At 28.4% G+C, this 62,844-nt stretch overlaps 5 protein-coding genes across 8 annotated transcripts; 2 read left to right on the top strand and 3 right to left on the bottom strand.

Annotated features, from left to right (window-relative positions):
- The first annotated feature begins 2,468 nt into the window (after positions 1 to 2,468).
- LOC132939360 (uncharacterized) lies at positions 2,469 to 11,755 on the top strand. 2 transcript variants are annotated; one of them, XM_061006471.1, is made up of 6 exons: positions 2,469 to 2,886; positions 8,029 to 8,083; positions 8,782 to 8,903; positions 9,216 to 9,348; positions 10,049 to 10,404; positions 11,368 to 11,755. In XM_061006471.1, the coding sequence occupies exons 1-6, from the start codon at positions 2,812 to 2,814 to the stop codon at positions 11,494 to 11,496; spliced, it is 870 nt and encodes a 289-aa protein (XP_060862454.1). In that variant the 5' UTR covers positions 2,469 to 2,811; the 3' UTR covers positions 11,497 to 11,755. The 2 variants fall into 2 exon arrangements, with proteins under 2 accessions (XP_060862454.1, XP_060862453.1); XM_061006470.1 differs by having other exon boundaries at positions 2,471 to 2,886; positions 8,779 to 8,903.
- A 5,067-nt stretch (positions 11,756 to 16,822) lies between these two features.
- LOC132938927 (uncharacterized protein K02A2.6-like) lies at positions 16,823 to 20,313 on the bottom strand. Its single transcript, XM_061005912.1, has 4 exons — positions 19,416 to 20,313; positions 18,824 to 19,369; positions 17,463 to 18,766; positions 16,823 to 17,002 (listed from the first exon to the last, which is right to left on the bottom strand). Exons 1-4 carry the CDS (start codon positions 20,311 to 20,313, stop codon positions 16,823 to 16,825), a joined length of 2,928 nt encoding a protein of 975 aa, XP_060861895.1.
- A 4,514-nt stretch (positions 20,314 to 24,827) lies between these two features.
- On the bottom strand, positions 24,828 to 57,624 carry LOC132938363 (uncharacterized). Of its 2 annotated transcripts, XM_061005149.1 has the most exons (8): positions 57,505 to 57,624; positions 57,088 to 57,290; positions 35,098 to 35,271; positions 34,158 to 35,011; positions 30,952 to 31,052; positions 30,416 to 30,872; positions 25,535 to 25,719; positions 24,828 to 25,448 (listed from the first exon to the last, which is right to left on the bottom strand). In XM_061005149.1, exons 2-8 carry the CDS (start codon positions 57,287 to 57,289, stop codon positions 25,295 to 25,297), a joined length of 2,127 nt encoding a protein of 708 aa, XP_060861132.1. In that variant the 5' UTR covers position 57,290; positions 57,505 to 57,624; the 3' UTR covers positions 24,828 to 25,294. The 2 variants fall into 2 exon arrangements, with proteins under 2 accessions (XP_060861132.1, XP_060861133.1); XM_061005150.1 differs by lacking the exons at positions 57,088 to 57,290; positions 57,505 to 57,624 and adding an exon at positions 38,807 to 42,275.
- Positions 42,275 to 45,663, top strand: LOC132938365 (uncharacterized). Its single transcript, XM_061005153.1, has 2 exons — positions 42,275 to 42,867; positions 44,679 to 45,663. The coding sequence occupies exons 1-2, from the start codon at positions 42,696 to 42,698 to the stop codon at positions 45,437 to 45,439; spliced, it is 933 nt and encodes a 310-aa protein (XP_060861136.1). The 5' UTR covers positions 42,275 to 42,695; the 3' UTR covers positions 45,440 to 45,663.
- Positions 42,899 to 48,244, bottom strand: LOC132938364 (uncharacterized). 2 transcript variants are annotated; one of them, XM_061005152.1, is made up of 3 exons: positions 45,690 to 48,244; positions 43,924 to 44,138; positions 42,899 to 43,803 (listed from the first exon to the last, which is right to left on the bottom strand). In XM_061005152.1, exons 1-3 carry the CDS (start codon positions 45,983 to 45,985, stop codon positions 43,256 to 43,258), a joined length of 1,059 nt encoding a protein of 352 aa, XP_060861135.1. In that variant the 5' UTR covers positions 45,986 to 48,244; the 3' UTR covers positions 42,899 to 43,255. The 2 variants fall into 2 exon arrangements, with proteins under 2 accessions (XP_060861135.1, XP_060861134.1); XM_061005151.1 differs by having other exon boundaries at positions 42,899 to 44,138.
- Positions 57,625 to 62,844: the final 5,220 nt, after the last annotated feature.

The following is a 62,844-nucleotide window of genomic DNA, read 5'->3' as shown; positions in this document are numbered from 1 at the left end:
TTTCTTGGAAATCGACGACATCTCTGATCCCTGGAACTGTTTGTGCTTTACTTCCGTGGTGCAGCTGTCGTTTATTTGACATACAAATACAATACATGATAATGACAAATAAAACAACTAAACAAATTCGAGTCTTACTCGTTGTAAAATAAAGAAAGGGTTCTGTCCCTCTAATTTCATCTTCAGTGTATACTGTACCTATAATAAAATTAAATCTTACCCAAGTTTATTACCTATCTAACAAAATTTAAATTAACTACCTACCAATATTATTTATCTTGATGGTATTAATTTATTTAAATTTGAATTCAATGGTATAATATCATCGTATACGAAAAACGATTCTGAGCGCCGAGCGGTGACGGTTTGTCGTGGATATTTTATATTACATTTATATTGTTATTAGTTATTACTTATTAGTGTTATTACTTATTATTAATACGGTGGTCGGTAAGTTGAATTAATATCTAGTTGGTACATTTGAGTGGTAAAAATTGAAAATTAAAATATACAATTAAACTATAATCAGCAGAATTAGCCGGAAAAAACAAAATACTATCAGGAATTGGCAGTGTTTATTGGATACGTAATGTGACCGGTAGTCGGAACAAAATCAATGTACAATTTAATTTAATTTAAATCCCAGTGCTTTTCTAAAATAAAAAAAAAATTAAGAAAAAACGAGGGCCATTAAGAATTTAAACGTGTGTTTATTATCATAATAAATATTAAATAATAATTAATAATTATAACTAACGTGTGTTCAAATATGTTTATATATTATTAATTTATAATTTATTTATATATATTTTTTAAATATCAGTGCAGACTTACTAAAAAAAAATTATAAAATATAATATTTTATTGTATTAATATAATAGTACCGTCGAGATACCATAATAGTGATATGACTATAATATTTTGCAAGTATATATTAAAATAAATAATCATACTACCATTGATTATACTCTGTTGCCGCTGCCTAATACAAAATACTAGGTATACGCATTTCATCGGGAAAATAAAATATTCACAATTCGATTTGAAAATTGAAAATAAGGCTCCGCGTAAATAGGTTATTTATAAATTACTTTATTCACAATAATATCATCAAATTACTTGGTAATATCATAGGCTGACTGACCGTTTTCGCTCAGAATCGTTTTTCTTATACAATGATACTATATCATTGAATTCAAATTTAACACCATTTATTACAGTGACCCACTTGTAACCTACTGTACAGCAGAGCGACATACACTTACCCACCTTTTTTGTATTAATTATAATAATAATTATATATTGTTATATTTAAACGTTCGATAGAAATTGGTAATCCAACTTTTAAAACGGTTACCTATACATACAAATTGGTTCTTAATAAATTATTACTATCTCATATATATTGTACGCCTAATATCTACTTTAATATACAATTATAAGAAACACGTGACCAACAATATTATTTCAAACGAAAGGTGACAGTTTTGATGTAGATACGAAGCGCCGGGGTCCTTAACCCGCAGGATCCTATATATTATAACGAGCCTACCTAAAGTAATATTTATGTATTGCAACATTTTTGGAGTGCCTGGCTGAGTATTTAACCTTATACTGGGCTTAAACGGGCGCGGTAATATTAATCGCCTGTTGTATATTTTTTTATTGTTAAGTTGACAAAGGATTATATAACTGATGTATCATATTATACAGTCAGGTGTCCGTGACTAAGAAAGTTCGAGAGACTAATGAGAAAAAACATTGATTTCAGGAATAAGTCGGAATTATAGTAGGTGCCAGTAAGTTTTGAGCTCCACACAATGAAAAAAACTATGAATAAAACACTATTACGTGCCGCGGTAATTGAATTAAAAGTACAATACTAAAGTTTTACCCAAAATCAAGATATTATAATAATTGTATACAAATACTAAATAAACAGCTATCAGTGGTAAATCCAGAGGGAGGGAAAATTCCCCCCCCATGCCCTTCCCAAAATCAAGCCCTGGATCCGCCACTGACAGCTATGAACGCACAATTTAAAATAACAAACAGAAAATAACATACAAATAAAATATAAAAATATGTCATAATAAGTATATAATATATTAAAATGTATACCTATATAGTGACGCTATCGGAGAATATAATATTGATTAATGACTTTTTAATACCTACTAAAGAAAAAAAGGTAAATATATATGAACGACCATTTGACAAATATTATTATTTACCTATACGATTTTGGGCCCCGGCCTGACAAGTGCCGTGCCAAGATGTGATCGTTTTAAAATGTTCAAGTAACCGGGTTTCGGGTCACTGAAACCCCACTGTATACATAGGTACATATTGTATTAGATTACGCATAATATACACCGCCGCACACGTCAAATTCGTTTTATCTTTGACGGAAGGCGCGCGCTATAAATATTTATATCTATATACTATAAAAATCTCATATTATAACATAAATACGTACTTATAGAACAGAAGTCGCGTTACTCGTCACACACCGCTCGATGTTGTATAGCATAATATTATTAGGTATAGTTTTGATCTATTCGTAAAATCGCGATGTCGTAGACGCGTCTGCGGCACCGGTTAATCAAGAGTCCTTCGTCATAGATATATTATTATACTCGACCGTATTTCTACGTTTATCGATATATTAAAAATGATTACAGTCCGGTAATATAATAATATAACATTTAATTATTATTATACAGTATACAATTATCGCCTTAAAGCCTCCGACTTCGGTGTTGTCTCGATCGACTCGTCCGGCTATACAGCGACAGCGGCCAATCGACCATGACGTCCGCCAAATGTTTTTTGGGCTGCACCAACGTCCGGTACGGTGCCCGCATCGTGTCCATATTGGACTTTGTAAGTATATCTATAGGTATTTACCTATTATACATAAGCTGCGTGTAAACGGTTTCAAACTTTCGTCCGTTTACTTATTTCATTTAAAATAATTTTTCATATTCCAAACGATTTCCTATACATTCAGTTTAGACATGCCTATATACTATGGTTGGTAGTATCTAAATTTTATTTCTAACTCGTTTGATTCGTTTCTATATAGTGATGAAATCTAAAATATTAACGTATACCTATAATCACTTCAACAGATATTATTATGTACATATATTGTATTTTTTTTGGTTAATATACAGATATATACACACTCGTTATTAGAAACTATTTTATTTATTCTTAAACGTGGTACAAAAGTTACTCAAACGAATTGAAAGTTGCAACCTTTAATCATCGGGAAATATTGGATAACCAGTTATTAGTAGGTACATTATGAATAATAATACTTAATACTTTTTAGTTTTATTTCTTAAAATAGTTTTAGCTGGTAACGTTTGTTTATTATCATACCATTGGCTATAACATACAAGTAGGTACCTAACTACCTATTTAATATTACAATAGTGAAGTTTTGCTTTATGTTAAAATATGCAAATTCTTCAAACACATAGGTATACAATGCTATATTATTATAAATTCAACACTATTTTCTTTTTCTAAGATTTGTAGAGTGTGTAACGACACATATCACATAATATGGCTACTCTTTGCGATCCGCATGGGAAATTATTAATTAATTTTGAATGATCGATTTTATATTTTACAATAGTCAATATTGCGTTTGGGTATATAATTGATATGAAAAAGTGGTGTATAGACATTTTAATATGTTTGTTAATTTCCGAAAACAAATTAGGTTCCTTTAAAAGTTGATTTAATTTCCCATTCAGCATATCACCATACATGAACGTATACAGTCGAACAATTTTCTGTGTAGAATACCAAAAATAATTAAATACATTTTTTAACTTGTCTAAATATTTACCCATCGTAATATTACGTAATATTGAGTGTAGCTCTTCTGCAGCACACACGAAGAATCGTCATAACAATAATAATATGAGGATAGTAATCGAGTAATCGAGTTCGTAGAATTAGAATGAGACATTTAATTGCATATTCTAGGAAGTGTTTTACATTATAAAGAACTAAAATGTGTTGTTAAAAATTCAAAGAATAATTTATTGTTTTGATAGTCAATGAAACAATTTTCGTGAATAACGAATAGTTAGGTAACGTACTCTAACATAAAACAATATTTATTTGCCTAAGACCAATTTATTTAGAGGATTTTAATTTATATAATAATACCTATTATACACTAAGCAAAAACTATTACTATTATTTTAAAATTTCATTAAATTTAGTTTTTTTGTAATATTTCATATTAATGAAAGATAAAAAAAAATAAATTTTAATTTAAAACTATAGAAGAACGTACAGTAAACAATAAACACCTCTACTTAGTTAAGCGTTAAATTACAAATATTATAGAAATATTCCTTACATAGTACATTATACAAATTACATGATAATTATCTATCTTATTTAATATATTATAATAATTTTTTTATATCATGTTTAGGAATTAAATATTGATAATCACTATTCACTAATCAGGTATGAAATCAGTATGACTACCCAGTGATGATTTTATGAAACATACCAAAAATACAAAGTTTAAAAATAATTTCAAAAATATATTTTTCAATATTTCAAAGTGAAAATTTCATACTCATACCCCTAATTATTATATTATAATGATATATATTCTACCTCACATTTTGTTTGTTAATACCTATTGCTGGTATATACATACCTAATCAATAGGCAATTGACATCGTAGACTGTCATATAATATAATATAGGTACTTACTCTCACATAGCATTATAGCCATGTATTATTTGAGTAATTAGTATCTAAATCCTTATTACGAATAAAACATATTAGGTATGTAAAAATAGTTATTTGTTTTACGGATTAATATAATTAGTACCTATACCACCTAGGTACACATCCTACTAAATCACTTATTATAATATACCTGAGTATTATATTATATTTATATAATTCGATAATAGTACTTGTTTTCTAAATTTATAAGTTGTATTATGACTAATCGAGTATTTCATCAAACAATCGCCCGATGAGTAATAATTGTAGATACATATTATTTTATAATATTTTAGTATTCTAAAAACAAATAAAACAATTATTAATTAAATATTATGCCAATAGGTAGGTAGTACCTATCCAAAACAATAATATTATAAATTATAATTGATTATATTAAAATACTTTAAAAACGTCACAACATTTTAATATATAGCTAGGTAAGTTGTTCATATTAATAAGATATTCGAATGCCGACATTTTTTCAGAGCGACAAACGATATCATTACATTTGAGCATAAAAAATACATATATAATCATTTAAATTAAATAAATAATAAAAAAATAATAATTCAAAAGGTAAATAAATAAAAATAGGTCTAGGTTTATTTCCTAATAAGATCAGAAGGCATACTCGTATGTCAACCTTTACACTTTAATGGTGCTTTTCCTACTGCTTTATTAAAATGTTATCTGTTTAGGAACTATTAAGAATTTGTAATATGAACATCGATTTTTTCAGTCTAAATACGATTTAAATTATATCACGTGTTAAGCGTCGCGCGTGTTTTTTAAATTTATTTTTGACTTATATTAATTATTAAATTTTAATCGTGATTAATGGTGAGTGATCACTGTTTCAAATGTATTTGCTCTACTTTTGCAATTTACTGAGGTCTGAACTCTGAGAACTTACCTCAGTGGCTAGTAATATTATATTATTATTATACAGTGGGTAGATTCAAAACGTGACGTTCAAGACGTCATGCCCACTCAATACTGCCAGGCATGTATAATATATGGTAAAATTATTGTTTCGACTGATAAAAAAACGGCAGTAAAAGTGTAAATAATATAAAAAATATAGCAATAAACATATATATATATAGCTGGGGTGGATGTACATTTTTATTTTTTATCAGTAGGTACCTACCTACTTTTATAATTTTACAAGTTTACGTAATACGGTAATATATAGATATATTCTATAACTAATTAATATTATATAGGTAGTGCCTGTTGCACTCGAATTATTATCGATGACAATATTATTGCATACACCGAATAGCCAAGATAAAAATATTACATCGATATCATAAAGCGGAGATCCATTCAAAACGACACATGTAATCATAAGTAATAGCTGCTGATACCTATTTTATAATTACGCTGTATACGGATTAAACAATAATCATACGTAAGCTTAACTGGGTACTTAAACATATTCGAAACATTATCATTTCCGTGTTGTATGTCAAATATTATTGCCGAATATAAAGTAACATTCGTTTAAGGTCCTTATACTTCACACCTTTAACTAACTATATCAATATAATACAATAACACATTTATATATTTAACAATATTACTGTTAAGAGGACGCCACACTCGTAGGTATATGTTGTCTCCGTCTTACAAGTGCGTAACATATCAAATTGTAGGCTCAGCAGAACACGTGTAGTTCCGTTAGTTTAAACATTAGAGAAAATTGATCTATTATCAAATTTAGAAGTAAGAATATTATCTAGATTCTAGGCAACCTCATAGGCTTTTTGTTTAATTTCAATTTTAAAGCGAGTTATGAGTATTTTAAAATTGTAAATAGTTTATACATTTTAAAATACTCATAAATCGCTTTAAAATTAAAATATAATAAAAAGCCTATGTGATTGCCTAGATAATAAATTACCTTTAAATTTTATAAAAGGTAAATTCACTCTAATTTTTAAACCAACAGAGCTTAACATGATCTGCTGAGCATAGTATATCATATTATGTAGGCACTAACTATTAGTGTCTAGTGTACCCTACCAAAACAAATCCGGGATCCAACTAGTGAAATACCTAAAATAATCCGAGACCTAACTGGCTAACTAGTTTAATAGGTAGCTAAAATAATTTGGATGCAAACTCGGATGCAGCCATAATACGTATATACCTATACCTACCAAAGTGGCTAAGTATATGGCCATATAGGTACTTATCTCGGCGTTCCAGGTCCATCATTGTATGCGTTATGACTTATGAATTTCAAGTTTCGACGCATAAAGATATTTTTTAGGCTACGATATGATTGAGCATAAAACAACATTTTTGCAACACAATTGAGCAAATTTGTCAGGGTATCAAAGAATTTCGAAATACAAAAAAACCTACACGATTGAACATAAAAAACTTTGTAACGTTGCCATTTTCATTTTTGAACTAGCTATATTATACAAAAAATATTTATAATAATTCAAAATATGGTACGAATTAAAAAAAACAACATGATTTCATAGTCAATAATAGTCACATTTCATAAATCTGTTTATCGAACACTGATATTATTTCTATAATAATTTTGGAATTGTATCTTAATTATCTTATATTTTCCCCCAATGCCAAATGTTTAAAACGTCACGGTCAAAGTATATTAATGATAAGAGTATAAAACTAATAGTTATTGCTCCGGAACTAATTTATTAATCGATAACATTGTCAATAAAGCTGGCTAAGGCTCGCGACTCGTTTAAGTTTTGTATAATAATCATAGACCTTAATATACTAGTATAGAGTATATGGATATAGTCAGACGTGTTTCAGCCAGACTGTTCGGGTGTTACCGAATTACACATTTACACGGCACATGTACACTAGATGATAAATAAACTGTGTATAATATAGGTAACTAGTATAAGGTCTACGGTAATAATACGTGAAAATAATAAATTACAAAATTTCGGCAACGTGAATGTGGCAACGTCGCATAAACTATTCTATGCTCAATCGTGCTTTACCGATTTCTTAGAACTTTTTAAACTAATTATAATAGATCAATATTTTTATTGTCTTGTACTTTTGTTAATATTATATTATAAGAATGTAGCATTTTAGCTCATGAATTGTGTACCTACTCAAGTCACAATACGAGTAATGACGAAGTTTATTTTAATCGCAAAATCTAAAATGCTCGTAAAATAATATTAAATATACCTTACCTTTACTCTCTAGTAAAAATATGTCTTATAATATTTGATATTTGTATTTTCCAGTGGATTGGTGTGATACTTCTGATAAAATGCCTTATGCTGTTAAATCCATTTTACGGTAAGCGCACAGTTTTCCATTTGTCACATTATCATTGTACTCATATCCGTCGCAAACGCTTTCATTTTCCATTTGTTTGAAGTGCCCAAGTGCTTATAAATTATGTTATTATAATTTATGGCTGGTGCATGAGTATAGATACTAATTACTAGGTACATACAAAAATATATTGAATTCAACATATTTTCATCTATTACACTAAATTAACACTAGGTACACTTTTTATTAACCATTGCTAATAATTATAAATTAAAATAATATATAGGTAATATTATAGTTTACGGTCATGTATATTGTATACATATAACATAGGTATAATATAGTATTATATAATTTACATCTGAGGTACCTACTCGGATAGTTGATAATGCATATGAACGCTTCATTATTCATATAATACTTATTGCATTTTTTTTATAGACCACAAAATATATTCTAAAACGTACCCACTAATCTTAAAAATATAACCTTCAATAAACATGAAAAATAAATTATTTACACATAAAAGTAAAATAGGTACGTTTCTGATTTAAATATTAATATACAAAAAAAAGTTTTGAAATTTTATTATATTGTACCTATTTTGAAAAATATGGAAGTAGGTTCCTACCTAAATATAAATCAATTTTCCAAATAGTTCTATCTATAGAAATTAAACACCAAGTAATATTATATTAACATATTTCTTTTTTCAGAAGACTATTACTATTACAACTCACGCACAGAACAAATAATATACGATTTTATCACATTCAGTTATTTGTTTCTAATATCTGTGTTCCTTAACGTCAATTATTACCTGAAGGAATCAACATACGACGTAAGTACATACGACATAATTCTATAATTATAGGAACCTAAGCCTAACTAATATTATGTGTATCCAGTGTTAATTCGTTTAGACTTACACTGAAATGTAGGTACTTGGGAGATTATAATAGTCACATCACTTGGTCTTAATTTTTGCATCATTTTTCTTTTTTTCTCTTTGAGATTATTTAAAATTGTTAAATATACAATACATTATTCACTAGGTATTTGGAATATTGTTTATTTCTTTCCTATGATCGAATTAATATTACAAATTGTATAACTGTATCAACTATTGACATTTCATTAATAATTGTTTTAGCACAAAATCCATAAAATATATCAGTGGTTAGCGGTCAACACGATATTTCTGTCGTTTCACATACTGGCTATTACTTATATCACGATCAAGTATTACTATCCTGTCATACTTTATTATTCAGTACCTATATGCAGTAAGTATATAATAATATTATGAACTTTATGCCTTTATATGACGTATATAATATCACATGTCTCCACGCTCCAATAGAATGCTCAAATGCTCCACATTTAGTTTTATTGAAGTAAAACTTCTTTCTTGAGGTGTGGGTGGAAAAAAAATCGTAACGAAAAATGAAACGACACGTTTGTTTATTTATTTTGCCTTTCATGGACGGCGGCGGTGGCGTGCAGTTTATTTTTATTGTATTGATTTTTCTCACTACCTCCCTAATTCACTTATAATTTCTCGGGCTCCAAACTTATGAAAGAAGTTTTACTTCCCCAAAGTGTAATGGTGGGCTCACACACTCTCGTTTTTTTTTTATTCCATAAAATTGATATTAAGTAAATAAAACAAAACGAAACACAATATTTTATTGATTAAAAATTTAATATTTTCAAATAAAAAATTCTACAGTTATTGGCACGTGTTGTTTTGTATAACTGAAGTCATAGGAGCGAACATAATACTTAATAAAAATAGAAATATTAGTAAAAAAAATTATACTTATTTAATTATATTTAATTTTTTTTTCGAAAATAATTTAAGCTGTTTTTATAAAATTGTATTTATTGATACCGTTATGATACGAAAATGCAAAATATTTATAATTTATATTTATACTGGTTTTATTACAAATTATACATAATCACCTGTTTAAATCCATACAGTCATCCACCTGTGCCAGATCTACGTGGTGAAAAGTTTTTACGACGACGAACTCCTCGCAACGCGGCCTCCGTTGCCCACATTATCATCCGCTGTCGCGGGCCAAAGCCTGCAGGAGCCTGCCGTAAATCAAAACTTGTCCCAAAATTCCGTGAATGTTACGCTCAGCGGGCTACCGGCACCAAACCCGGTTTACCCAGTCCAGAGCGCACCACCACTACAATTGCAGGAACAACAGGAAGCCGGATGGCAACACAGCAGCAATGGTGCAGCGCTTCCGGTTCCGGTGGCGTCCCATGTTTATCCCCAACTGCACCACGGTCACCCCGGACACAATGGCACCGAACCGCACTTTCAGGTAGTACAGTACACGAAATAACTAAATATCGATGGAAATCATGATAATATATTATTATTATATAGGTCAACCTATACAATATTCATATAATTTATTGTTATTATATTATTTAAGTTCCGAATAAAAATTGACCATCTCGGAATTCTGGTGTACCTATACCTATAGGTACAAATTAAGTGTGCGCATGTCCTATGCATTAACATGTTTAAGGGAAATATATAAAATACATTTTGAATTTCTATTTGATGATTGAAGGCGATTCCATAAATACAAGTAATATAAATTATATTAGGTTAGGTTAGAATTAAATTTCGTGTGACAAAAATAGTTGGGACTACTCAGCTATTATAAACCTTATTTATTTACCTTCATTTATTTAAATCAATAATATAAGTATACAATTTTGTTGTACTTCGTTGAAAAAACCCTAATTTTTGCCTATCCTATAGCTATAGCACATTTTTTAGATTCTGAGCGGAACGATGAATGTATTGATTTTAAAATGTTGTTTTTTTTTGTGCCTGTCATTACCTTTTAGGAAAGTAAAACTGCTTGGATTTTTTTCAAAAGTATCTTCTCTGAGGAAAGTGAATTTAGTTGGTACTTTTGGAGGGTCATAAGTAAAAAATTCCTAATTCAAAAGTGCCGGGAAAAAGTAAAGAAAAATTAAGGAAAAACGGGAATTTTTACGCTAATATACCTACGGGTTTCGACAAAAATCGATTCGGTTTTTGTATAACTCGAACAAAAATGACCGTAAATACATGAAATTTTCACTGGTTGTTTATATAAGCATTTTTTGTACACGATAAAATTTTCAGTTTCCAATTTTTGTTGTTTGTTTTTCTAAATATGGGATAGGATCATATAGGATTAAGGCAATGATTGAAAGTTACGATTAATTTTAAATTTCACATAAACGTATACAGCCATGGTTTAATGTTTTATTATTTTAAATTTTAGACTTCGGTGTCACTGCAGCCAAGACCCGCTTCTGTAGAAGTACAGCACCCTCAAGAATATTATAACCCTCCAGCATATTCACCACCTTACGAACAGCAAGCAGAAATTCACTCCGTGAGAAAGATTTAGATGGTCCATATATATATCATATATTATGTATAATGAATCATGCATGAAATATTATGTTGTACATATTCGATGATAAATTCTTTTCCAATATCACATAATATTATACTACGAGATCGTGTAATATCATATTATTATGTGTAATGTGTTCATTTGAAAATACGAATCATTTTGAGACTGTACCGTTTATTTGTTTTTTGTAATATTATATTGTACACGCCATATTAATCAATACAATATAAATTATAATTACTTATATAAATGTTTGTTTGAATAACACATCTCGAAAATGTGCTGTTCAATAGGAACACTATTTTTGTATCTAAATATTTTTATTATGGAGTAAGAATATGCCTACCTACCTACATTCAATATACAACAAATATAGCTTACAATATTATAATTGGTATGTTGTAACTTGTATGTAAATCGTACATATAGGTACTATAATATTATTATAAAATAGATTTCGATATTTTATATTATTACCCCAAACCAACCAAGTTAAATACTTAGGACTCATTTTCGACAAAAGGTTAACTTGGAAAGACCACATATTCGACAAAAGAAAGAAACTAAACTCCAGATTACATCTACTACGTCCTCTCTTACGATCAAATTTAAACCTTAAACTCAAAATCCTTATCTACAAAATGTTGATTTTTCCTCTATGGTATTATGGTATTCAAATTTTGGGCAGCGCCGCCCCAAGTAACATCCAAAAAATACAATCATTCCAATCCATCTGCCTTCGCACTATTACAAAATCCCCCTGGTATGTAAGTAACAAAACCCTTCACTCTGACCTGAGAATAAATTACGTAAACCAAGTCACTAAAACTGCTTACCAAAAACTCCACAAAAAATTTAGCTCCCATAGTAACCCCAACATTAGTTATCTTGCTTCTCAACACATCCCTGACAACCCCCCACGAAGACTCAAACGAAAATGGGTTGGAGACCTCCTCCATTAATTAATAAAATACCCAAGTAGGTAGCTCCATGGGAGCCCTCCTACATCGTGCCATTTTTCATGTTATGTAATCCTCTTCATCATTATTACTTGTTGTGCTTAATTGTATAGTTGTATATTTTCTTATTAAATAAAAAAAAAAAAAAAATATTTTATATTTTTATGCTATTGCATGTAAATATCGAGCGTACCTATATTATTTTTATTTTTAACGTCATTACGCACTATACATAATATATTCAACCAGTAGGTATATTGTAGATAACTTCAATATAAAAACACCTTCTATAAGCAGTGATTAGTTAGTTAATCCAGAATTGACAAAATGTATCTATAATCGAAGTGCATTTACGTTAATTTACATGTTTACGATTAGTGTTCGTATGTAGGTATTTAGATACCTATTTACCTATTTATCATCGTAATTAATAGTGTACCGCCTGTAATGTCGTTTATACCTGTGCGATCTATATTCTATCCAAACTGGTTTTTAAGTCGTACGACTCGTATGCGACCTACTTGAAAAATATTGTACCTATTGAATTAATATATTATTATTTATTTATTATAATAGTTATACATTAATGACACAAATATATTTAATTACTTAGTATACTTACATAAAAATACATTTCAAGTAATTCTTAAATTTTTAAACTAAATAATAAAAGAATAAACCTAATTTTAACCGGTGGTGGGGAGGAATATAGGTACATGCTGATGCTCTAAGCATCCTCTCACCTTTATTTTTATGCTTAAGTTATACAAATAATCAAATGACGAATGTTGGAACTTTTAAATACACTTGAATACCATATTTTCGAATAAGTACTTAAAATTGTTTGTGCCACTGGATGATGAGCCTGTGGCAATAAAAACTTATGTTTTCTTAAATAGGGACTCTTCTTTTTCACTTTTAATTATTTACCAGCTATTTTATTTGAGAATTTTGATTCATTAAATGAATGAAAATTCATAGGATCCTGCAGGATGGTAGTTTTTGAGTTGTACGTACAATGTACATATAAAATTGTGTAGGTACTAAATAATTTTAAGAATTATTATCATTAGTATAAACATTTTAATAACTTGGAAACTAATAATAGAATTTTGATTTAGATATATTAAAATTTTCAAGAAAATCATAAGCTTAATAGTTAAGGAAAAGGAAGCTAAAGAAATCATAAGCTAAATAGTTAAGTTCAGTAAAAGGAGTGCCGTGATCTAACGGACAATTATACTAAATGAGTAGACAAATCAGCGAAAAGCCACTTATAAACTACATTTTTCTCATTGACTATACCACCATGAATATTTATTTTTGGTTATAGTTGACAACTGGTTGAAATAGGTTGGACCTAAATAATCTATAAACGATTACCCAAAGGTTTTCTTCGTGTACTTTACTGGTAGATTATAAGCTCTGAGAAAAATCTGTATTATTTAAAGGGTTAATACATTTTTTTATAGTAAATAATATTGCAAATTTTTTGTATAAGTAATTTAACGGAATAACTCCTAAATTTGAGTAGTTCAGTCTTGAAGAACCTACTAATGATTGTTTATTTAATATTATTCTCAGTACATTATTTTAATTCGATTGAAGACATTTTAAATAGTTTTCTTTGGCACCTCCCCAAACTAACAGGCCATACTGAAAAATAGATTGATACAATGCAAAATAAATGGTACGTAAAATATTTAAAGGCAATATACCTTTAAGTTTAATAAATTTGTATAGTGAATATCTGAGTTTGCCTATTAAGTTTTTAATATGTACGTTCCACCTTAAATTATCGTCAAAAATGATACCTAAATAACGAATTTTTGATATTTGTTTAATGGCTATACAATTTAACATGTTGCAGTTCAATTTATCTTTGCAATGATGAATTACTAAAGGAGAATCTTGGTAGATAATCTTATTTATTGAAAACTTCATAAATGTAGTTTTCTCCAGATTCATCGTTAAGCCCAGTTCGCATATGCTCTTGTATGTTAAATTTAGTCCCTCCGAGGCTTTGAGGTGAACATCCTATCAAGATTTACCCGAAAATAACAGACAAGTATCGTCAGCATAGGAAACCAATTTACCATCAAATTTTAAATCACAAACTGCATTAACATATAATATGAACAGTAGGGGGCCTAATACACTACCCTGAGGCACACCATATTTAATAAAACTAGCATTGCTGTTAACATCATTTAATTTCACTATTTGTTGTCTATTCGAGAGGTAGCTTTAAACCAGAGAAGACTTATGTTACTTATACCAAAATTAGGTAGAATACGTTATAGAGTATCGTTTTGAATAGTATCAAAGGCCTTCGCGAAGTCTATGAAAACAGCAATCGCTTTCAGACCATTATCTAGAGAATCGTAAAAAAATTGAGATACATTATATAATGCATTTTCTGTGCTTAAGCCTGGACGAAATCCAAATTGATTTTTGGAAAGCAGGTTATTATTTTTGAGATAGAAAATTAGCCTAGACTTTATTATTTTTTCAAATATTTTTGAAAAATTGGTTAACATAGATATCGGTCTATAGTTACCTACTTAAGATTTTGTGGTCACCACCCTTGAATAAAGGCTTAATGATTGCAATTTTAAAGTCGTCCGGGAAAGTACTATAGTCTGTATACACAAGTTATAAATATATGCAAGCGGAGAAACAATAAATTCAGAAATGTTTTTTAAAATTTTAACTGTAACCTTATCATAACCGGCCGCAGTATCATCTTTGTACTTAAGTATAATTAAACTTAGCTCGGACACATCAACTTTATCTAGAAAATACTTATCAAAAGAATAAAAAATGTTATCATTACGCAGATTGAAAACTAAATCAGGATTTTTCCTAAATTGTTTAGCCAAATTTTCGCTAACATTAGTAAAATAATTATTAAACTCATTTGCCGCTTCTTTAGAATTATCATCTATATTTAATAGATTATTATTCACTATTATAGATTTCATTGTATCATTATTCTTAGTATTATCACCAGAGATCTCATTATTCAATTTCCAAGTTAATTTAGGACTAGATGAAACTTCTCTTAATTTATTTTCATAAAATTTAATCTTAGCGAGTCTCAGAAGTTTAGTAAATGTGTTTTTGTATTTTTTATAATGTGATATAAGTTTGGCGTTATTAGGGTTTTTTTTTCATTTAAACGAAAGGTATTGTTTGTGACGTACTGAACATAACAGGCCTTTGGACATCCATTCTTTTAATCTTTTGTTTTTGAATTTAAATTCTTAGTTGTTGAGGATTTAATAACTGCATTGGTAATTATTTTCAGAAACTCAGTGAAACAGTCGTTTGCGGAGTTAGAGCCATAGTCGTTAGACCATTTTTCATTACACAAAATAAGTTTAAGATTATCATAATTAATGACATTGATAATATTATTAACGCTTTTAGTTTTCACTGGAACAGGGATAGAGATAACAGTTGAGCAATGGTCGATAATATCAGTTAGTAAAACACCTGCGTTTATATTGCTAGGTGAGTTAAAATTATCTCTAATGAAAACGTGATCTAAACAACTGTGATTTTGACCCACTGGTAATCTTGTATTAACATTAATAAATGAGCAGAAGCCATATTCCGATAACAAGTCTAAATAATCATTATTATTGACTGTTTCTGCGCCAATTATGTTAATGTTCATGTCCCCAATTACGGCAATCAAGCCTGAATTTAAGTCAATATTATTAAAGACGTATTTTAATGAATTAATGAAGCCCATATAGTCAGAAGAAGGGGATCTATATATACATAGTAAAATTGTCAAACAATTATTGATTTTCAAGTTTAGTTTAACACTGTTGTATTCTAACAGATTAAAGTCATAAAAGTCCGCATTAAGATGATTTTTAACAAAAAGTAATATACCATCATTTTGGTTTCTTTTTTAACTCGAAAACATTATATTGTAACCAGGTATGTTGAAGTGACAAGACAAAGAGTCATGCCACGTTTCAGTTAAAACTATTACGTCGCTTCTCTAGCAAAAGCCTTAGTTTTAAAAAGGAGACTTCTATTAAAAAATGGAAGATAATTATTTACGTATATTGGACCCGTCCCCCAGTTTTCGCTAAACATATTACCAGTCGGTTTTTGCTTTCTTGAGTTGATTATTGCATTACTACTGCATTGGGAAGTGCACAGCTCAGCCACTAGTTTCCTGGGTTTGTTCAAGATTTTTGATGGAACACGAAACGCCTTACTAACCGTTGAATTTACTTCTAGTTTAGCTAAGATTGTTTTAATCGTATCTGCACAGTTTTCATCCTTGATTTCCGGAACACCAATAATTTCAATAAAATTATCCAAAGACTATTGCTCTAATCATTAGAGTCTAATGTATTAACACGGTTTTCCAGAGATATAACATCTTTGTTGAGCCTAACATTCTGCTCTTTTAGAATTCGGTTTTCTTCTCTCATTTCTTTGACTGTGTGTAGTAATTCTTGTAATTGTTTACCAAAGTTATCAAACTTATCACTCATGTGGTGTACCGAGTACTAATAATTAACACATATACTATAGATTATATTAGACATCTTCTTTATTAATTGTCACACTACAACATTTCAGAACTACAGCAAGAGAGTAACAATAATGCATGAGACATTAACGAACAGCATTCAAACATAATCATAATAATAATAAATAACCTCAAACTTATTTATCATGGAATAATACATATTACATACATTACAGTCCTCCCGACGTACATATGAATTACATTTCATATAAAATTATTAAATATAATATAATATTAATTGAATAATAATAAAAAAAATAATAAAAAAAATAATAAACATAGTATACATAATGAAACAAAAACATAATAACAATTAGGTTATTAGGTATTAAATTACTTAAAATAAATATAATAATATTGTACATATTAATTATTAAATAATTTGAACATTATAATTACATAATAATAATGATAAATTAACATTCAATATTTTATACATTTAAACGAATAGGAGGTTTAATAACTCTATGGCTTTTCCTTAATCCAACTTCCTCAACTTTATCCTCTGTTTCCAATTCTACTTCTTTTTCTGCCTCATTAACACTTTCACTTATTACTATTTGTTCTTTAATATTACTCTTATTATTATCAGCATTTTGTAATTCTTCTAATAAATCTCCATTAATTTCTACTTCTGTTCCATTTTTATTCATACAATCAATTATTTGGTTTAAATGTCGCTTATAAATGTTACCCTTAATAACTTTAATTAAGTATGTAACAGGTGATAGTTTTTGTATAATTTTTCCCTGTATCCACTTATTCCCTTCTCCATAATTCCTACACATAACCTCATCTCCAATTTCATATGTTTTTACTCTACCACCCTTATAATTTTCCTTGGCTCTTTCTAAGCTTTTTGTATAATTATATTTTGCCTTGACTATTAACCTATCCAGTGCTATATTCAACTGTCTACCAATGTGTAACTCTGCAGGACTCACCCCAGTTGAACAATGATTTGTACTATTGTACGCTAGATTAAATTTACTTATGTTATCCTCTATATCTGAATTTTTTGCACACTTTTTAAGAAACATTTTAAAGGTTTTAACTGCATTTTCTGCAGCTCCATTAGTCGAAGGACTATATGGTGGAGTCTTAATATGTGTAACACCATTCATTTTTAAAAACTCTTCCATTTCATATGAACATAAAGAAGGTCCATTGTCAGTGACTAATTTTTTTGGAATTCCCCAAATTGAAAAATATTCTCTTAACACTTTGATAGTTGATGCTGTAGTAATATTAAGTAAATGTTTAACATATAACCACTTTGAAAAAGCATCAATTATCACTATGAACATTTTACCGTCTACAGGTCCCAAAAAATCTAAATGTACACGTTGAGATGGTCCTTCTGGCCAAGGCCAACTATGTAATACACTTTTAGGTGGATTATTACTATGAGCTAAACAAGCAACACAACTTTTTGTGATGTTCTGTATATCATTATCAATACCAGGCCACCAGATATATGACCTCGCCACAGATTTCATTTTAACCGTGCCCATATGCGTATGATGTAACTCATTTAATAATTTCTTTTGGAATTTACCAGGTACTACTATTCTATGTCCCCATAACAAACACCCTACTTCAATGGTTAGTTCATTTTTTCGATTAAAATAAGGCTTTAATTCATCATTTACTTTTTTGATCTTATCTGGCCATTTATTAGATAATACTCTAAAATAAACTTCACGTAGCACTTTATCTTCCTTAATTTCTGTACAAATATCTAAATCAGTAATTGATTTTATATTTGTCATTATTAAATTAATAAAAAAATTATCACTCTCGGCATCATTAATGTTATCCGAATCTTTGATAGGTAATCTAGATAAGGCATCTGCATTACCATTATTCACCCCATTAATAAATTCAATTTTATATGAGTACCCTGATAAAAACACTGCATATCTCTGAAGCCTATGTGCAGCCATAACTGGTATCCCTTTATTTTCTCCAAAAATACTCACTAAAGGTTTATGATCAGTTCTCAAAATGAATTGTCGCCCAAAAACATATTGGTGAAAATACCTAACAGCAAAAACTATAGCCAAAGCTTCTTTGTCGATTTGTGCATACTTCTTTTCACAATCTGCTAATGTACGAGACGCAAAGGCAATAGGTTTTTCCGATCCATCAGGTAATCTATGCGACAAAACCGCACCAATGCCAATTGGGCTAGCGTCACTTGCAACTATTAACTCCCAACTACTATTATAATGCACAAGTATATTCTCAGATACTATTGATTCTTTGATTTTATTGAAAGCTAATTTTTGTTCCATCCCCCAATGGAATTTAACATTATTTTTTAGTAATGCATACAAAGCACCTGCTTTAAAAGACATATTTTTAATAAATTTGCCATAATAATTTACTAATCCCAAAAAAAACTTTAACTTCCTGAACGTTTTTAGGGTTTGGAGCTTCTGTTATAGCTTTGATTCTCTCTTTAGGTATGTGCAGTCCTTCCTTATCAATATAATAACCAAGAAATGTAACATTATCACTGAAAAACTTACATTTACCTTTTTTAAGAGTTAAGCCAGCATCATTCAACTTTTTTAAAACACTATCAAGTCTATTATTTACTTCTGTGTAATCTTTACCTGATACTACTACATCATCATAAAAACAAACTGTACCTGGTATATTACAAAGTAACTTTTCCATTTCCCTTTGCAGCATACCCGGTGCAGATGAAATTCCATATGGTAATCTTTTGAACATGTATAACCCTTTATGAGTAGAAATTGTGGTTAACTTTTGACTTTCTTCGTCAAGTAACAGCTGTTGATATGCTTGGCATAAATCTAATGTACAAAATACAATTGCTCCCTGGAATGCACTTATTAAGTCTACTACTCTAGGTATCGGATATCTATCAACTTCCAGATATTTATTTAAAGTAACCTTATAATCCCCACACAACCTTATAGATTTATCAGGTTTAACCACTGGAACTATAGGAGTAGCCCAATCACTTGATTCAACAGGAACTAACAGCTCTGCTTTAATTAGTCTTTCCAATTCTTTACTCACACTATCCTTAAGGGAAAAAGGTATAACTCTAGGTTTACAAAACACAGGAATAGTGTTTTCTTTTAAATACAATTTAAAAGTTTTATGTTTAAAACATCCCAATTCCTCATTAAAAACCGATGGATACTTTTGTATAATATCTTGTTGAGATAAGGAATGAAAATTTAATTTTAATGGTAATATCTCTAACTCAATCAACCAATCTCTACCAATAATCGGTGGTCCTCCATCCATTACAATATACAAACTTAATTACTTCCACTGATTTTTGAACTTAACCTTGACCTTTAAAATTCCTTTAGGTATAATTATTGAACCATTATATGCTTTTAAATTAACATCAGTTCTCTCCAAATCCTCCACACAACCCAATTTAAATTTATCAAAATCTTTCACAGACATAACCCATACTGCTGAACCCGTATCTACTTGAAACTCTATGGTTACATTATCTACTAATAGTTTAAGACAAAAAGGTTGCACAAAATTTACATTTATAGTTTCTAAATTAAACAAACTATTTAAATTCAAATCTACATTATCAAGGTCAACATTATTAACATTTTTTTCCTTATTCTTACAAACATTCTTTAAATGACCGACTTTGTTACAAATTGAACACTTATAACTAATATACTTACATGATGGTTTAGTATGTCCACTCTTCCCACAGCAATAACATACCCAATTTCCTTTTGTACCTTTCATGATTGATTCTCCACCAGTTTTGCCACTACTATTCGATGATGATTGCTTGACTTTGGTCAGGAACTTGGTATTTTTCTTCTTTGAAGCTTTATGGTAGTTAACTGCTTCATGATGTTCCATCTTTGAAATGTCATTGTTAGCACTCTCCATAGCCAAACTCAGTTCAATGCATTTTTTGAAAGTTAACGAGCCTTCAGATAATAGTCTTTTCTTTATATTACTATCTCTGATTCCCCAAATAACTTGGTCTCTCAATGCGTCATCCAACACAGTTCCAAATTCACAATGTTCAGACATTTTTTTAAGTCCCGTAATAAACTGAATAACGGTTTCATTTGCAGCCTGTCTGCGTTCTTTAAACTTGTACCTTTCAGTAATTAAATTCGGTTTCGGATTTATGTAATTTGTAAGCAAACTTTTGAGATCATCATATTTCTTTTCAATAGGTTTATTAGGTGTACATAAATCTCTCAGTAATGCATACCCATCGTTACCCAACAATGTTAAGAATAATAATTGTTGTTTATGTGAATTAATTTCATTAAGCGTCACATACAATTCAAATCTCTCAATCCAAGAATTAAAATCATCTTCTTTAAGCTTAAATTCTGTCAATTGTCCCATTTGTTGCCCTATGCAAACACGTGGACTGACCTGATTCGTAGCGTTCTTGTCCATTATAAAATAATTAACATTTAACACTACGCGGAATTACTTACATACATACTCGAATTATCTTCGTCGCCAATGTGGTGTACCTGAGTACTAATAATTAACACATATACTATAGATTATATTAGACATCTTCTTTATTAATTGTCACACTACAACATTTCAGAACTACAGCAAGAGAGTAACAATAATGCATGAGACATTAACGAACAGCATTCAAACATAATCATAATAATAATAAATAACCTCAAACTTATTTATCATGGAATAATACATATTACATACATTACAACTCAGAAAACTAACTGAGTCAGTTAGATTATTGTAGTTTTCGTTGGTTGTGGTGGGAACAGAGGTAATTGCCGGTGAAGAGACCTTAACATTGAACTTGCATTTATTACAAGCCCAGTTAGATTTGGATGCCTTAGACATTTTACGAAAAGTCGCTTCTCTAAGAGCGACACACATAAAGTGGAAGTATTCATTGCATATCGAACACTTTATAACATCGTCATCGAATATGTCTTCGTTGCATGTGTTACACAACATTGTTAATACGCAGATCAACGAACAAACTGTAGATTTATAGTATAAGAGATCGGTGAAAGGTCGACAGTCGAACGAACAAAACGCGATAAGTGAGTGAAAAGCAACGACCAACAACCGTCCTTGAAGATAGCTGATGGTCAACTGAAAACAGTTTCTTAGTACATGGTATATTTTCTGAAAATATTATAAGATATGCATGTTTTTGCGCTGATAAAATATAATAATTATAAAACGGCAACAACATTACTGGGCACCGGCCCGTCGGGCCGCTTTTAAAATCAGACAGGGGCAAATGCCCATCTTGCAACCCCCCCCCCCCCCTCCCCTAAATTACGCCACTGATTGATGGTAAGAACATTATCTGCGTTCGTATGTGGGTTTTTTTTTACAAAATTCAGTTTTTAAGTGAGTTATGAGCATTATTAATTTATGCTATATTATATACGCATAACTTACTAAAAAATTGAACTATCGTAAAAAACCCACAAGCAAACACAGATAATATATTTACTATCAAGTTTCATAATAGGTCGATTCACTTAAATTTTTAAATTAACGGACCTAAACACGCGTAAATTTGCTATGTTACGCAGTACTTAGGTACGCCTACTCACTTGTAAATCAAAGACAACAAATGGCCGTGTAGTGTGTAGAGACCTCTTAAAGAAAAAAAAATAATATATTATATTTTAAGATTATAGACCACTATTATTATAATAATATTGTAATAATATGTTCTCAGTTTATCACTTTATTTATGATTGACAATTATTATTAATCTATATTTCAAAAATAACTACTTCAAGGGCTCGAACCAACGTATTGATTATTATCGACTATGTGAGAATAACTGACCACGATTATCGATTATAATATTATAATGATTAATAATAAAATTATACCTACCATTTTTTTTTTATAGAGTTTTTACTTTCTTTTTAACTACTTATTTAGTATTTAGAAAACAATGATTTTTTTAACTGAAAAAATATTTATATTATATTTTAAAAATATACCTACCCAGGGTACCCTATAAAAATTTTATCCGAATATTAAAGGGTGGGGGGGCATGGCCATCTTCGCAGTAAGTCGTTACATGCATAAATGTATACTGCATGTATATATACTACATGTATACATGCATATTATTATTTATCATAAGATAGTTTTTAATTTTTATGATATTTAATTTAAATAAGAAAATGTTTGAAGTCAAAATTAAATTCTTCTTTTATGATAGACTAGTTGATTCAGTACACTTTGTTGTCCGTAAAAATGGTAACTCTTAAAAAAAAAATATGATTTTTCCACTCAACTAGCTGAAGTAAGTGCAACTCATCCACCTCGGTAGGCAATGTTTCGAAAATTCGATTTGATTCAAACTTGTACCTGATCTCTGTCTGAATAACCAATGGCAACCAATAATAAATAAATACTAAATTCTACTAATTATTTCTCCTATAGCCAATAGAAACCATAAACCATTACTTTTATAGGTATACAATTTACACGTACAATTTTCTTTTTTGCTGATTTTAACCCCTTAAAATCCAAATTTTTCAAAATCCTTTCTAATTGCACTGTGAAATTATAATATTAAACTACCCTCAAAATTTAAAATCGATAGTTCAGCTCTGCGTTGATTTTGAGTCACTCAGAACTATTACAGTCTCGTATATAATATAATATATTAATATATATATATATATACTATACCTCAATTTGTTGACATTATTAGAAATAGGCAAATCATCTTCTGAAGTAGTAATTCAATTTTTCGTAATATTAAGATAATTTGAAATAGATAAATAAACATCAAAATGACCACAAAATTTGTTTGAGCGACTTTTTATGTTTACGGAAAACAAAAAAACAATAGTATAGTCAGTAGTGTGATTGCAGTGGGCGGAAGGCGTTTTACCTACTTTATTTACTGAAATTTATATTTTCCGACGTTTCAACTGGCATCAAAAATCATTTTCACTGTTGGAATAACAAAAAAATCGTAGCCTAGCGATGTAATATCGTATTAGGTATTACCTGTAATAGGTATAAGTATAGCGGTTCCCAAAGTGTGCGCCGCGGCGCCCTGGTACACCGCGATGTCTTTACATGATGGGTGCCGCTCTGCCGAAGAATTTTATATGATCCAAAAATAAATTTTAAAACCCAACCATGGCGGTGACGGAAATATTTGCGATTATGTAAATAAAAATGTATAAATTATGTATTATTTAAATTAAATAAATATTTCCATATTATCCATCACAATCTTCACTGGTTTTTATTTAATTTTTCTATTTTTTTTATAGTTATCAGTCATGATATGACTTGGGGGAAGGGAGCCCTGAGAAAACCTCGATTCAAATAGGGCGTCACGAACGAAAATAGTTTTGGAACCCCTGGGTATAAGGCAATAAGTATATATTATACACCTATCTGTGTAATCAACAATAAATTATAATTATTAACTATCAAATTTGAAATTTAATTTATGGTTCATCAAGCTTATAATATCATGTAATATTGTAATCAACAAGTTTTATACTTTCTCGAGTATTTTTGTTCAGTCGTACATTTAAACCATTTAACCTACATCCAATCGTAATTGTGCATCCTGTAGTCAACTGGTTTAGGGCATTTATTCGAAAAACGATAGCTAGATCAGATAAATGTTCCAGAAAATTAACTTTGGCCCAATTTTGTGATATATTATAATTATAGTTATTAGATATGTCTTATATATAGTATGATCTGTAATAAGATACCAGGAGAATTCTACATTTTTTAAATCAAAATAATACAAAATAAATTAAAACAAAAGTTACAAATTGTTTTTATTGGACAATATAAAAGTTAAATATAAACAAAACATAATCAATTAACTATTTTACAAGTATTTACCGATCAGTTAATTTAAAACTAATATTCACATTTCAAATCAATACTTCGAATAAATGCAAAGATCAAAAAAAAAAAAAAAAAATGACAAAAACCCAAAATGATTATCACATTTATATTATAATATTGAAATAGCAAATTATAAAACATACCTACACGACACGGTGTCATGTAGATAATATCGTCATCAATCGAGTCTAGTTTAGACAGAATTTCAGTTAAAAATGAATTATGATAATATGCCAAAATGTATTACAAACAATAATAAAAACAAACACAATAACTGGAACAACAATCAATTTGAGGTGATGGAGAACAACGACCAGTGCACAATATTTATGGACACACAAATTATTTATGCTGCGTTATATTTGTGGTGGAGTTCTTACATGTTGGGCGGGGCGGGAGCATTTTGGGTGCGGTAATTAAGACGGATAGTGTTAAGCCAATACCTGATATCTTGCAACATTGCCATCGGTGTGTGTTCCGGATCAATTGAACTGATGAGTCCACACCTCCACAATAAAGCCAATTGCTCACTGTCGAACAAACAAAGAACAACATTTATTTACCTCTTATGATCACTGTTGGATGAGAATAATGATGAGCTGAGGGAGACACTTACGAATTTCCACCAAATAGTGTAATTTTTGAGTATTTTTGCAAGTGTTGAGCGCAATTAGTGACAGTCCACGACGAAGGCAGCACCGCCTGCACCAGGTCACGTAACATAATTAATACATCTGAGTACATGTATGGATTGGCGTTTATGCAATGGATTATTCTCCCTTCAAGTGTTACCTTTCTGATCTATAAAATATATTTATTATTTATTTATTTATTTATTAGCAATTACAAATGGGCGTAAATATTATTCACAATGTAATGTTTAAATAATATAATATAGAATAATATATAATATTTATTTATTAATTACAAACAGGCGTAAGTATAATACACATATTATAATAATACAAAAAAAATATTGGGTACCCGTTCTATATATCAAATAAGTTTAAATAGAAGTTTTTTGTGTTAATACTACCTACTCTGCATTTAATTTAAAAACAAATACCTATTATTTATTGTTATACTTATTGTAATTTGTAATTGATAAAGTAATAAATATTGAAAGAAGTTATATATTGTAAGAAGTTAAAAAATATTGAAAGAATAACTTTATTATCAACATTGAATATAAATACTAGACTTTTTTGAATTCTGAGTTATTGTCACAATCTTGTAGAGGATATTTTCTCTATCGACCACCAAAAAGGTTGTATCTCTAGTCATCCAAAGATATAAGATATAAAATAATTTTAAAACTTACTAAAATCATGATTGCCAACAAAAATAGTAGTATGTGCATTGTTCAGATACGATCACTATCTAGTAAAATATTATTTATTGTACATTTTGACTGACCATTAATAACCATTTTTTTTTAATTTGTAATTAAATAAATTAAAAATGTATTATCATTAGAAAATAGGTAGGTATGTGCAAATATTATATTATACTTAATAATATTATAGGCTAGGCCAAAGAACAAACAATTAATGTTATGGCTCAGAATGTCATTTTAAAATAATACAGATAATACATCAATGTTTTTAATGTATCATACTATCGAAGTTTCTTCAAACAAAAAAAAGATCTATGTGACCAATGTAAAAAATGTATGCCGGCAAGCCCAGAAAAAAATAGTTACAGAAAATTATTTATGATAGACATTTAATAAACATAGCAATTTCTAGAGACAAAAAAAAATACTGATAAAAAACGATATATTAATGAACCAGAGCTGGTGTTTGATTTGAAAAAATTCCTTACCGCACCTCAAGGTGAAGAAAGTTAATTTTATTACAAATGAAAATTGTCTGTGTACAATTTCACTAGGTTGTCTAGGTATACACAACGAAGGTAAAAATTGGAAACACAATTGCTACATGTGGAACAGGGTTCAACTGGAATAGGGACATGTTTACTTAAATTTATGAAGTATAATATGACCGATAAAGGTATTAAAGAATTTTGTTTCAACTCCGATAACTGTGATGATCAAAACTGAAACCGGTTTATTTTTCCATTGTGGGAATATGCAGCCTTTACACTTAAGTTAATAAATAACCTATAGATTTTTAGAAAAGGGTCATACTCAAAATGAGGGCTACAGTATGCACAATTTCATTGAAAATTCCCAAAACGATAAAGTGATTTATGCCCTGGCACAATGGGTAACATTAGTCAGCTTTGCAAAAGTAACAGGTCAACCATACACAGTGTTAAAAGAATCTAATGAAAAGTTTTCAGATTTCAAACCTCTTGTTGATGATTAACGGTGTAGGTAACTAGAAAACAGCTAATGATGGTAGCAACATCAGGTGAATTAATCTTAAAGAAATAATTGTGACTTTTTTAAAAATCCATTTGAACTCTAAATAAAATACAATTTAATATTTTTTTTAAAAAACAAAAGGGAACACATCAAACCTCGCTGTAAACCTATAAGCCTATAATGGAAAACTAGATACTGATTGAAAAACTTAAAATTGCGGAATAATTATCACTAAGCTCAATGATGGAGCTTGTTCCGTCAATATTCCACGACTTCTATAAATTGGTTAAGAAAATGTCAGGGAACTGTTTGTTTGTTTCTCTAGCCCACACTCAACATAGTGTAATACATTTACGCAGAACCATTTTGTTTTATATTATTGAATAATTTTAAAGTAAAATAAGCCATTGAAAAAAACGATAAAGAATAATATTTTTGAGGGTATGACATATCAATTTGTCTAAATATTGTCTCAAAACAATTTAAACATCATTTTAATTTAGTTTTTTTTTTTTAAGTTGAATAAAAAGTAAAAAAATAATAAAATATAAAATCGATATGTTATATCCTAAAAAATAGTATCCTCCATAATTTTTGCGATAGGTGATTTTACTCTAAGATTAATCAAAAAACATAAAAAACAATTTTAGGTGAAAGCGTTATGTTACGCGTAGGTCCGAGAGAGAAAACAAATATTGCGCTGACATCTTCTTTAATCAAAATGATACATTTTTTTAAACTATTTACTTTTTACTATTATATTTTGGCTAAGTTAAGGTAAAGTTAATTTTGATATGAATTTATTGACACTAATTCTTATGTATTATTTTTTATTATTTTTGTTATGTATTAATCTATTATAAAAGTTATAACCTATTATTTATTATCATTATTTAACTTAGTTAAAATAAAAGTTTATTTTGTGTTTTGATAAGAGGACACCACACCAACATGTGTTGTCTTGTCTTACAAGTGCATAAAATAGCAAATTTAAGCTCGGCAGATCATGTTTAGATCCGTTAGTTTAAAAATTAGAGTGAATCGACATAATATGTAATTTGATGGTAAGAACATTATCTGTGTCCGTATGTTGGTTTTTTACGATAGTTAAATTTTTTAGAAAGTTATGCATATAACTAATAAAGCGTAGATTTAACTCACTTAACAACTGAATAGACAACACATTCGGGTATGGTGTCCTCTTCATAATTGTATAGATTTAAATTATTAATTTGACAAATATAATGTTTATTTGATTAGAAGGACTAAAATTTAAAAGTCAAGTACTACATTTATAATTGTATAAGTATGTCATTGTTGAAAAATTAGTCTAAACGTATAGTTACTATTTTGTTATTATTATTTTGTTTTGGCAGCAACCAGTGAAAACTCTTGTAAGTGTAGATACATTTTTTTTATACCTTGTCATCCACAAAAAAGGTCATAAGTTCAAATACAAAAAATTGTTTATGCAATGTCTCTAAAAAAATCTTGAAATTGTGATTTTTAAAAAAAATTTTACTTAATATTATAATTTATAAACGTTTCCTTAATTCCTTAAATGACCATATTTTTTAAAATGAATGATGAACAATTTGTATTTAATAATATTTAATTAATATTTTGCTCATACTGAAAAGTTAGAAAAAGTGAGATAATGCTTTTTTAGTTGGGCCAGTAAATTACAGAAAAACTACACTAATTGAAATCTGTCAAGAGAAACTAATATCTATTAATATAGACAGTTACATATAAATACCAAAATCTATGTAAAAATTAGTCAATAAAACCATAATATTATTAATTAAATAATATTTAACCATATGTTTAACCCATATTAGCATATTATGTTTATTTAACGCTAGGTACCTAAATTGGCTGAAATGTATTTATAAACTATTATTGTAAATAAATATTTAAACTAAATGTAAAATTATCCAATGTAAAAAAAAATGTTATCAAGATTTTATATTTTATACAGGTTTGAAGATAAAAGGTTAATATAATTTTATTATAGGCCCCAATAACTTAATTTAATCTTAAAATATTATTAAAAAGACGCTACATCTGCATGTGTTGTCTGTCTTACAAACGCGTAATATAGCAAACTGTACGTTCTGAATAATCTATTTAAGAGGACGTCATAACCTATGCCCTATGGCATACCAAATTTTTGTTCACCAGTTACAATAGTGTGCTGTTAGTTTCGATATTAGAGTGGATTAACCTAATATAAAATTTAAATGTAAGATTATTACCTAGGGCCCCACATAAGCTTTTATTAATATTATTATTTTTTAGTGGGGGCCTGGATAATAATCTTACCTTTAAATTGTATAATAGTTAAATAAAGTGAAATAGAGGGATTTCACTCTATTATCTTACTATCAAAACTAACAGCATACAACTGTAACTGGAGAACAAAAATGTGCTATGTCTTATGTGTGTAAGACAAAAACAACACATACGAGTATGACGTACACCTAACTCTGTTATAATTAGTTTAAGAGGACGCTACACCCATATGTGTTGTCTCCGTCTTACAGATGTACAACATAGCATAAACTGTTTTGCGTGGGAAAGAACTGAGAAGACTACAATCATAACTAAGAAACGAGATTTTCGTCACATGAAAAGGAGAACTTTGGCTGTGTAACGTAGATTTTTATTTTTTGATATCATTTATATGAAAAAAGTTCTTACTGTTTCAAAAACCATTATTGTTTGTGTTTTTCAAACTTGAAAGACTTTTTTCATATAAATGATATCAAAAAATAAAAATAACGTTGCACAGACAAAGTTCTCCTTTTTATGTGGTGAAAATCTCGGTTCTTTCCCATAAAACAGTTTTTGTTGTACATTTGTAAGACAGAAACAACACATGCGGGTGTAGCGTCCTCTTAAGAGCGAATTAATCTATTATCAAAAATTACAAATTTGTCTCTTTACTACATCTTTAAATACTCATAACTTGCTTTAAAATTAAAATATAAAAAAAAAACCCATGAGATTCACTAGATAATATTCTTACTTAAAAAATTGAAAATAGGTCAATTCGCTCCAATATTAAACATAACAGAGTTAAATTTACTACTCAGAACACATAATTTGCCATGTTATGTGTTTGTAAGGCACAGAAAACGCAAGCGGGTGTATCATCTTTTTAACCTTGTATGCAGCGATATTTGTGCCATTTGTCCATAAGCGTTCAGGTATTCTAGTCAATTCCCATCCAACACGAGGGCGAAGAGAAGTGTCTTGTACAGTTGGAAGTATAGGGTTACATGGTTGTGATGTGAAGTCAATGCTTCCAATGGCCGGAGTAGCTACGATGAGCCCTACATTCCTCGAGGTATTATGCAGTTGAGTGTTAGGTAGATGACCATGCACATATTGGCTACTATGTGATGGCTGAATTTGTGGAGTAGAAATTATTAATTGTTGTTGTTGAAACTGCTGTTGTTGTATCTGTTGTTGCTGGGCTTGACTATTGTTAATAGCATTTTGAGTGTATAATTTTTGCATTTGATTCGAGTGTGACATCACATTGCTATTGATCATTGAATTGTTCATAGTTGTCCTACATAAGCTAAGAGGTACAGCGTTGGAGTATGACACAGTATCACTAAAAGTAAGCAAAAATAATTATTATTGAGATATTTACAAAATATTAGATTATTTGTATTGTTTTGATAGTTGATTACCCAATTACTGGTGTTTTATTGACTGATTCATATGGAGGTGGTGGAGGTACAACATGGCCCGCACCGATAATCAAACTACTGCCTTGTAACATTGTTGAACCCTGAAAATCCAATGAATATTAAATGTAAAAAACCAGTTGATTTACTTAAATATGTATATTATATATAATATACTATATAGCCAAAATGTAATACTAATAGTTGGAAAATAAAACAGATCATTGAATAAAACTCTTTAAATTATTATCACTCATAAAGCAAAACTATAGGTAGTCAATATTTTTATTATACTTTAAATTGACATTAATGAAACATCAAATTATGTCAACATTAGAACTTTAAATGCTTATAAAAAAAAAAAATTATGACTATAGATTATTAATATTATATTCTGAGCGAAGCGATGAATGTATTGATTTTACAATGATGTGTGTTTTATTTTTTTTTTTTTGTCTGTCATCACCTTTTAGGACAGTACAAGTGCTTGGATTTCCTTCAACAGTAACTTTTCTGATAGGTAAGTGAATCTAGTTGGTACTGAGGGGTCAAAAGTAAAAATTTCCCAGTAGTTTTCAAAAACCACGTGAAAAACAAAAGAAAAATTAAGGACAAACTGGAATTTTTACGCAAAATCTGTTTTTGAGAAAATCGATTTTGGTTTTTGGTGTAACTCTAAAACAAATGACCGTAGGGACATGAAATTTTGAGTGAATGTTTATATTAGCATTTTCTATACACCATAAAATTTTGAAAATATTTTGACTCTTTTTGAGCTGTTTACGGACATTGTCAGTCTTCAATTTTTTTAGTTTTTTTTTCTATAAATATCAATAAAATTTTATCTGTTGAGTAAAAAAGCTTGAAAATTTAATAGAAGGCTCCTAGGTTATTGTTTCATAGGCAGATGAAAAAAATTAAAAATCCTTAGTCACAGTTTTTATTTATAAGCATTTAAAGTTCAAATTTTGACAAAATACGGAAAAATCATGAAAATTAGCAAATTATTTTGAGTTGAGAATTCATAAAAATTTTTCTTTTTAAATCTAAGATTTGAAAATGTAATAAAAGATTACTCATAAGTTTGGCTACCTTTATCAAAAAAAAAAATGTCTACAAGAAACTTAAATTAAATTTTTATGAGCGTCTGAAATTTATATTTTTACAACATTTGATATTCACTCGATTTCACATATTGTAACAATTTTCTTATTTTATTGTAATTGAAAAACGAATGACTGTAGATACTTGAACATTTCACTGAGAGTTTATATTAGCATTTTCTATACACCATAAAATTTTGAAAATATTTTGACTCTTTTTGAGCGGTTTACGGACATTGTCAGTTTTCAATTTTTTTAATTTTTTTTCTATAAATATCAATAAAAATTTTTTTGTTGGGTAAAAAGCGTGAAAATTTAATATAAGGCTCCTGATATATCGTTCTAATAGCTGTTGAAAAATATTAAAAATACATAGGCACAATTTTTTTTTATAAGCATTTAAAGTTCAAATTTTGACAACATTTATCAAATTTATAATTTACTAGCTGATCCTGTGCACTTCGTTGCCCGTTAAATGTACCAATTTATATGACTCAAACTTTGTTCAATTCGTTATTTAATATTTGGTGTACGGTGTTCAAAATTTATCTTAACTTTTCTGTTGCCTGGAATAAAGATTCTGATTCGCAGCAGTATATTATCAGGTAGGCAATCTACCTGCGGTAGATCGCGGACCGAGTGCGGTTTGTACGTAAGTGTATGATTTAACTCTAAAGTATCATAGTTATACCAAGTTTATTTGGATATAATACAGTGGATTAATGTAATCAATTAATACATAATCCTAACCTAACCCAACCGTACTAAATTCCGACGAATAAAAAAACCAAATTTAACCCTTTTTAAATTAGCCTATCTTCTTCCCAGAAATCTGCACACAAACATTAATTTATATATAATATAGGCTAAGCTGATCCTGCACACTTTGTGGCCCGTAAAAAATGACAACTCTTAAACAAATTGTGATTGTTCAACTCCTTTTTGGTGTAACTCAATGTAGTAAGTGCTACTCAGCCACCCTGGTAGGTAATGTGTGAAAATTCGATTTGATGCATGCTTGTACCTGATCTGCCCGATTAACCAATAGCAACCAATAATAAATAAATACTATTGCAATTAATTATTTCTCCTATAACCATCAATAGCAACCATTTATAAACAAATATTTCCATCGTAAATCTCAAAATCCCTGTTTGAGTGAGCACTTTTATTAATTGAACGTAGCGTGATGTTAAATAGCCTATAGCCTTCCTCGATGAATGGACTGTCCAACAAAAAAATAATTTTTCAATTCGAACCAGTATAGCCCCTTACACTCCCTTTCAGTCCTTTTTTAGTATTAAATACCTATGTTTTTTCTCAGTGCCTAAACTATCTATGTACTAAATTTAATTTAAATCGGTTCAGTAGTTTCGGAGCCTATTAAATACAAACAATCAAATCTTTCCTCTTTATAATATTAGTATAGATTAATTATTTTGTAGTTAAAAATGTATAAAATGTTTAACTTTTATGGCTAAGGATTGAAAATTTAAAACAAGGCTCCACGTAAATAGGTTATATATAAATTACTTTATTCACAATAATATCATCAAATATACTTGGTAATATCATAGGCTGACTGACCGTTATCGCTCAGAATCGTTTTTCTTATACAATGATATTATATCATTGAATTCAAATATAACACCATCCATTTACAGTGACCCACTTGTAACCTACTGTACAGCAGAGCGACATCCACTTATCCACCTTTTTTTAAATGTCATTGAGCCTTGTATTACATTTTCAAAGGAATTCTCCTTTTGCCCCTGGATTCACCACTGTAATGACCACCGTGGATTATAATTAAAAGAAACAAAAAAACATAATTGTATGTCAAAACTGAAATGCCGTTATTCCAATTTATATATTATTACAAAATATTAAAATATTAATATTGATATAACCTATTCATTTATACTTTATAGATTTATTATTTATTAATATTTTATAGTTACCTAATAGTTAATATTAAAAATAATATTAGACATAAAATAAAATATGATTATTTTTAATACATTGTGAAAACACAACCTAATATTTTTTTTTAAGAACCAAAAATATGGAAGCAGTTTAAATATATACAAAGTACATAACACATACCATTTGGTTTGCTGGCCTTCCGTTTTGATGTGAGTTCATCATCACTGGCATACTCGTTGGTAACACTGGTGTTGATTCTGTTAAGGTTTGAGGAATGGTACTATTCTCAGCAATTACTACTTCAAGGGGTGGTTTGATCCAGACCCCTGGGGGATTGACATGGGTAGAATTCTCATTTGTTAGGATTTGTATATCAATTATATTAGGTGGCCAATATTCTTCAAAAAATGTGTCGCTTGAATAAGAATTCTTGATATCATCAAGACTGATCACTGTGCAAGAGTCACTAGCGAAAAACTCATTATTAATGATACCCTGAAGTTTACAACAGAACTTGAGATAGGCTAAGTTCCAATTTTCTAACTTTACAGTTAGATGTTGTAGGTTTTTTGTTTCACTTTCAAAGCAAAATAAAGGAATATATTTTTTATCATCCTTAATAGCATATGGTAAAACAGATTCAAAGTTAAAAAGTATATAACCACATTTTTTTTTGCGACCTGTATTATCATTGGACAGTAATACTTTATAACACACGTCTATGAATGTATAAAATTCTTGAGCATCTTCTAAAGAGATGATGTAATCTTTTCTTGCAAAGAAAATTGCATACCCAAAAGCAAAATCACAATGAAAATTGTTGATATCATTTAATAACGCTGCTTCACTATCGGTGATAAAATAACTTCTTACTGATGTACATGTATACATATTTTCATGTAAATATTGTAAATATTCGCCGAGTAGAAGAGTTTCCACCATCCGTACAGATACAAACTGTAACTTTACACCATTAATTACACGTATAATATATGGTATATGGTATCCATGAACCAATTGCCAAGAAAATTTCTCTATATGTGCAATATAAAATAAAACATAAAATACCATTTGTTTTTATTGGAAATTTCAAGCCATGAATTAATTCCTGATTGCTTACCTTTCTTACTATAACTATCTTCACAATCTGTATGTAATTGTTCTTGATTTTTTTTTTGTGTATTATTAGGTTTAATCGCCAAAGTTACTGCTCTATCGTCTTTGTTTATATTAACATTTTTCACTTTAAGAACCATTTTATCAACTTCAATATAATCGTGATCATTTTGAATACCTATAATATTTAATTATAAAATTATATTTTAATATAGTTAAATCATAGGTAGTCCGGCCACGCCGGAGAAAGCGTCGGTGCGAGCGGGGCACGTGCCCCGGGCTTCATTGTTTATAGTGAATGAAACAAAAAAAAAAAAAATTCAGTTCATTTTTGATCATGGGTCTTAGTATTGCCCAACATACATTAACAACATAATATTACCCAAAATCACAGTATCAAGTACCTATCACAGTGAATTTAAATTGATTACTTCCAGATTATTTTCGTTGGATGCGTTGAAAATATAATGTTTGTTAAAATGCTCGACGTTTTTATCGTCATTATTGGCTTATCGCATTTGATGTAGCCAATAATATGTATACCTATGTATATATTAATACTAATAGTCTACGAAAGACGTACATAAATAAATTTAAAAAACGTAAAATATTCGATAAACTGTGATACGACTAAGTTTCCTATCGGGTTCCGAGTATCCGAGTGACAGCCGACGTATAATGTTTGTTTCATATACCTAACATATTATAACATAATATTTATTTTACATTTTTACTTCTTTATTTTGACGATAGCGGAGTGCGGACTGATATTAAGAAAAAATATACTTCAACATATTAGCTCTTTCATCTATCTTAAATTAGTATAATTTATACTAATTATATTTTATAGTATGATTACATTTTACAGTAAATTAGCTACTTCTGGTTTTTATTTAATCGATAAATTGTAAGTGAAATTACTATATTGTTGCCAGTAAATATTTTAATATTTTAAATAGAATTTATTATGCGCACACAGTGGCATACCCAGAAATAAAGTTAATGCAAATTAGGTACCTGCCATAAAAAATTACTTTCTATTTAAATAATTGAAGTAATAATATATGTTATATCAATTCTTTACTTAATACTTCATGTACCTATACTATATAAATTAATTACATTTATTTAATTTTCCAAGTAGGTATCTAACTTATAAGGCTATTGAAGGATATTTGAAAATTTCAATTTTTTTTCAAAAATGTACAGAAAATGTATTTATTTAATAATATTTATGTGGTATATTTTACTTTTAATGCAAATTTTTGCATATTTATAATAAAAAAAATGCATATTTCATAATTTCTTATTGCATATAAATATTAGATCATAACCCTAATTATAATACTGATAGTTTGAAATTGAGTCTCCGTAAACTATCCCTACTAATTAATGGTTTTTTGTAATTATCTTATATATATTATGTTCACATATTATAATAATATAAATAACCGATATTTAGTTATCAGTAAGATAGTTTCGTTATTTTTAGTCATTTATCTAATTAAGGTACTACGGACAGTCACGATCGCTATAAATTTCGTTCCCATCCTTCTGGAACCAAAAAAGAATAAGAAAAAAAAAAAACTTATAAAAAAACAACGAGGGTCAATGTTACGAGTTTTTCATTTACTACAGTCTAGTAGTACTTCTTATTCTAATTATGAACAAATATTAAATAAACAAGACCAATCTAATCCACAGTCCGTCGTAGAAAATGATTTTAATGAACATTTTGATATTGTTTCGTCACCTATTCAAATGAAAAAAGTCAAGAGCCAATGTCACGATTAGAATGGGGATATTGTAATGTATAATATAGAAATGAGGGCCCCACATTTTTTACTTACCCCGGGCCCACAAAACCGTGCTCCGGCACAAGGTAGGTAATATAATATATAATTAAAGAAATATTTTTAAAACAATATTATGGATTTTATAGATACAAAATATATTGAATTTACAAGACATTTTTTCTTGTTTTTTTTTTTTACTTTTGCCAATATTCGCCCCCCCCCCCCTAAAAATCAATAAATCATATACCCATATTGTATTTAAAAATTATCAAAATAATATGTGGCGCAAGTGTGGCGACAATCACACCTGCCTAACTTCCCAAGTTCGCTGAACAGATTTCTGCGTCAGAAGGTATTCGCACGAGGTTTTGGGTGTAAATAATGACAGCACTGTTTTTGGTAAGATGCATCTGCGTCGAGATCGTTTTTTTACTTATACAGTTAGGTAACGGCGAGCGATGGCGCTACAATGTGGCCGAGCGGTCGTTCGTTGAGCGGGTCGACGGAGTCGGGTGTGCTCCATGCGGGATACGTCGAGAGACGAGTACGTCGGAGGAACGAAATTTCGGGCGGTCATACGTGAGCGGTGTGCGTGAAGACTGTCAAGGTCGCTTCACTATACGTAACGCACGTTTCTTAAATATTTTATATTCTTTTTCGAAATAATTTGTTGTCGATGAGATATTATGATTTTTATTTTTAATTTCATGTTTGTATTATACCTAGTTATATTGTTATAAACTTATAACATTTTAACAATGCTGAGGTTTTTAATATGTTTATTTAGTTTATTATTATATATATTTGTTATATAAACTCTATAATTATGTTTTTGAAGTTTTATTAATAAAAGAAACATTAAGTTTTATTATTTTTTTGCAGAATATGTATAACTATTATGAAATATATATTATGTGCCTACTATTCCTAGGAGTTTATATGACAATAGTAAAAACCCTATTAAACCTATTACTTAAACAATATATTTTACTAATATGAAAAATATTTAAAATTTCAAAGAAGGGAAGAGAAAAAAAAGAGAAATGCGAGTCTGCACCTGACATGGTAGTCGACAGTCGCACGCCGACGGCGGCCTACAATACTGCGCCTGTGCGAACCACGGCACGTATGGTACACACCAGGGACCTATTTTCATAATGTACCAAATAGAAAAAAAAAATTAAAAATTAACACAGGGATTATTATATTACTACTGACTTTATAATAGATTCTAATCAAATAATATATTATATTACATACAATTATTAAGAGGACGCTAGTCACGCTACACTCGCATGTGTTCTGACCGTCTTACAAATGCACATCATAGCAAAAACTGTTTTGCACGGGACAACTATGCTCCTTCTGTATTTATAGTAGAATTACCAAAATTCCACAACGCACAGGGATGAGCTTCATCAATGTCGTAGCATTTTTATTATTTGGATAACATAAATACAATTTAAGTTATCAGTTTGAGAACATTAGGTTTTTTTTTGTTTTTTTCGTTTAATTATTAAAAATTACTGGTAAGTGCTAAGAAAGAACAAAAACGCTTCGATACAGATAAAGTTTTTCCTTGCGTGTTGTGGAATTTAGCCATTTATGTAATTCTACTATAAATACAGAATTTTTATAAAATAATTGTAGTGTTATATTGAAAAACTATAATATATATTTAATATGACACTAGTGTGCCATTGTGCCGCAAAAGGCGCGCGTGCAACAGGTTGGTCACCCCGAGTATAGACTATAGTAGGCGGGGGCATAACTCGAGGTATTAGCGAGAAGGTTTGCTGTCGTATCCAGCATCCACTTAAAAAACGTTTATTATTTCCTCAGCAATGCCTCCATTCGTATGTCATATATAATAAAACAAATACGTTACGTTATAATCGTCGGGTTAAAAATCATTACTTTCGTTTTGTGAAACGCTGATATTAGATGCCATTTTTGAAGTGTCCAACGCTGGTCGCTTGTTGATTGTAGAGGTGGGTGACGACAAACACGCTATTCGACAAAAATATAATGCCGCTGCGGTGCCGTAAAAAAATACGGCGAAAAAACGGCTGCGATGCCGTAAAAATAATATTATTTATGTCGACAATTATTTAACGGACGGCGTACGGGTGGCAGTAACCAATTCGGGAACTACAGGAACAGTGGAGCGATGCTAATGTATCGTACGGTGTCGACGCCTGACGGACGAATCACGAATGAACTCGAACGCGGTGTGTCGTTGTCTGCCAGCTTGTTGGCGGCGGTTTGTAACACACCGGCATGGGAGGGAGTGGAATGTTAGACGTACACGTTCGGTGTATGACTACGCTTTTGTGTGCGTGCGTCGGTTTGCGGGTTGACGACGTTTGTGTGGGCGTGTTGGACACCACGACGACGCCGCCGCCGCCGTCTCGATTTCTGGTAAGGGACGAGACATAATACTGCGGTTATAACGCACGGTAAATATGCGTGAGCACCGCACGTCGAAAACGCTAGATGAAAACCCGTATCTACATGAAATTTTCACTGAAAATTTATATTGCCATTTTCTATGTACCATGAATTATTCAAAATATTTTGACTTGTTTTGAGCTGTTCACGGGCATTATCAATTTTCAATTTTTTTAGTTTTTTTCCATGAATGACATTACAATTTTTTTTTTTTTGGGTAAAAAAGCTTGAAAATTTGATACAAGGTTGTTACTCTAATGTTACAATGACAATTGAAAAATATTAAATAATTTTTTTTTTTATAAGCATTTTAAGTTCAAATCTTGACAAAATAGTGCACATTATTTTGAGTTAGAAATTTCTAAATTTTTTTTTTAAATCTAAGATTTTAAAATGTAATACAAGATTCCTTATAAGGTTATATAATTTTATCAACAAGAAAATGTCTATAATAAAGTCACATTACATTTTTATGAGCGTTTGAAGTTGACATTTCTACAACATCAAATATTTATTCGATTTCTCATGTAGCGATTTTCTTATTTTGTTGTAAACGAAAAACGTTTAGTCATCACTTACACAATTTATTATATTTTAAAATGTTATATTTTATACTTTAATAATGGGTGAATTAAAACAATAAATATTTTTTAAACAGTATTTTCTAAATATTGTTTTGAAATGATTTCATTAACTGTACACCTGTCACCAACATTATTATTTTACGCTTATATGTCAAACCTAATTAGTAGTATTTATGTATACCTACCAACTATTTATTTTTTTAATTATAAAATAAAACGTTCCGAAAGCGTTTTTATGATACTTACTGCGTCGCATAATTATATAAGCAACAAACTAAATGTGCAGGGTTTATAATATTATTGGTACCTGGGTTTTGACTTCGGTTGTGTGATCGTACAACCAAAACCTTTTATCCCCATAAAATGTAATGTCACGCACAGGTTTTAAATTTAATAGCGGTTATACTATATGCAGTGGTAATATATTTTATAATTCAGACCACAATTTGGTGTGCAGTACAGAAATCAACATGTGTAAATGTGTAATACGAATTGAAAAATGGTGTAGTCCTGACGCTGTAGTAACCTAAAAATGGGTTTAAAATTCAAATGTTGCACAAAGTGTTCATAACTTCTATATGTTGTACAATATAACTTATATAAGTACCTACCTACCTTACAAACGATTTTACTTATTGTGTACAAAAAAGTGTGCTTCAATACGATTTTCATTAAAATTATAGGAGATATATTGTACAAGATGTACTTATTTATAATAATTCAACTGATCGTTATATTATATTATAATATAGTGAAGCTATAAAAATGTTAGGAATAAACGTAATATTATTTAGTTTATTTAATATTAGCTGGTTTTATATATATATCTACGACTGTATACGTTATATTCTAACCATACCTATGCATGTAAAATGAAGGGAACATTTTTGATAAGCAAAAAAAAGTTATTATTTTGATAAAATGGTTCATGATAATGTTCAAACTGTGCAGGTGGTACGTGGATCTAAAAAGATTGAGTACGAGTACCATAGCACTATACTGGGTAAACGTGCAGCAACATTTTTAGGAAGGTGTGCCTACTATCTGCGCAGTAACAATACAACAAGTTTTATTACTACAGTAGACATATCTTACCGTAGTATAAACCGACTAAGAATCTTGGCGCCCGCCATGTAGACCCATCACCTGTCGATTAGAATAATATAATAGGTACCTACCTACCTAATGTACAAACAACAGTTTTACATTTTACCTTTCGGCTACAATAAAACGATTTATTATAAATTCAGACGACGGTGACAATGATATTATCTACGGTTAGCATTCCACACGAGTACACGAGAACACGTCATGAGTTTTCTATAAAAACTTCTTAAAATGGTACAGGTTAGGTCATCTACCTAAATTCCATGATACCTTTTATTTCAGCAGACAATTTATACAACATCAAACTAAAATGTATTATTATACATAGTAGGTATGGCGTCACACGGACAGCTGCTGCTGCATCCCCTGTTAGAAACAAGTTTTTAGTAAAAACATACATGAACCGCAGGATCTTGGCATTTCTTTCGTTTTTTGTGATAATTCACTGCTAACAATTTAATTGGTTATGTGCACAGAAACGAATGTGCACAACAATTCCATTATAATGTTTGGTTTACACGATGCGTAGTACTTTTGACTTGATTTAATTTTTACTTTGTACAAATGACGTGTACAGCAATCTTGTGCAGTACTTTTCTCAAGACTGTTCTACTACATACCGCTCAAGCGCGGACGACCGCCCAATCCAAAAAAATAACCCAATCCAAATATATTATTTTTATATTCTGAATTTATGTATTTATATTTTGAAGCATAATCAATTAACAAGTGTAAATAAAAGACATAATATTGTAATTGTATTTTAGATTCTGAGCGGAGTGATGAATCCATTGGTTTTTCAATGGTGATATTTTTTTTATTTTTTTTTATTCTGTATACAAAATGTCTACCAGAAGGAGTGCTTCAATTTCAACATATAGTATCTTATTTTTTAGAAAATTGGATTAAGATGGTACTTTAAACAGGTCATTTTTCGATTTTCTCAATAGTTATTAAATGCCACGAGAAAAACCACCGATAAATTACAAAAAACTGCTAAAAATGGGATTTTAATTTCTAACAATTTGTTTATCACCATAAAAATAACGATTAATATAATATTAATTCAACATACAGGCCTATAGTAAAATATAATAACAACATAAAATCTCCAGACTGACAAACCATCTCCGCTCAGAATCGTTTACGTATACAATGATAATATGATATCATTGAATTCAAATTTAATACAATCCATTATACAGTGACCCACTTGTAACCTACTATACAGCAGAGCGACATCCACTTACCCGCATTTTTGTATTTTTTTGTGATACTTAGCCCTCCCCATACAAAATTCCAGGCTACGCCACTGAGCTAGTGAATGTGCACTTGTGTTATAAACAGGAACCGCCCTGCGGCTGCAGCCTGCTGCGATAAGTAAGAGCTCTTTCACACGAAGCCACCATGGCAGCGCCACCATGGTCGCGCCACCATAAGATATTAATAATTAAACTAGCGTATTCACACATGGTGGTACCACCAAGTTGGCCGCGCCACTCATAGGAGTTGTAGCGACCAGACATAACAAACGCGCGACCAAAATAGAAGCGCGACCAACTAAATTTACATAGTTCTAATGTAAACACGCGTAATCTTTTCATTCGTATCACAGCCAGTGGCGCGTGTTGACATTTTTTATTTTGCCAGTTTTTTTATTTAACATGGATAACTTTGATTCGGAAAAGTTTATTATTGAAATAGAAAATCGCCCGGCAATATGGAACTCTGCTTGTAGCGATTATTCTAATCGTGATATTAAAAAGAAATGTTGGGAAGAACTTACAGATATATTTTCCTGTGAAGAAAACACAATCCAAGAGAAAAAGGAAATTGGTGAGTAGTAATATAAAATAGAATGAAAATCTCCGGTCAAAAACTCCGAGGACAAAATATCAAAATTTAAAAAAATAGAAACCGATCACTACAGTAATAATATATATAATATAATTATAAATGAAAATTAATAGAATATTTTGTATTTTCGGAGTTTTTTTCTGACAGTAAAAATGTGCTCGGACTTTTCGTCCGCGATTCAAATAATAAACAAAAAAAATATTAAAATATCCAAAATGTATATTACCTACTTTTTCGTAAATTATTTTCTATTATTATTACTACATTGTACAAACTACATAAATTTAACTTTATTTATATATTCAAATATTTTATTTACGTTAAGAATTATTTATATAATATTTAAATTTTATTTAGATATAAAAACTTAAATTTTACTATACTGCCATTCAACTTGACCATCGGTTACAAAATAATTTGCGTACTTATCTCTCACAGTTTGAGCATTTTGTGATCCTCTTGTTACATTTGTGTTTTCTATATTTTCCAATCCTTGAACTGTTAAAGTATCATCATACCGATATCCATCTCTTGCCCGTACAAAGTTGTGTAAGATACAACAAGCTTTGATTATATTTTGAGCCAAATCAAGTTTCACGTTTAATGGTCGATGAAAAATCCTCCATTTATTGGAAAGGATTCCAAATGTACATTCTATGTATCTACGAGCTCTCGACAGCCGATAGTTGAATATTTTTTTTGTCATGGTTAAATTTTTTCCACCATATGGTCGCATTATATTTTCCGATAATCCAAACGCTTCGTCACCTACTATTACATATGGCATTGGTTCTGAGTTCAACGTTGAAATCGGTTTTGGATTAGGAATATTCAGAGAATTATTCATCATTTTTTTATAGAACATAGATTCTTTAAAAATTGAAGAATCACTACTCTTTCCATAAGCACCTACATCTATGGATACAAATGAATAGTTGGCATCACAAATACCAATCAATACAATCGAAAAATAATGTTTGTAATTGTAATACAATGAACCAGTGTCGGTGGGCTTAATTACTCTGATATGCTTACCGTCGACGGCGCCTATACAATTAGGAAAATTTGCAAATGTTTCAAATTTATTTGCAATTTCGAGCCACATTTGTGTTGATGGTTGAGGCATACATTCATCTTTCAATCTATTCCATATAGCCTCACAAACTTGAGTAACAAATCCAGAAATAGTAGAAATTCCTAGACGATATTCATGGTGTAATTCCGTAAAAGAACATCCACTGGCAAGGTATCTGCATAAAAATTAGAACCAAATAATTTAGGTATCGTATTGAGGTATTCGGGAAAAAAAAAGTCATAATATAACACTTTTTATTATATTATGTACATTTCATAGTTTTAAATTTTTGAACAATTTACCTCCCTATATTTATATATATATTGCAATATAATTAATAATGGTGTAACACTTTATTTGACATAGGTATCTATAACCCTATATATATATATAATATCCGTTTAATAATTTAATAAAATACTATACCAAATATTTTAAACTATGTATGTTAAATAAGAGATTAAAGTATATATAGCAATAAAAGTAATTTACATTTGACTTTATCTTAAAAATATTGTAGATTCCTAGTTGGTACATTTGAAAGGTCTTACTTAACTTATTTTTAACTAAAAATTGAAATTTTGTAAATATTATTAAAAATGGATAAAATAAATAGTATATATGTTTATACATTTTTTAATAATTAAAAAATGCATGATGTAGTTTTAAATTTAAAGCGCAACCTATATATTTTTATGTACGATTATTTTTTTAGGAATAAATTTACAACGCAAATGGAAAAGTTTACGTGATTGTTTTTCAAGAGAATTGAGCAGAATTAAAAAACTTAAATCAGGGTCTGAAACTTCCAGAAAAAATCCATATGTTTACTACAATCAGTTATTATTTTTAAAACCAATTATTCAAAATAAACCCACAGAAACAAATATAATACCAGATGCTGATGAAAGTGGAGATGATTTAGGAGGTCCTTTTAATACTAATGTATTGAATAACGAACCTAATTCTAAGAAAAAAAAGGTTAATCAAAGAAATTCAGTTGAAAACGAAATAATTAACGCATTACACCAAAGTGTAGAACTTCGTAAAGAACAAACGAAAAACTATGAAGAAGACGCCGATAGATTGTTTTTATTATCTTTATTAAAGCCTCTGAAAGAAATACCTGAGCATTTACGTTTTTCAGTTAAAATGGATTTAATGAAAGTAATAAATAATGCTCAAATGAATATGCAATCAGTTTCTTTAAGTATGTCTCATCATCCTCAACAATATAATCTTAGCAGCCAAAATGTAATGTCTCCATATACAAGTTATCATCCTATATATCAAACAACCCAACTACATTCAGATACAAATTCTCAAAGAGTTTTACAAAATCAATTCAATAGTCAAATAAGATCTACATCTGTAACACAACATCAGTCAAGTACTTCAACTCCACTGCCCTCACCAAGCTTTGCTTCAACAGAAAATTCTACAGACTCATTTATACAGACAGATATATTCAACTAAAATAAATTATAATACTAAAAGTACACCATCTAATTTTAAAACAGATAGTGGATATGTATTGTGTTTTTTCATTTTAATATGTCTATGTTTTTAATTTGTAATAGGTATTTTTATAATAAGGGTATTATAATATAGGTTTTGTATTTGACATTCATCTTTAAAATAAAAATGTTTTAAGAAGATCAATATTATAGTTTATTAATAGCTTGTACGTACACGTAAGTATTTATTAAACAAAATTATACTTTACCTTAAAGTTACGACTAATTTTTCAAGAGGTGAAATACATTCTCTCATATTTGTTTGTTGACCCGTTAAATCGTCTTGAAGTTGTTCCATTAATTCATCAAATGAACTAACAGACATTCTTAAATAGTTAAAAAATTTGTCTTCATATTTTCTTAAATCATTATAAAATAAATTGAATAGACCTTTCGTAGAACGATCAGACAGTAGTGGGTGTACCCAATATTTTCTATTTTTTTTTCGTTTACGTACAACACGAGCGTACAGATATGCTACACATGCAACCTCTTCCACTTCCATTTTGGAACTAAATTAAAATTATATTCTATTCTAAATTCTATCGAAAATTAAAATCACAGAGGCGCTTCTGGAAGCATGAACTGTGGCGATGCTTTTCTGGTGGCGCGACCATGGTGGCGCTGCCATAGTGGCTTCGTGTGAAAGAGCTCTTAAATAAATTGATCTATGCTGTTTCTATACAACTTGCGGGCGTCTACTTGGTGGGTGGTACCTGCTATCCTAAATAGTATATAATATGTTATTTCGAATAACAACCAACCAACAGTGTTATTGATGTATTGTCAGATAGTGTATCTCGTTCGAATAAGCGGGTAATCGGAAAAAAATCCCCAAAGCAAATACGTATATGTAATTGTACAAATGAAAATATTATAAAAAGCCTATAGTATGGCCTATCTTATCTTTAAATTTTATAAGAGACCAATTCACTCTAATTTTTAAACTAACGTGATTTACCGAGCGTAACATTTTTCGTTTTTTTAAATGAGTATATTTTATTTCTTATATTTAAAATTACTTAAATATTTATATATTATATTACTGTGTAAGTGTTAATGTGGACACACAGTATATATTATTTAAGTTTTCAATTCATGAAATGGACAACTTTTCATGAATATATTGATTTCGTATACGAGTAGTTATACTGTTTCCGATCAGACGTAAAAATTAAATTATAATATATAAATATAAATATTAAATTTAATATGACTAATAAAAAGGACGATACACGGCCATTTGTTGTTTCGTCTTACAAGTGCGTACCTAACATATAGATAATTTACGCTGAGGAAAACGCGTAACGCGTAAATTAGAGTAAATCAACCTTGATGAAACTTGATGGTAACTGCCAACTAGTTAGTACATTATTTGTGTATTTTACGATAGTTACATTTTTTAGTAAGTTATGCGTATATAAAAAGGAGTAAATAAAAAATGCCTTTTAGTTAAAATTGTACATTAAGTAGAATATCAATTTGACAAAAATATAACAGTAAAATTAAATAATATAATGCTTTAAATGAGTTAATATTTTAAAATGAATAGTGTTCTGTTTATAAATCTTAACATCTTACATTATTTTTTAACTTAAGCATTAAGAGGATGTCAGCGCACTATTTGTTTCCTCTATGGTCCACGCACAACATAGACAAAACGCATTAACGCAGAATCATTTTTTTTATGTTTTTAAGTAATCTTAGAGTAAAATCACCCATTACAAAAAAGATAGAGAATAATATTTTTGAGAGAATGACATATCGATTTTATTTTTTATTGTTATTTGACTTTGTATTCGACTTTCAAAATAAACAAATAAATGTTGTAAATTCAAATTATGTTTAAATGGTTTTGGAGACAATATTTAGACAAATAGATATGTCATTTCCTCAAAAATATTATTCTCTATCGTTTTTATAATGGGCGATTTTACTCTAAGGTTACTTAAAAATATGGAAAAAGTTATTCTGTGTAAATGCATTCTGTCTATGTTGCGCGTGGGTCAGAAAAAACAAATAGTGCGCTGACATCCTCTTAATACTTAAGTTAAAAAATAATTTAAGATGTTAAGATTTATAAACAAAATACGATTCAATTTAAAAATATTAACTCATTTAAAATATTATATTATTTAATTTCACTGTTGTATTTTTGTCAAATTCTATTTACTGTACTATTATAACTAAAAGGCATTTTTTGTTTACGCTATTTTATATTATAAAATATAGATTAGATTATACATTTTATATTATGAACCCCCTCCCAAATTGTTTTTTGTGTACGTGCGTGTTTAACATCCAAACTCGCTGATTGACTGAAACTGAAACTGAAAAAAATGAAAGTGGCTAATGCAGCTCAAGTTTTTAGTCAACGCGTTGGCTCAATTATGCAACAATTTGCTGAGATTAATAAAAGTTTATAGTATAATCCATTGTGTTATTGTAGAATTAATAACAAATTATATCTTCTACTAGGTATGTTTTTGTATTTCTACAGAAAGTAAAGTAATAAAGGGCATTGATGCTTCAGAATAAAGTACAGGACAATTATGTTTATTTGTGGACAAGTTATTTGATAGTAAACAGTAACTCCATTAAACCAGTACCTGGTATTTGTCTCATTGGGATTTTTGGCAAAAAGTATTAATCATTCTTAATTCAATGAGATATATATATATACAAACAAAGCAACTGTTCCTTCAATTACTTATTGGATAAAGACAATAAAAGAAATCATACACTTTGAATCACAAATTCTTGATTGTGGCTTTGCATTTGTATTGTTAGAATATTTTAATCAAGATCAGATTGAAAACTTCTTCAGTTCCATTTGGAATCATAGAGTCAGAAATATAAAACCAACACCAGTTATGTTTATTTCATTGTTAATAAACAACTTCACGTCTAACCATTTGGTAGGATAAAACTGTGAAAATGATGATTATGATGGCGCTTTGGATAGTCTAAAGAATTTCTTATTTAATGAAGTACCCTTAGAAGAGACAATTATTCAGAGTTCAATGGAGGAGAACATGATTGAAATCGAAATTCCAGATGTTGAAATGCCCAGTTCTAATACTCAAGTGACTTCTGGAAGTAGAGCTTATGTTGCTGGATGGGTAATACAAATAATAAAAATATGTCTAAGAATTGTCGTTTATGTGTCCATGCTTTCATCCGGCGTTGTTTTAGATGAACATTTTATAAGACAACTAAGCTCAATATAAACTATTACTTCCTGATAAAAATGTAATTAATTTATAAAGCTATAAAATAAAATTTTTTAAATTACATTTTTACCATTTTGCCTATAAAAAAAGTGGTTTATAGCATTTTTCAAAATACCTATTTATTATGAAACTTGTTATTTCCTTTCAAAATCTTATTTGTGAAAAACATGATTTGTCTATTATTTTTGTAAATACTGTGTGTAATCTTTTAATTTATTCATATACTCATCATATTAATAGTATATTAAGTAAAAGTGAACAAATAGTAACAAAAGATCTTTTGTCCGCAAATACTAATTTTAAAAAGAAAAGAATTGCATTGCAGAGACGAAATGTTAATTATGTATAATAACTAATTATTGTAAGCTATATAGATAATATTTATAATTATTAATTTTAATAGTTGTACACACTGATATTATATTTACTTAATTTATTACTATTTATTTCTTGTAACATACTTTTTACAAAATAAATATAATTTTGTTTATTAATTTTACAATTGTTTAAATTAATCTATTTCTAATGAAAGTTTAAAAAAGGTATTACAATAATAGGAATGAAAATGTACAATAGATTGCTTATTATCAATTGCTAACTATCAATAGCAGATTATTGATTGTGAAATTTCAGTTTGATTGAGATAGTTATTACGACAATAGTAGTTATTTCTACAGCAGTAAGTTGCCCTTCTATTTAATCTCTTTTCTATGTGCGTAACATAGAAAATTTTGAGCTTAGTAGATCACGTTTAGCACTGCTAGTTTAAACATTAGAGTGAATTGATCTCTTATAAAATTTAAAGGTAATATTATTATCTAGGGCATCTCATAGGCTTTTTGTTATATTTTAATTTTAAAGCGAGTTATGAGTATTTAAAAAATTATAAATTGTTTGTATATCTTAAAATACTTATAACTCGCTTTAAAATTAAAATATTATATGAACAGCGCTACTTAACCTGTGAGTGGTATGAGAAGAAAATTTCTCTTTATGAAAAAAAAATTGGAACGAATCATTATTAACATTATATATTATTTGGTTTATTTGAGGTTGTGTGTCACTAATTTTTGGCTGGACATGAAACAAGAATACTCGGCATTGACCACACAAGCTTCACGGTATCTAATCCCTTTTGTATCAATAAATCTTTGCAAAAATACATTTTAGATTCTGAGCGAAGCGATGAGTGTATTGATTCTACAATGATGTGTGTTTTTTTTTTTTTATTATTTAATCTAGTTGGTACTTTGGGGGGTCAAAAGTAAAAATTTCCCAGTAGTTTTCACAAGCGACGTGAAACAAAAGAAAAATTAAGGAAAAACGGGAATTTTTACGCAAAATCTGTTTTCGAGAAAATCGATTTTGGTTTTTGGTGTAACTCTAAAACAAATGACCGTAGGGACATGAAATTTTGACTGAATGTTTATATTAGCATTTTCTATAAACCATAAAATTTACAAAATATTTTGACTCTTTTTGAGCTGTTTACGGCCATTGTCAGTTTTCAATTTTTTTAGTTTTTTTTTTCTATAAATATCAATAAAATTTTATCTGTTGAGTAAAAAAGCTTGAAAATTTAATAGAAGGCTCCTAGGTTATTGTTTCAAAGGCAGATGAAAAAAATTAAAAATCCTTAGTAACAGTTTTTAATTATAAGCATTTAAAGTTCAAATTTTGACAAAATACGGAAAAATCACGAAAAATAGCAAATTATTTTGATGAGAATTCATAAAAATTTTTCTTTTTAAATCTAAGATTTGAAAATGTAATAAAAGATTACTCATAACTATAAGTTTGTCTACCTTTATCAAAAAAAAAATGTCTAAAAGAAACTTAAATTAAATTTTTATGAGCGTCTAAAATTTATATTTTTACAACATTTGATATTTACTCGATTTCTCATGTAACAATTTTCTTATTTTATTGTAATTAAAAAACGAATGACTGTAGATACTTGAAAATTTCACTGAATGTTTATATTAGCATTTTCTATACACCATAAAATGTTGAAAATATTTTGACTCTTTTTGAGCTGTTTACGGACATTGTCAGTTTTCAATTTTTTTAGTTTTTTTTCTATAAATATCAATAAATTTTTATTTGTTGGGTAAAAAAGCGTGAAAATTTAATATAAGGCTCCTGATATATCGTTCTAATAGCAGTTGAAAAATATTAAAAATACATTGGCACAATTTTTTTTTATAAGCATTTAAAGTTCAAATTTTGACAACATTTATCAAATTTATAATTTATTAATTATTTTGTAGTTAAAAATTTATAAATTTTGAACTTTTATGGCTAAGGATTGAAAATTTAAAACAAGGCTCCACGTAAATAGGTTATATATAAATTACTTTATTCACAATAATATCATCAAATATACTTGGTAAAATCATAGGCTGACTGACCGTTTTCGCTCAGAATCGTTTTTCTTATACAATGATATTATATCATTGAATTCAAATTTAACATCATCCATTACAGTGACCCACTTGTAACCTACCGTACAGCAGAGCGACATCCACTTATCCACCTTTTTTCACTTATTGTACACAAAAAATAAATATAGAAATAGATTAAATGTAAAAAGTGATTTAAGATTTGAAGCTACCAATATTGAGCCTGATATTGACGTCATCGTCTGTTAAAAACAATACCAACCGTCTCATTGAAGTAAAAAGTGAACCATAATAAATATAATAATTGTACATATTTAATTTAATTTCTTTTTGTGCATTAAATACTTAAATTGCCATAATTTTGTAATTTCTAAAAAAATAAAATTCTATACACACAACATAAACTTATACATTATTAATAAGCAAAAAAAAATGGTCAGGTGGTACGTTAAAAATTTTAAACTGTGTAGGTTTCATATAAAAAGGTTGAGAACCGCTGATATAGAAGATTGAATCTATTGTATTTAAAAAAAAATAGAATAAATGACATATATTAAATAAACTTTTTCTATCTTCTATACTAGCCAAAATATGCCATAACAATTTTAATCATTACTATTATGATTTATATCTTATAGCTTATATGTTCTTATTCTAATAATTGGCAATTTTTTATTTTACAAGTAATTTTGTATAGGTATTTAACCTTGAAATAATTAATAAGGTTAAAAGTATTGTATTGACTTTGGTAATTATAAATATAAAATAATTATTTTTTTATTTATCTAGATAAATTACCATTATCTTTAATCTTTAACCTTTACTTTACTAAAATATTTAATTATCTTTGCTAAACACTGTTTATTTATTTTTATGTATATAGGAATTATGGCAATAACAAATTCAGTTTAATTTATACTTCATATTGTTATTATTATTATTCGTATTGGAAGACATTTTACAAATAATGAACATTTCAAGTACTCAATTATAGCCAAAATCGTCTACACTAGAAAAAGCTGTTTCTGTTATTAATGGTGTCATCAAAATATTATAAGATAAATGTTCAAACATTGCTTTTTCTGACATAAACTAGTAAAAAGCAAAAGGGGCTAAGCGACAGTTTTACTACTTTTCAGGAGAGCAGAAATAAAATTTATATATGTTCTTAAATTTGGTGTTGGGGCTTCGGTTTTTATTTGAGCTTTAGGAATGAAGTTATTATATATTTTGATTCCATTTTATGTTACCTTAAAGGCTTGATACTAATTAAATTGAAATGTTCCCCTTAATTTTAAATACATGACAATGCATTTTGTTAAAACTTACTATTTTTTGGCGCTGAGCTCTGATTTTTTTTTTTGTGATTAAGAGTGTTATTGTACCCTAATTTAAATATGCTATAATTATAACTATAATAATATATTATTATTGATATTATCAATATTATAAAAAGTGATAGGCTATAATCGTGGGGTCTAAGCGCCATGTGGTTGTTGCTTAGGTATTACAATTTTCATTATTGTTAATTATACCCTAAAAAGGCGCGTAGCCCCTAATTTTATTACACTTATGTAAATAAATGTTGCTTGTTGAAAAATGAAATTAAAATATATCATTACCAAATAGTCATAGGAACACTAGCGCTCTTGTGATCAAATTCTTTAACTGTCGCTTGCTCCGTAGTATACACCATGTCACTTAGCCCCTTTTGCCTTATACGGGTTTACATGTGGTCAAATGTAAAATTGTTTGCTGAATTTTATGATATACAGCTATACTTGGGTAGGTAAGATACAGTGAAAAAATAATAATTATTTTAATCAATTTTTAGGATCAAAAAGAAAAGAACCCAGTTATTTTAATGATATCTCTCAACTACCACTAGTACCACTAGTGCTGAAAATATGCAAATTGAACGAACTTCATAGAATATCACTAATGAATAATTTACTTTAAAATAATTGATATTCTAGAAACCATCTTAAAAACAAAGATTTCCATCAGAAAGCCTTAATATAACAATTGGAATAGACAATTTCCTTAAACTTAATTTTAATGACACCACATATTTCATTAAACATTATAAAGTAAGTAAAAAAAAAACTATAAAAACTAAAATATATTTTCATATATTGAATTAAATATTTTAAAACTATTATATAATTCCTAAGAGTTATTGAACATTGATGTTGATGCTATAAAATGTGAAATGAAGGTAGTAAAAATCTGTTTATTAAGATTAAATGAGGAAAGTGAAATCAATATTGATGGTCTTAAACCAATTGTTAATCGTATAGTTTATCCAAATTTATTTAAACTTGTACAATTAGCGCTTACAATACCAACAAGTCCTACATCATGTAAAATGTCATTTTCAGCCATGCGCAGGATAAAAAATCGAAGGCGCACTTCTATGGAGCAAGGTCGATTCACTAACTTATTAATAATTTATATTGAAAGAAGTATATTTAATGAAATAGACAGTAAAGAAATATTAATTAAATTAATTTGAAAAAAATGATCATCAATTACAATTTTAAATAAATAATACATAGGTAATTTCTTTATTTTTAGTATTATAATTATCTTATTACCTTGTAATTACAAATGTGTGTTAGGTATATGTATTTTTCATAAGATATTTTTCAGTTGAATATAGTAGTGTGAATAGTGCTTAAGAAGAAAAGGTGCTTGGATTCAATTTATTAATACATTATGTTGTATATTATATAGGTTATACTTGTTTGAGAGGTGTTTTATATGGATACCCCTCCCTTCCAAAAAAACAAAAACCGAAATTGCACCTAGAAGAACAAATGTAATACTGTGTGAAGCAGCTATACTATTGATGCACCATCTATTTTTACTCCCAAAAGTGAAAGTACATTGTAATTTTTATGAACTGCGGAATAAAAATTTCCTGAATTTTCAATGAAAGAAATTGAATAAATATTTTTAAAACATTGAATAAATACAATATTTTAGATTCTGAGTGGAACATTGACTGTATTGATTTTACAATGATGTGTGTTGTTTTTTTTTTATTTGTCATAACCTTTTATTACAGTAAAAATGCTTAGATTTTCTTCAGTAGGTTTTCTGATAGGAAAGTGAATATAGTTGGTAATTTAAGGGAGGGAGGGGATCAAAAGTAAAAATTTCCCAGTAGTTTTCAAAAGCACCGTGAAAAACCAAAGAAAAATTAAGGAAAAACGGGAATTTTTACGCAAAATCTGTTTTTGGTTTTTGGTATAACTCTAAAACAAATGAAACAAACAATTTCACTTGTTATTTATATTTGCATTTTCTATACACTATAACATTTTCAAAATATTTTGATTTGTTTTGAACTGTTTAGGAATATTTTCTGTTTCCAATATTATTAGTCATTTTTTCTATGAATGTCAATCAAACTATATTTGTTGGGTAAAAAAGCTTGAAAATTGAATACACGACTTCTACTATATTGTTACAGTGGTATTTTAAAAATATTAAAAATCTTTAGTTCAAATATTGACAAAATATGGAATAATCACAAAAATTAGCAAATTATTTTGAGTTGCGAATTCATAAAAATGTTTCTTTTTAAATCTAATATTTGAAAATGTAATACAAGATTCCTCATAAATTTGTCTACCTTTATAAAACAAAAAAAATGTCTACAAGCAAATCAAATTAAATTTTTATGAGCGTTTGAAATTCATATTTTTACAACATTTGATATTTACTCGATTTCTCATGTAACGGTTTTCTTATTTTATTGTAATTAAAAACTAAATGATTGTAGATACTTGAAAATTGCATGAAATGTTTATATTAGCATTTTCTATACACCATACAATTTTGAAAATAATTTGACTCTTGTTGAATTGTTTACGGACATTGTCAGTTTTCAATTTTTTTTAGTTTCTTTTTCTATAAATATCAATAAAATTTTATTTGTTGTGTAAAAAAGCGTGAAAATTTAATGCAAGGCTCCTGATATATTGTTACAATAGCAGTTGAAAAATATTAAAAATACATAAGCACAATTTTTTTATATAAGCATTTAAAGTTTGAATTTTTACAAAATTATCAAATTTAAAATGTAATAATTATCTTGTAGTTAAAAATGTATAAAATGTTCAACTTTTATAGCTAAGGATTGAAAATGTAAAACAAGGCTCCACGTAAATAAGTTATATATAAATTACTTTATTCACAATAATATCATCAAATATACTTGGTAATATCATAGGCTGACTGACCGTTTTCGCTCAGAATCGTTTTTCTTATACAATGATATTATATTATTGAATTCAAATTTAACACCATACATTACAGTGACCCATTTATAACCTACTGTACAGCAGAGCGACATCCACTTACCCATTTTTTTTAATGTATGAGTTCAAATATATAGTACCTATAGGTACTTACGATGAATATATCATATATAAATGTTGTAAAGGTTCAACAATAATTAAAAATTGAGTTTTATAGGTCACTGGTATAATAATTTGCCAACTAAAATACTGGAACATTTAATTTTTTTCTCCCATGATTTGCATTTAACTAATTGAATAGGTAAGTAGGTAAGTAATATCATAGCATTGGTCTACGATTTAAGATATAGAAGGTAAATCTTTAATTGTGCATGAGACCTATGATTATCCTTTTAGGGCTAGGATTTTTATGCAATATAAAAATGTAAAATATGCATTTTATTTACCAAAATATGCAAAAATATGCATTTTAATTTTGAGACACAAAATAAATTTACAAAAAAAAATATTTATTTATTGAAATATATCCGTGATTGGCTGATTGTCTTAATATAATATAATTGAAATTAAAAATTAAAAATTATTTATTTATTTTTTGCATGCATATTTATTGATTATTATTTTAGTAATAAAACTTATAGTTCACATTCAATAGTGAAAATACGCGTGCTACATGCTACAATCACATATTTTTTTTCTACAATTCTACTACAAATTTTCGTAATTTGACATTTTTATTTTTTATTTTCAGTATTTTTAAAACTAAAATCATACTGAAAATTAATCTAATGGTGATGAATGAACAGCTGAACGATTTATACGACATAGAAAACATTAGGATTGTGTGTAGTACACTAATACCCAACAAATTATATCCAATCTTGGATTTCATATTGATACCTACACACTTTTATTAATTGTGTTTATCTTTCTCTGTCAAACTATTCACTCTTTTATCGCATATTGTACCATTGGATTTCATTTATAAAAATAAAATGTATGTTTGACAAAAAAACCAAGTTATATACTTTGATCAGTTTAATTATTACCGGCTTAAATACAATAAATACGATCATACTAATTATGCAAAAATATGCATTAAGCTCAATATAAATTATACTAAAACATGCAAAATAAAAATAGTACAGTTTTTTATCAGAATAATATAAATTGTGGACATCACTCACTAACACTCCATTTGGAAGTATCAAAAAAAACATGCTGTTGCATACAAATACTGGCCTTGATCCTAATCATTTTATTTCTACGTGGGTAAATATATTTACTAGTAACCGCTTATGGAGTTTTTTCTTTATATAAATACAAAGTATTAATTTTAGAAAATTATCATGAAGGTTTAATTTATTATTTAGGGCTTCAAGTAGGCTTTTATTGATATTATTATTTTTAAGTAAGTTATGATCAGTTTCAAAAAGTTTATAACTTACTTAAAAATAATAATATCAATAAAAGCCTACATGAGGCCCAAGATAATAATCTTATCATTAAGTTATATAATGGGTCGGGTCCAACTAATATCAAAACTAACAGCACACTATTGAAACTGGTGAACAAAAATTGTCTATGTTGTATGTGTGTAAGACGGAGACAAAACATGCTGGTACTACGTCCTCTTAATAAAAAATTATCTGTGATGATAAAAATATCAAACTAACTACCAAATTGTGTAATCATTAAATATACCTTTTAATACACACTCTTGTACATTTATTGTTCCTTCTTTAACATTTTTTTCTCGGTCTTGTAACGACAAACGAGGAACTTCGTAATGACTAGACGGAGTATCATAAGTCATACTTCCTTCTACCACAGCCAGTATTGCATATTTCATGGCATCTTGCAACCATGATTGTCGGTTAGATTTCCAAAAATAATTACGAACCATACTAAAAAAAAAATTTCAATACTATTAAAATGCTTGATTAAATTCAACCATAGCAATGTAGTAAAACCGTATGGTGTATAACTATAAGATTTTGCCCCACAAGACAATTAAAAGAAATCGAGCTTCATATGAAACATTAAGTAAAGAAATGAATATATTTAAACTACAAATGTAAAATATACTTAATTAGCTAATGAATAATAATAAAAACATACCTGACACCTGTACAATTATTTTGATTATGAAAATTCAGTTTTTCAAATCTTGATATTATTTTAGTTAACTAATGTAAAAAATTAAATCGTAATTTTTTTAGAACGTGATATCAACACGACGTTCATTATCATATTCGATAGATAAAAAAAAAAGAAACATTTCAACTAGTGCATACGAACGAATCAAAATGACCGAATCAGTCTTGTGACCGAATCTTATACATATATAAATGATTCGGTCATATGGTTTTTAGATCTTTCAGTTCTCAGTACATTTTGACTGATTATGCACTGGGGTGTATCACTTATCTAGACTCTAGAGATGGCATGATTCGGTTACTTTTTTTTTTTTATTAAGTATTAATAAAATAAATATTATTATTATAGATAAATTGTAATTAACTAGTCCAATTATAATTTATGAATTAACTAGACTTTAGAGATGGGATATCGATTCGGTCACTTTTTATTATTATACAGGATATTTACAATAATAAATGTCAAATTGTCAAAAAAATCGTCTGAAAATTAATAATTTTGATAATAATACTGATGTATAAAAAAACATAATTTACAATAATAAACGAAAAATAATAATTTTGATAATAATAATAGTAATGTATAAGAAAAATGTCAAATCTATTCTGTATTGTGATTTACAAATAATAATTTATTAATAATAATTAAATATAATAATTATAATTTATTGTGTTTAGTCGTGACCTCCCATTCGTTAACACCAAGCCAGCCTTTGAAAATATAAATAAAGGACGTTAAAAACATAATTGTAATTTTGACATGACTAGATACTTAACATGATATCGGTGTTTGACTGATTCGAATCACTCCAGTGACCGAAGTACCGATTACCGAACCATCCCTCTCTATGAATTGCCCATTGACGATATTATGTGACCGAAATATTGAATGAACGAATCAAATGACCGAATCATTTTACTGATTCCGTTCCGAATGATTCGAATCACTCAAATGACCGAATCATCTCATCTCTACATTTTCAAATTATTGGTGTATTCAGATCACTGACTTCTATTATACTACTACGTCTTCTGTGCTATATGGAAACCTGTGATTCAGATTACCTCCATGATATCAATAATTGATAACATTCCGATTATTCGATTTTGCCCACGACTACAAGCAACTATAAGAACTATTATAAGCACTGTAAGTTCTTTACACGGTATAATATCTTAAACCGTGGTTCCTTATAATAGTGATTTTGCCCCCCATACAGTAATTATACTTACATGCTCATCACGGTTCCACGGTTATCTACACGGTAGATAACCGTGATGAGCAATCAATGGACACGGACAAGTAACATTATAATATATCGGCATATCGCTGAAAATCCAACGTACTTATTCAGACGATGTGGTGACAAAATATTTTATTTGGTCAAATATCAACATTCAATTAATATAAAATTTTTGTTAGTGGTTTCAATGAAATCGTGCACAATAGTGATATTTACCCAGTGACCCACTTATGTAACAAAAATATTTAAAAAAAATTCTATAACTTAACCTACGCAGTGTGATTCATATATCATGGAATTTAAAAAAGAATTATGGTAGGTATCCATACATTTTCAAAAATAATTGATACTTTGAATGTGAAAACTGAAAAGCCTACTACGGTTCCAATAATTTGTATTAGGTTTACCTTATCAATCTTTTATTCGTAAACTAACATTAAAAATTTCTGATAAATTATTTCTGAAAGATGGGTGTCAAGCTTATGCGACTAAAGGTGACCTAAATAACTGTAGAAACATAATTTTCAATATTGCCTTTACGTTAAGTATTTTAAACGATTCATGTTGCAATAGGTACACCGTACACTTAGTCTCCGCTATACAAAATCCATTATCTTAAATGAAATTAAAAATTAAAGATTCAAAAAACAAGTTTATTTTGAAATCATTTCAAAATTAAACACACAAGATTACTATCTTCAATATTATTAAATGAGACGTATGAATTTTTCAAGTATAAGAATCGATAAAATAAACTTATGGTGTACATTTCAAGTTTGGTGCTACAGTTATTCAATTTTGAATTACAACAAAATAAGAAAATTGCCTCATGGAAAATTGAGTGAATATCCAATGTTGTAAAAATATGTACTTCAAACGCTCATAAAAATTAATTTGACTTTCTTATAGATATTTTTTTTTTTATAAAAGTAGACAAACTTTTCCGAATCTTGTACTACATTTTCAAATCTTATATTTAAAAAGAAAATTTTTTTTATGGATTTTTAATATTTTTCAAATGTAATTTTAAAAATATATTAGGAGCCTTGTATTAAATTTTCAAGCTCTTTTATCCAACAATTAACAAATACAATTTTATTGACATTCATAGAAAAAAAAACTAAAAAATTGGAAACTGAATATGTCATTAAACAGTGTTATTAAAATAATTTGTAAATTTTGAATATTTTATCATGTATAGAAAATACTAATATAAACAACCTGTGAAAACTTCATGTATCTACGGTAATTTGTTTCAGAGTTACATTAAAAACCATAATCGATTTTGTCCAAAACCAATTTTACGTAAAAGCTCTCATTTTTCCAACAGATTAGTTTATCCCATAAATTATAAGACAATATTTTTTTAATATCTATAGTTTCTCCTCTCAGTTTAAATAAACCTAGGACAAAAGATATTGGATAACTTCTGAAACTATTTTTTTGGGTCGGGAGACAATAAAGTTCATTAGCAAGTTCAATTCTACTTAATAATATACCCTAAAAACTACACTGCAATATTAGATTAAACATACTAGTAATCAATCATAATATTAACTATACAAACTTAAGAAATATTAAAATATAAAGGCACGATCCTTTATTTAAACCTGTATGTATCAATATACACGGCGAAGTGAATACCTACTTAAATGAATATTTAACTTTGTTTTGGTCTATATGAAAAAAAGAGGTGGTGTAGCTCTACTAGTGGGTCTAGCTTGTACAGTAGGTTACAAGTGGGTCACTATAATAGATGGTGTTAAATTTGAATTCATTGTATAAGAAAAACGATTCTAAACGAAGACAGTCAGCCTATGATATATTACTAAGTATATTTGATGATATTATTGTGAGTACATAATGTATTAATAAATTGAATCTAAGCATCTTTTCTTCTTATGCACTATTCACACTACTATATTCAACTGAAAAATATCTTATGAAAAATATATATACCTAACACACATTTGTAATTACAAGGTAATAAGATAATTATAATACTAAAAATAAACAAATTACCTAAGTATTATTTATTTAAAATTGTAATTGATGATCATTTTTTTCAAATTAATTTAATTAATATTTCTTTACTGTCTATTTCATTAAATATACTTCTTTCCAATAATAAATTGTATACAATTCCTATACAATTTGGACGTGTTTTAACCTTAGATTCTTTCACATTAGATTTATACAATAATAGAATCAAATTTTTAAATAAAAAAATTAACTTATGTGTTGATATTACATTTGTGTCCTGGGTGGATATCAAAGGTACAATTTATAATTGTAAAAATATGTGTTTCGTTATTTCTGAAGACGAGGCTGACACTATGATGCCATCTTATGGTTTAATTAAAGACATTTTTACAACTGATGAAAAACATTAATTTGCCATTTGTGAAATGTATGAAACTTTATATTTTGATTACCACTTTCAAGCCTTTAATGTTGTGAAGACAAACTGTTTAATATGTATTTCTTTGGAGAAATTGGGTAGTATATTTCCTACTCATGCTGTTCATATATCTGGACTAGCATTCATACCAACAAAATAAAATATGTATGTTGTATTTTTGTATCATTTCCACATTCCATTACCTATTTGTAATAATTATTATAAATGTACCAATGTATAAAAAATGTTGTAATAAGAAAGTTAATATATTTTTTCATTCGTATTAATATTAAATCAAATAATATATTGTTATTAATTGTATTTTAATAAAAATATAAACATTTTTACATTTACCTCTGATTTGTTTATTTTATTTAATGGTATATATATTATATCAATTTTGTATTGGTAAACATGATTACAAATATAATATTAGCTACTATAAAATATAGGCTGATTAACTAAAATGTACAGTATTCAGTATTTGAAATTCAGTAAAGATTTAGTATACCTAACTAAATCATATAGTAGAAACTAGGTACTATAAATGTTAGGATCATCAGCTAAAACGTGAATCATTGCTATAATAAGATAACTATAATAAAATAGTATTATCAACTAATATTATAGCTGTCCTATATATAACTATAGAATATAGTTGGAATAATCATGATAATACTAACATCAACTATATATTATTTTCCGTGAGTGAATATCCAATATTGTAAAATATGAATTTCAAACGCTCATAAATTGATTTGCTTCTGGACATTTTTTTTTTTGATAAAGGTAGACAAACTTATGAGGAATCTCGTATTACATTTTAAAATCTTAGATTTAAAAAGAAAAATTTTTATGAATTTCTAACTCAAAATAATTTGCTAATTTTCCGTGTTTTGTCAATATTTGAACTTAAAATGCTTATAAAAAAAAACTGTGACTAATGATTTTTAAATTTTTTCAAATATCATTGTAATAATATATCAGGAGCCTTGCATTAAATGTTCACTCTTTTTTACTCAACAAACAAAATTGTATTGATATTTATAGAAAAAAAAAAACTAAAAAAATTTAAAACTGACAATGACCGTAAACAGCTCAAAAAGAGTAAAAAGATTTTTGAAATTTGATGGTGTATAGAAAATGAAATTATAAACATTCAGTAAAATGTCCATGTATCTAGTATCTACTGTTATTCGTTTTTGAATAACAATAAAATAACAAAACCATTTCATGAAAAATTGAGTGAATACCCAATCTTGTAAAAATATGAACTTCAAACGCTCATAAAAATGTAATTGATTTGAGAGATTTTGTAGAGATTTTTTTTTTTGATAAAGGTAGACAAACTTATGAGGAATCTTGTATGATATTTTAAATCTTAGATTTAAAAAGAAAAATTTTTTATGAATCCTCAACTTAAAATAATTTGCTAATTTTCAAGATTTTTCCGGGTTTTGTCAATATTTGAACTTTAAATGCTTATAAATAAAAACTGTGATTAAGGATTTTTATATTTTTCAAATGTCAATTTAACAATGTAGTAGGAGCCTTGTATTAAATGTTTAAGCTTTTTTACCAAACAAATAAAGTTATATTGACATTCATAGAAAAAAAGACTAATAAAATTGGAAATAGAAAATGTTTCTAAATAGTT

The sequence above is a fragment of the Metopolophium dirhodum genome, chromosome 2 (genome assembly GCF_019925205.1).
Source record: "Metopolophium dirhodum isolate CAU chromosome 2, ASM1992520v1, whole genome shotgun sequence".
In the NCBI taxonomy this organism is placed as follows: Eukaryota; Metazoa; Arthropoda; class Insecta; order Hemiptera; family Aphididae; genus Metopolophium; species Metopolophium dirhodum.
The sequence above is the reverse complement of the archived record's forward strand: the minus strand, read 5'-3'. Positions and strand labels throughout refer to the sequence as shown.

Coding starts and splice junctions, on each gene's coding strand:
- LOC132939360 (XM_061006470.1), top strand. CDS start 2,812: ATGACGTCCGCCAAATGTTTTTTGGGCTGCACCAACGTCCGGTACGGT. Junction 8,084..8,778: donor GCTGTTAAATCCATTTTACG/GTAAGCGCACAG, acceptor TTCTTTTTTCAG/AAGACTATTACTATTACAAC. Junction 9,349..10,048: donor TTATTCAGTACCTATATGCA/GTAAGTATATAA, acceptor AAATCCATACAG/TCATCCACCTGTGCCAGATC.
- LOC132938927 (XM_061005912.1), bottom strand. CDS start 20,313: ATGGATGGAGGACCACCGATTATTGGTAGAGATTGGTTGATTGAGTTA. Junction 19,370..19,415: donor TAAAGTTTTTTTTGGGATTA/GTAAATTATTAT, acceptor CTTTTAAAGCAG/GTGCTTTGTATGCATTACTA. Junction 17,003..17,462: donor AACCTCCTATTCGTTTAAAT/GTATAAAATATT, acceptor GTTAATTATTAG/TACTCGGTACACCACATGAG.
- LOC132938365 (XM_061005153.1), top strand. CDS start 42,696: ATGGATAACTTTGATTCGGAAAAGTTTATTATTGAAATAGAAAATCGC. Junction 42,868..44,678: donor CCAAGAGAAAAAGGAAATTG/GTGAGTAGTAAT, acceptor TTATTTTTTTAG/GAATAAATTTACAACGCAAA.
- LOC132938364 (XM_061005151.1), bottom strand. CDS start 45,985: ATGGAAGTGGAAGAGGTTGCATGTGTAGCATATCTGTACGCTCGTGTT. Junction 44,139..45,689: donor AAATTAGTCGTAACTTTAAG/GTAAAGTATAAT, acceptor ATTTTTATGCAG/ATACCTTGCCAGTGGATGTT.
- LOC132938363 (XM_061005149.1), bottom strand. CDS start 57,289: ATGGTTCGTAATTATTTTTGGAAATCTAACCGACAATCATGGTTGCAA. Junction 35,012..35,097: donor AGATAGTTATAGTAAGAAAG/GTAAGCAATCAG, acceptor TTGCACATATAG/AGAAATTTTCTTGGCAATTG. Junction 30,873..30,951: donor AATAAAACACCAGTAATTGG/GTAATCAACTAT, acceptor GCTTACTTTTAG/TGATACTGTGTCATACTCCA.